Source organism: Python bivittatus, unplaced genomic scaffold (genome assembly GCF_059951505.1).
Source record: "Python bivittatus isolate LINGU-HERP-01145 unplaced genomic scaffold, Pbiv_v1 ctg000960_np1212, whole genome shotgun sequence".
NCBI lineage: Eukaryota > Metazoa > Chordata > Lepidosauria > Squamata > Pythonidae > Python > Python bivittatus.
Window position 1 is genome coordinate 4,866,897 of NW_028277124.1, and position 72,089 is coordinate 4,938,985.

Genomic DNA, 72,089 nt, shown 5'->3' on the forward strand with positions numbered 1-72,089 from the left:
AAGATATTCCCTATTTAGAAGAATTTCTACTACCAGAAGATGAACTTAGATCAGCACTCTGGTCATTACCAAGACTACAAGAACTGATGGAAAAATTACAGAAATATGGCAAGTGACAAAAGAAAAATCTGAAAAGGTTCTAACAAAGCTATGTCCTTAAATTTATTTTAATAAATTTAATAAATTTATAATAATATATAAATAATATAATAATAATTATATAAATTAAATAATTTATTTATTAATTACATAAATAAATAAATAAATAAAAATATAAATAAATATGTCCTTAAATATAGGAAATCACACATTGGCCAACAGATTGGAAAAGATCAGTCTATATGGTCCTTGCCCACCACAAGGTCCAAGTGATATGAGGTTTCCCAAGGTCTATCTCACATCATTTGGACCTCCCAGTGGGCAAGGACCATGGTATGTATGATTTCTAAAAGGGTGCAAGATAGGAAAAAACAAAGTACAAGTGGTCAGAAGGACATGATCACAATTCACTTCACATGATTGTTAATAACTAACTCATGTGCAAAAAATAAGTACAAATGCTCAGAAAGATAAAGTCTAATTGGTGTGAAAAAAATTCAGGTGCCAATAGAGGTAAGTACACATTTCTCTTTTGAATTAGCTGTTAGTCATTATTCATCTGAGCACAGTTTGCTATGGACTAGTCATAGAAAATTCCTCTAACTCCTTCATTGCTACAGAAATATTCCACTTGTATTGCGGCTTTTGCCTGCAACATGGGATTATTGGGAATGAAGCTGGGAAAAACAATGTGTTGTGGGCAAAGAAAAAGCAGGGGACCCCACTTCTATTATTTATGGAATTCATCTCAGATTTCCAGAAAATTGCAAGAAGTTTGGATTTGGAGACATTGTGTGTGAGCATTCTGGAAGCATGGCTTGTGTACACAGCTTCAATTCTTCCACAGATTCATTTTAAAAGCCTATCTTCAAAGCATCTTCAAATCATATACTTATTTTGCCTATACAAAATATATGCATTGCAATGTATGAATTCTGCCTGTGATTTTGTGCTTTGAGAAAGGTGGCCCCACTTTCCATTAAAATATACTGCTCTGTCCATACTGGATCATCCCAAAGCAAAACATGTAAATCAGTTCAAAATCTGTATTACCATACCTTTATTAGGTCAAACCAAAGGTCGCAAAACATTTGCAAGCTTTTGAGATCTCAGAACTCTTCATCAAACAAGGGGATTCGAAAAAGGCAGAGAACACGGAAAGGGAAGGGGGAAAACCTCTACCTCGTTGATAAGCATACCTAACACGCAGCCTTCCACGCCTGCTCAGATTTCTTCTCTGCTTCTGGTTTGGAATTATTTCCCCTACTTCTCTAGATTGCTTGTTATTGCTTCTCCCCTCCCCACACCCTGTAGCGGATCATGACGTCTGTTGCTATTGCCTTTTTCTACGCTTAGGATCCCATTCATATACTGCAAAGAGTTCGCTTTTGTTTGATGCAGTTCAGAATTCACTTTCTCTCTTAGCTGGAAACTGCACGTGACCCTCCAGAGGCATGCCAGGAGCCACATTCCAAAGCATATTTGGTGGGGCCGGAATGAAAACTAAAATTACTTTTAAATGTGATTAGAATTAAGTTAAGTTATTTTCCGGTCGTATCTCTACTACTTTCCTCCTGCTATCCCGTTTGCAAAACAGCTTGATTTGGAGGCCGGGTTTGCTAAACTGCCTAATAGAATCGCCCACGCGGAGGTAACGTCACACCATACGACAACCCGCCTCTTACATTCGGCCCTAGGTTTGGGAAAGCGAAAGGCGAAGGTCGCGTGGCAGGCTGGGAGGAGTAGTTCGCCGGTCTGGTTCGGACTGCAGGCAGGCTGTCTTTTTCTCAGGCACTGCGTGGGGCAGCTAATCGCAGCGCCGCGAAGGGTCTTTCTTATTCCTTGCGTCGCACTGCGCAGCTACGAGCCTGTCTGGCTTCTCGGGCGGGTTTCACTATCTTTGCTGCTGTTGCTGCTGCTGCCGCCGCCGCCGTCGCCCGAGGCTTGTAACGGGCAACGGATGGGCCGCTTGGGCTGCATTGGAAATCATGATGCCCGGGGAGACCCCGCCGGCGGCCAACACAGCGGCGATCGCGGTGGAGGCGGCCACGGCCTGCGCCAACTGCGGGGCCCTTCAGCAGGTTAGAGATCTTGCTCTGATTCTGCCCCTTGTAGCCCGTCGTGCTGGAGGTGTATTTAGCGGGAATAGCGGTCCTGTCTTATGACGGTCGTATTGAATGACCGGCAGCATTTTAGGGACGGAATGAAGTGCGCAGGAAGCAAATTGATCTAGCGAGTGGTTCGATCGACTTTCTTGGGCTCTCCTGAAGTTCTCAAGCATCTTTGCATCCTCCAGCACGGGGATGAGCTGTCCACTTTGTATTGAGCTTAAAAAGAAGACGATTCTGATTGTTTTCTGATGTCGAGGATACACTGATATTGGATTGCTGGTGTATTTTGTTGGATTGCTAGTGTAATTTTGGGGCGGGGGGTAGTTGTCCTTGTTGGATTGCTGGTGTAATTGTTTAAGTTGCCTGAAAACATCATTCGTCTTTAAAGCAACACGAATCCATTTGGTGAAAGCTTTATATCCTCACGGTCAAAACCATTAGCCTAATTTTGGATATGTCTATTTATTTATTTATAAATAAAATTTATATGCTGCCCATCTCTCTATGAGTGACTCTAGGCAGCTCGCAAGTACTTACTTAGAAGGAAGCCTTACTGAATTCGCTGAGTTTAACTCTTTAAGTTTGCACATATTCACTATTGTCCTAGTATATTGTAGTTTTTGCCAGTTGAGAAGAGAGAAATTAAAAAAAGAAGCTTCCAACTGTTAATGCATTATTCAGTCTTAGAGCCAGAATGCATACTTCAGCATTGTGGTATAAGATTAAGATCTGAAGCCACCCCAGAAAAAAAGTATGTGTAATGTAACCAAGGAATACTGTATTTAAACTGCTTTTTTCAGTATGACTTTTTTATGCTTACTTGAGAATAAGCCCCCTTGCATATTTCCATCCAACATATCTAAATGAGGGTATATAATAGCCAATTTTTATATTACTATCTTAAACTTTTACTCATTAACTTATTCCTACTGCTTTTAGTAAACAAAGTATCCTTATGGAGTCCTTGAGGTTCTCTGAGCTTGGTTGTTTTCTTGCAAATGTTTCATTACCCAGCTCAGAGAACCCCTAGGACTCCACAGTTCAATCCTGAGCTACATATATTCTCTTATATTGGTAATGTATCCTTAAAATACTAGAACTCTTTTTTTCAAATCACATTGGTGTCCAGATGATGAGGTTGGATTCTGTCATGAAGATGTTTCATGAATTCTGTTGATGAATGAATTCTGTTCCAGAAACTAAAGAAAAGTAAGCTGCTTCATATTCCTAAAGTGTTTTTACCAATAGAGGTGAATATGTGTAGCTCAAGGTTGAACTGTGAAGTTCTTGGGGTTCACTGAGCTTGGTTTTTCCACCTTAAAAGCTTTCATAATATCCAGACTATCATCTCTTAATTATATATTCTTCTTTTTGTACATGTATTTACTTTGATGTCTGTTTCTGACCAATAAATTGTGTTTAGAAGTTTAGAGGTTTAGAAGTAAACCTCTGAGGAATAATTCCTTTATACTTTTTCATTGTACTTTTCATTCTTCTTACCTTCTGTCTTTGATTTTCTTTAACTTTTCCATGTCATCATAATGTTCTTTCTGAACATTATTATTATTATTAGCTTGCTTGTAGTGCAATTTATTTATTAGTTTTCTTCATCCTTAACCCTTCAAGTGAATCTCTATGACTCAGCAGAAGGGTTACCAGATGTCTGAAAGGCCAAGGAGGACATGGATTGGAAAGAAGGACAAATGGGGGGAAGGAGGATACACTAACTCTTTAACTTTCTTGGCATCTGCAAAAAAAAATTACAGTGGAAACTGCAAAAAATGTACTTAGGCTTACATGTATATGAAATTATTTTTTCTAGTATCAGACTGTTTTTTTTAATTGCAGTATTTTCCAACAAATCTTTATTTTCAAGAACATAATGCTAGTGATAATATAGGACTGATGATGATATGCTTTTCAAATTTCACCATAGAAACCTATGACAGGTCATGTGATCCACAAACTACAGTGATCATAGATTTGAAGGGGCTGGATTGAAGCCAGTTGATGGAATTGGGGAATAAATAACACAAATCTAGGCTGCCAAGTCTGTTGACAGATGAAAGAAAGAAAGAAAGAAGCAGACAGTTTACAAGGCCACAATACACAAAGGTTTGAATGACTACTGTTGTGAAAACAATCCTCCCTCCAAAAAAAAAAAAAAGACACTCCAAAAGCTGGACAGTATTTGATTTTAAGGCTATTCCTGCCAGACAGAGGACATGAGGACAAGGAGGACATGTCCACCTTTTGCCAGATGTCTGGTAACCCTGTTCTTACCCAAATATTTTCAGTATTCTGTCTTTCATACTGGCTGTGTTTGCACAACACAATCACAAGCAAACCAACCATATTTCAGCCCAGCATGTTATGTAAATCTAATCTGTGTGATTTGTTTACAGTTCAGTGTGTCATACAAACCTAAAATTTGATTACTTGTATAAACCATGGTTTCTTTAAGTACAGATAACCATGTTGTAGAAACACAACCATTGTGCTTGCATTATTTGATCTGAATTTTTGAATAGTGGAGCTATGATCACATTTCTTGTAGGGAAACTTGGAAAATTATTAATTTAGGTAGTACCAGGAATGTAATACAGACTACCTAGAGTGTGAATAGGTAATTTATGGACTTGAGACCAGAGATATTTCTTTATTAATAAATTAATCTAGAAAATTTTTCAATATAGATACTTGTTTCTGTTTCTTATTGCTGAGGGAATCTTTAACACTGGAGAAAGAAATCTCACCCAAACTTACTTACCCCTCCCTCCCTCCCTCTTCCTTCCTTCCTTCCTTCCTTCCTTCCTTCCTTCCTTCCTTCCTTCCTTCCTTCCTTCCTTCCTTCCTTCCTTCCTTTCTTTCTTTCTTTCTTTCTTTCTTTCTTTCTTTCTTTCTGTTTTGGTGGACAATCCCAGGAATCTCTTATTCTTACATAAGGATTTAATCAGTATATTGTGGTCCATAGGCTGATTTAAATCTGTGTGGTCTTTGACCTTTACTAAAGTGCTTGTTATTTACTCATGCTATATTTACAGAGCAGGAGTGCATATTCAGCTTTTCATAATGGTCAAGGCATCATTAGTCTGCTTTCCAAGATATAAAATGTTTATTTTTGTCAAAGAGAACAAGATGTTTCAGCAATAATCTAACAAAATTCCACTTACTCTAACATTCCTTGAAAGTAGTCTGTAGAAACTGTAGCCATGCATCTGCTATGTCTCTACTTCGATAATTTTTCACATGGTTATTGCATGCCAATCTGATGCTTGATGAATAGAAAGAAAATACAGAAATTAATACCATTGAAAGTAGTTTTGTGTGAAGTAATATTGGATGACACAAGTATTCTGTTTGTGATGCCTCATTCACCCAAGCGCATTCTGTCTTATTATTCAAAAATATTTGGGTCAGTTTGCCAGATAAGCTGAACCAATTGTGTTTACAGTAGCATTGCACATAATTCTTTAAGAAGTGACAAATCCACTAAATATTAAATAGCTTATTCTGCTCACATAAGCCTAGGCTAAACAAGTCATAAAAGGGAGCAGGGCACTTGCTAACAATTTCAGTAAAGCTTTCTGTTTAGGGGCAGTTCTTCCTTGTTACAACCAAGTTTAAACTGGCTGTTTAGCAGCCAGTGAAATCCAAGTGTTGAACTTGATTTGTACTAGAATCCGCATCTATGATTCTTGGAATCTGAGAAATAGACATCCGGAGTAGGCAGCTCTCTGAGCTTTCTCCGTTGATTCTGGTGTTTGGATTTACGTCAAAACGTTGTGTTAGGTGGACCTAAACCACATGAGCTCCTGTTGACAAGTTGAATTCTGATTCGCCACCCCAGTAAGCTTTAATAGGCTTTCTGAGTATATGTCAGTGTACTGCTTGCACCTTCTCATTGGTGGGGTATAGGAAACAATATGATGGCTTCCAAAGTAATCCTTAGATTAGAGATCTTAGCTTGTATAGAAGCATGCTTGTGGTAAAAGTGGTATTTGGTTATGTTTGTGGAATATGGGCCCGAATGTACCAAATCTGACTGGTATTGCCCTTATCATTAGTAGGGTATACTATTTTGACTGGTAATCTAATCTACAGTTTCTCTGTATTAGAAAAAAGCATTAAGTAAAAGTTGTTCAGAGCAATGATGGACAATAAATTTTGATATCTGTGGGCCTTTCTGATAATCACCATGGCAACATGAAAGACTGCAACTTGGAATATCATGAGTTAAGAACAGGAATTAATGAGAAAGTGAACAAAAGTAAAATAGATAAGCTGTATATCTGTGATATTTAGAGAAGGATGCAGTAGAGCTGAATAAAGGTAGTCTAATCTTATAGAGTTGAATACATCTAAGGAAGTGAAGCTGTAAGTTTAATTATGAAAGGACTAAATGTCAGAAGATATGAATTGTTGTGGGTTCATATGAAAGGAGAAATCCATAAGATGGCAGTGGTTTCATGTTATGCTGCAGTGAATGGTGATAATGGAAGAGATGAGTCTGGGGGGAAATTATGCAACATTGTAAATGAATGTGATCCTGGGAAAAGTTATTTTGCTGTGTGACACAAATAGATGGGTGGGAACAAAGCAAAATGTACCCAAAAGAAAAAGTGATTGGGCCATTTGGAGAAAAAAGAATGAATGAGAATGTGACTGGCAAGTATTTGCTTAGAAAAAGGCCTGTTTGTTTTGAATATGTGGTATAAGCATAAATCTATTTATAGATTGATATGTGTTTATTTATTTATTATTATTTATTCTTTCTTTCCAGGATTTACATCCTGCCCCAATCACTAGATTCTGGACGCTTCACAATCGTAAAAAAAATAAATAAAACAAATAACCCCATACAATTAAAAAAATCAATTTCAGGTATCTAATTAAAATAGAACTAAATCCAAGAATAAAATTCCCCAAACCATAAGGTTAAGGAAACCCACTTGTTCCCTAAATGTCTGGCAAAACAAAATAATTTTTATCTTCCTCCTGAAAATAGACAGCGTAGGAGCCATCTTGGCTTTTGATAGTAGGTTTAACATAATGACAGGGCAGTGACACAAAAGGCCTGTCTCATAACTCTTATTCTTTTTACCAGTTGCGGGGAGGGGAACTAATGCTTACCCCTTAGATTATATACAGAGAATGGGAGATTGAACCCTACCAGCACTAACAGCAAATCAAATGTAGGTTTGAAATCCTACATCAAACCTGAAATTCTTTTTTTTTTTATTGTGGCTTTTATGCTACTCCAATCAAAAATAATTTTGAGCCATTTCAGTGAGATCTAGAAACTCAGGAACTGATCATCCTGGACAGTAGGGTCGACAATACATCAGCAGAATCCTCAACTTGTCTGCACAACCCAGTTTCAAATAAAGTTATTGACATCCAGTCATGTTAAGAACAGAGCACCTGATAATCATCAGGATCTCCCATGGTACTGTAAGCCCCACTATCCCACCTTTTAGTTGAAGTTGCTAAGGTACCAAAACTGAGACAGATGTCAACTATGGCACATCTTTATCCTTGCCCAACCGGTTCTCAATTACAGTAGATGAAGGAAGAATCAATGAATCAAGAAGAAGCCCAAGAAAGTTGTGGTGCTATAGGATGATAGCTTCAGAAAAAGAGAGCTCACATTTGCTTATAATTATTCACAACTTCATTCACAATTCTCCATTTTTCGGTTTGGTTTATGTTACTTTTCTAATATAATCTTATACAGGTAGTCCTCCCTTAATGACCATTCATTTAGCAACTGTTCAAAGTTAGAATGATGCTGAACAAAGGGACTTACAACCGGTCCTCACACTTACAACCATTGCAGCACCCCTGCAGCCACATGTTTGTGATCCAGGCACTTGGCAACCAGCTCGCACTTATGACAGTTGCAGCATACTGGGGTCACATGATTGCCATTTGCAACCTTCCCAGCCAGCTTCTGGCAAGCAAAATCATTGGGGAACTGTGTGATTTGCTTAACGACCACATGATTCGCTTAATGACCATTGCAAAAAAGGTCATAAAATCAGGCACAACTTGCTTAACAACCGCCCTGCTTAACAATGAATTTTTCTGTCCCTATTGTGATCATTAAGCAAGGACTATCTGTACATCTTATCTATAATGGCGTTATCTTCCTAGCTTCTTTTAAAAAAATTACCACAGCAGATTAAAATTTATTAAAATATCTCCTGTTTAAGGAGTGCTTCTATCCAATCTCTATTTTGATGAAAAGATATTTTTATGGCTGTGCAAGCTTTGACAATGATTTGGAGAAGCGGTTCAGAACTTGTGCAAGTGCTGTACTTCTTTGCTGTTGTTTAAAGCAGCCCATCTGAAAAAAGATTGTACGGGTCCAAAGCACTTCCTCTAAATCATTTTCAAAGTGTGCACAGCTCTAATAAATATTCTTAATAATTTATCACCTTTTTTTTTTGCAGAATTTGAATGAATATGTCGCTGCCTTAATTGCATTAAAACAAAAAATAATGGATGCTGAGTAAGTACCTTTTCATCTATTTTTACAAGCATTTATTTATTTTTGTAGTCCTAAACCATTCCCTGGATATAATTAGGGACTAGATGGTAGGCTAGGAATCTGTGACCTGATGCAGGTAAAATAGGCATAATGAGCAGAAGCAGTCTAACATGGAATACAATCCATTCAGGTTGTGATAAAACATTTTGGGACATAACATTGATACATTTTGGGAGTTCTGCTGTGTCCAGCACTACTCTGGAAGATGGTGTGGCAAGGATGTCAAGAACTGCCCTTGCCTGCTACGCTTTGCTAGTATGACGACAATGTTTTTCACATGGAATATATGTGACTATCCTTGAAAAATGTGTAGAAACATTTTCACAGGAATACACTTTAGAAATCATTTTATACCAACCACTAATTAATTTGCACTAACATCATTCTCTTCCAAGCACAACTGATGGTGCTGGTTTTCACCTCCCAAGGCCTAAAACATAGATAGGCAACTTTTTGTTGGCCATGGGCTACAACTCACTTCTATAGTTATAACATTACAAAATGTCTTTGGTGACAAGATGACATTGTTAGAAAGGATGGAGCAATTATTTTGGGCACATTTGGCCAGATGGGTGGGTTTAAAGGTTGGAATGGGAGCAAGACCTCCCTCCAATCCCCATCCTTACTTGGAGGAGAACCCAAGAAATTGCACTGTCAAATGCCAGCCATTTTCCTGCCAAATGTTTGTAGTATAATCTCAGACATTGGGGAACTGCATATGAGCCATGGATTGCCCATGGATGGGACTGGGGGTGTAGAGGACCACTTCTTTGCCTCCCAGTGTAGTCTAGCATCATGGGATCTTTATGGAGAGGGCAAGGGACAATAAAATGACAAAACATGCATCGTGACGCAAATGTTGCAATGTATGTATTTGTATCCAACATTGGGATGCAAGTATGTAAGAGTGGCATGTGCATCATGACATCACTGCATGTATGTTGTCGTTTTAATTTTATTGGAACGTGCTATGGACACCGGAATCTAGCATTTCAATTTTGAACTGAAAAATATCAGTAGTTCTTGCTGATTAATGTGTTGGAAATGACAAGGGATGGCTAAAGATCCAATGTGTTAAGCATGGGGAATCTTTGCCAGTGGTCTTCTTCCCTGTGCCCAAGCCCATCTAAGGCTATTAATGCTCAGGCCTGGAAAAGGGGAGGTGGTGGAATCTTTGTTGAAGTTATGTGCAAGACTTTTGCCAATCATATTGGGAGGAGTGGGAGATTAGTATTGGGAAATAAAAGGTGAGCATTTCCCTTTTCAGTGCTCTCTTCCTTAATTAAAATTGCCACTTTTATGGCAATTCAGCCATGCCAATAATGTCTGTTTAAAGATTTCATTCATCCATCCATCCATCCATCCATCCATCCATCCATCATATTTATATAGCTGCCCATCTCACAAAACATGACTCTTGGCAGCGTGCAATAAAAAATAAAAAACAGTAATATAAAAACAATTAAAAATATTAATATTATGATTAAAAGGCAAGGAGAGCGCAACAGATATTAATTAACATCAATGGAGCCACCTGAATGATAATGATGGATGGATGGATGGATGGATGGATGGATGGATGGATGGATGGATGGATGGATGGGGAGGGAGGGGAGGGGAGGGAGGGAGGGGAGGGGAGGGAGGGAGGAAAGGAAGGGAGGGAGGGAGGGAGGGAGGAAGGAAGGAAGGAAGGAAGGAAGGAAGGAAGGAAGGAAGGAAGGAAGGAAGGAAGGAAGGAAGGAAGGAAGGAAGGAAGGAAGGAAGGAAGGAAGGGGGCGTATGAGCAGAGTACATGTCCACATAAGCACATTGGGAGCAGTTCCTCCACAGTTGTGTGGTTCTGCCCTCTACTGTTTACAGCCCTTGATGTACTTATCTGGAGGCAGTTTAGTCCTTGGGGTGAAATAGGTCTACATCTTTTGGGGATACATTTATGAAAACAAAAATGTCTGCTGTAAGAAATGAAATCTCAGATATTGTGTAGAACAGTGTTTCTCAACCTTGGCAACTTGAAGATGTGTGGACTTCAACTCCCAGAATTCCCTGGCCAGCATGGCTGGCTGGGGAATTGTGGGAGTTGAAGTCTACACGTCTTCAAGTTGCCAAGGTTGAGACACACTAATATAGAAGATCTGATACTTGCTCAGAAGAAAAAAAGAATGCCTATCCTTCTCTTCTTCTAAATATAAGAGACCATTTTCTGGGTACACCAGAAACAACAATATTTAAGCTATGCAGTTTTTAGGCTTTGGTCTCTTGAGTTCTTTTTTTTTTTTTTTTTCCTCTTTGCCAGCCAGCAGTTTGTCTTGTTTGTTTGTCAAATGTGGACTTTCATCTAATTCTTCTCCTGTTCTTTTCTTACAGCCACCTACTGGCAGAGTACCAAAAAAAGTGCAGTGATATCCTTTTCTGCATTTTAAAAAAACTGCAATGCCTGACTTTATTGTGGGAAATTTGAATTCTAGCATTTTAAACAGTGGCATCAGAAACTTATAATAAGTGATGAGCAGTGTTGTGATGGGATGCTGATCTGTATATACTATATATTTTATTCATTCTGATTTCTGAAATCTTGCTGGTGTAATCTGTCTGGGCTTTGATTACCCAGAGTTGCATCAGGCAGCAGCAGTTAAATAGGGAGTAGCAGCCACAACAACTTTGGTAGAAAACATATACCTTGTTTCCATGACAATGAGAATGTGTGGTGTGTGTGTGTGGGGGGGTCTTATACAAAAGATCCATTAAGCGAGAGCCACCCTATATATGTTGTTACTGTAGTGTTCTGACCCTTCAACCGTCAAGCTAGATTCCAAAGGGACTTCATGTGATTTTTTTTTTAACACATTGAATGCAGATGCGTTTATACAAAATTTAAAATGCATGTCTGCTGGTAAAGAAGCAGGGATTAAGGGAAAAGTCAGAATGTGATGATACAGTCCTCATAAACACCACCACCATATTTTAGTTTGTGAATCAGGGTACCTAGAAATGATACAGTACAGAGAAAAAGACAAAAAATCAAAACAAGGCAAATAAAAATCCACCAAGAGAATTGATAAAAATAATAACTTATTGAGCAAATTGAGGCACATGTACAGTAATTGTAACCACTTATCATGCTTAGGAACTATCTGTATAGAAATATATTTCCCCATTACTATGAAGCAAAGGCATGTTGAACCTCACTTAAAGAAGTTCAGAAACTGAGGAAAGCCTTAAGGAGACCCATCCTTGAATTCTTGTAGGACACATGAAATTATAAGGGAGCCCATTTTTCTATTTGGGTGCAAGTGACATTTTATGTGCAATATTTTAAGAGAGAGTGCAGTGGCTATGAGCTTGAATTAAGAAGAGTTATGGCAAGTATGAGATCTTTTGCGTCTTGCATCTTGGTATTTAAGAATTCCCCCTCCCCCAGTTGCTAATGGTTCACCTTATAAGATTATTTTTAACATCACCAAGTGAAGGTTTCTGAAACCTTTGCATTCTTGAAATCCAAAGTACAGTAGTATTATGGTTGAATTCCACTGTAGGATGAAAGATTCGTATGTAGTGTGTCAATCATGAAAGTGTTTAGGTATAAAAGCATTTTCTGTTGCATATAAGTGCCTTTTCTGTTGCAGCAACTGACATTTGGAATACCCTGCCACCTGACATTAGACCAACCCTGTTGGTCTTTTGGAAAGCTGTTCAGACCTGGCTATTTTCCCTGGCATGGGAGTTGAGAAATTAGTTGAGCCCCAGTGGGTTTGTTGCTGGTTTTCTCCATTGCTGTAGTATATTTGTCCTTGCCTTTGGTTGTTATTTCTATTTCATTGGTTATGTGTTTTTAGAATTTTGTTAGCCACCCAGAGTTGTGTTTTTTGTCCAAGAAATAAAATGAAATAGGGACTCTCTTCAAGATACACAGTGATAGGAAATTCTTTCTTGCTTAACTGTGTTGTCGAAGGAAATCTAGCTCTTTATATGTTTCATTTCAAACAGATTCCAATGTCCTTTATAAAAAAAAAAAATCCATTTTATCCATGACTGTTAACTTATAAATTGTCTCATCAGGAAAGAAAAAAAAGAACAACAGTTCTGGTGATGTACTGCTGCAGATATTTCTAAGTAGGCAAAAAGAGAGGAACATAATTATGAGAATTGCCTCTGGAAATAGCACAATCTCAAGCTGGTTCCCAAGTGTAAAAATGTAGTTTAACTTATAATTTAGACAACTGTCCTAAATTTATGGATTTCACATTTTCATCTAGAGGCCAGAAAATGCATAACATCATGAGAGTGAGAGACAAGCTGAAATTATTTACATGCTATGCAGTATCCTAAGGTTTTCTTTTTAATAATTTTTATTAAGGATTTTAACAATAATAAAAGAATAAAATTGAAATCAGGAAGAGAGAAAAGAATAGAAAAAAGGAAATAAAAAGTGCAAAGAAAAAAAGAAAGGGGAAAAAAGGAAAAAAAGCAATAAGTAAAGAAGTGACTTCTGATCTTCATCACAACAGATACAAACTTAATATTTCTTCAGCCCCTAAAAGATTACATACATGGAACACTTCTTCCCATAATCCATCAATTATCCATTTGCAAATCCATGAATCGTTAATGTTTCTATCCAGATGTCAGCAAAAAGTCCGTAAAGGATTCCCAGAATTTTATAAAGAAATTTTAACCCTGATCAAATAAATTGACTTTGTATTCTTTCCTTTTGCTTTTAACAGTCTTAGTCCTTAATTCATTCAGATGCTGTCATAGGATTTGATCTCCCTTCAGTTTTTCTTTCTCCCATCTCAAACGTTTCTTCAAGTTTTAACAACCCTCATTTGTAAATCCAGGCAGCATCCCAAGTTTCTCATTATATTCTATCTCTCCTTAATATGGATTCACACTTCTTTCAAGAAACCTGTTCTCTTTTGAGAGGGCTTATTTTTCCCCCTTTTTCCTGCTCTAGTATATGTAACAAAGAACAAAAACAATTCTGCATGTCCAGTTTTCTTTAACAAGTCAGCACAGCTTCAGTTTGCTGAAAGGTAAGAATTTATTCCATTTCAATTTTCCACTGTTCTGAGTTGTACGATTTTCTGGGTATTAATAGTTGCTTATAGCGTGACTCTTCCCCAAGGCAGCATAGCGTGATGTTAAAGTGGCTTCTGTGGAATTAACCTTTGAATACAGTATAGGATGTTCTGTTATAAGAGTGGCTTTATTGCTTCTTTGGGCATTTGACAGAAGGAATGCACAAAACAGAGTTTCAATTGAGCTTAAGTTTTGTTTTTTCTAATTGTTTAAAGCCATGCTTTCTTTCTGTAAAGTCTCCTGTGTCCATTTCAGAGAGAACAGCACACTTCATCACCAAGTGAAACAAATGTTCCAGAAAATATCACCTCTGAAAAAGTGTCAAGAAGAGCTGGGATCTGTAAAAGCAGAGCTGGAAGAGAAAAAGGTAGCTTCCTCTTTTTGAAATACAGATCCATATTGTTTAGAGAGACCTGCATTTTTGGTTTTTTTTAATATTATAATAGACCATGATTTGCACCCGGAAGCCTGTACATAAACTTTTGGTTCAAAAAAAATTACTACTTGGGAATTTGCATCCCTTAACTCCTCCATAGTATGTTGTGCCCTTAAAGGAGAACTAGGGCTTGAAAAGTTAGCCTACGTTCATTTGTTGGCTAGCAGTTGTAAATCATAACTTACAAGAAAAGAAAATGAGGCAGTGTGGGTTGCTGGAGATTTAATACTTCACTATGCTGCTTCACCATAAGTCTATCTCTTATCTCAACTGGCCTTCTCTTCTGACTTGCACCATCTCATGCCTAGAACACTGTTGGACCTTCTAGTGAGGAATATACAGGCATCAGTGTGCTGAGCAGCAGCATCCTTGGCACTCATCAGGCTCCATTCCATTTCTGATACATTTTAATAAAGTTTTTAGATTGAAGCAAAGTACCAACTTCGAGAACAGTCTTTATTTTCTAATTAAGTTTTTTTCTTGGAAAATAAATAAGAAGCCAGTTCTCTGTTTGGACATATATCCAGAGAAAAGTCAGATAGAAGCTGAAATGGGAGAAAGCATCCGGGGCACTCAGAGGGTTTGAAGGGAGTAACTTTACTAGTTTACCTGCTGATAAATGGGTAAACTGTGAGTAGCCATACCCACCCACCTGGATAGTCACCCATTTTGCAAGAATTCCCACAACATTCCCAGTGTTTGTATCAGCCTGAAAAACTGTGGGACTCCTGAAATAGCGGAAGGCATAGTTCACAGACAGATGCTTTTTAAACAGACCCCTAGTGACTCAGATGCAGTGAAAATCTCTATATTCATTGGCCGCAGTCAGATCTCAGGGAGCTTTTGTCCCCCTGCCCAGTAACTTGAATTTCTATTAATTTGAAAAGCTGATAACAGATCTGCACAGTGAATATCCTATGAGGACTGTTACCAGTGAACATTAGGTGAGTGGACAGGGTGTCTTTAGTGTGGAGTTTTCTTACTGTAGTAATTCCACAGTCCTTCTCTTGCCCCGCCCCTAAATGTAGCACTAAGATTTCAGTGCTTTTGGGAGGCACATTGACAAACGAATGTGGTCATGTATGCACCAAATAAAAGAAAAAATAAACATGTTAGTGCCTTATGACTGATTATTATACAGTAATGAGAGGTTTGGCAAAGCCATGGTATAAATTATTAAGCATAAATGCATTATCCAAGACCTTCCAACATTAACACAGAGATTACCATCTGTGTGTTTGTACATATATAGATCAATGTATATATTAACATAATTTTTTTTTTAATTAGAGTTCACTTAAGATATACCAAGAGACTCATCTGGAATATGTTCGAGTGAAAGAAGAAATGGATAAAAGTGACAGTGTGTGAGTCCTTATAATGGAACTAATTAGTGGATGTATTTAGCTTTTTTAATTAAAAAATTCAGATAATCATCCAAACTGTTCCTATAATGTTAGAGGTAAAAAAAAAAAAAGTGATGGGCCTTTGTGGGGGTTGTTATTGACTTGCAAGGGCAGATTAGATAAGAGGGAACGACATCCTTCCACATCAGTGAAACCAGAACACATTCCAACTTTTTACAGGAAAGCAAACACAATCCCTATAAAGAGATGCATAGCACTTAGGAAACTATTCCATGCAAAATGAAGCCTCTCTGATGGACACATTCCCTTTTTCCATGCGTTGCCTCCTCTTATGTGATGGTAAATAGTATAACCAGATACCTTTGCTCGGTGAGAGAAGTAGACTTAATTCTGTACCTTCCACTTGTGCAGACAGCTCAAACTAGTTGCCAACCAGGTTAGTAAGTTTTCTCCCCAGTTTTGCTTCCTGCTTCTCTTGATGTTTTATTATGTGTTATGAGCAGTCTTTATTAGGAATATGCAAAGCATTTGAAAGAGGCCCTCAATAAAGCATGCTAACATGAGTAAAGCATTCATCTTTGAAGCGTGTCTGTGGGCATGCACAGACAACACTTCCAGTGGGATCACCAGAGAAGCAAAGTGGCTATGCGTATGCAACATATGCAGATAGCTCAGGATAGCCTTTGAAGGAGCTGTGGAGGTCTTTCAAATGACATGGCTGCTTTAATGCTTCAAGAACAGGTGCTTCACTCCTACTTCCACATTTTGTAAAGCTCCCCTTTCTAATGTTTCCACAACCCTAATTGTTATTAGCCATAAAGAAGATTGTGGGCAGCTAACACCTCATACAACTGACCAAATTCTGAAACAGAAATAAGCCAAAGATGCAACTTTGAACTAAACCTAATAGATTATTCAAATTAAACAAAAGCAAAAAGTATACTGGGGGAGTACTTTGCTAATTTTTCATGTGCGTATATGAAAGTTTTGTTTATTTTATATTTTCAGGAAGAAGAAATTAGAAACTAAAGTGAAAAAGCTTGAAGGTAATTCAGTCTTTTTTCTTCTTGTTGTGGGGTGATGTTTCATAACTCATAACACAAATGTATAATTATTTTTTTTTTCTGGGAAAAGACATTGACCTTGCTTGTCATCCCATCTTCTTCATTCTTGTAAATTAGGTAAATATATTTAATAAAATGTCATGCAGTATAATTAGGGTTAAAGCAGCTTTTAACTAATATTTAACAATTGGCTTAAATATCAAAATTAATAAAGGAAAAAAGATGGAAGGCTCTTGTATTCATGGAGAAGAAAATGGAGCATTCTCTCATTGCTTTGTCTTTCTGGCAAAAATTGAAGCACTGCCATAGATGGCTACGGGGACAAATACATAACAGTTGTCTCCAACTTAATTCTTCCTTCTTTTCTTTAAATTGACAAAGTAGGTATGAAAAGCAGGTGGGATTTACTTTACCCCATATGTAAGGAATTAAATTTAAATGGTTTAGGAAGTCATAAAATAGATCTTCCTTTTTGTGGAGTCCTTGGTGCTCTCTGAGCTTGGTTGTTTGCTTGCAGATGTTTCATTACTCAACTAGGCAACATCATCAGTGCTAGTGAGCGTGGGGTTTGCTCCCAGTTTATATACAGAAGCTTGCCCTGCCAGTGTCCTGTCTTGCCCTGCCAACAATATCCTAATAAAGAAACTACCAAGGAGAAAACCACACCCCCACAAACACTGGCTGTGGTAGCTCGTTGGATTTAGGAGGAGGAGATCAGGCGATGTGCCCTTTGAAAGATAGGTGGCAGTTGCAGTAACTACCAAGGCAGTGACCAAACAGATAGGGTGAAGCCAAGGTGTAAAGTGGGTTTCTGGGAGATGAAGTTTGAAACCTCCAGCTCTGTGGCTCAGCCATGCCACTGTGGTCAGTAATTTCAAACAGGATTATCTCTGGAGATCCAGTACAGAATCCCAGAATGAAAGCTCTTAAATGCCTTTTTCTCTGATACATATTTGGAAAGCGCTATTAGCTTTAAATAAAAACAGATTGTAATATTTGCAGACCTTTAATATTTTTAGTAATTAATTTGGAATATAATTCAGCAAAAGTTAAGTAAGTAACCCCAAATTCTAGACCCATTTACTTGGAATTAAGCCCCATTCACTGAGTTTCTCGAGCAGATATGTATAGAATTGTATTAAAAGTTAAGGAAGAGGCTAACTCTCAAATTCCATTTATGCCTTTGAGAAACTCTGTGCAGGGTGCTTAAGATTGGACATGCAACTTATAATTACTTTAATGCAGGTAGTCCTTGCTTACCGACTGCTCATTCAATGACCACTTGAAGTTATGACAGTGCTGAAAAGGGAGATTTACAACCGGTCCTTGAACTTGCGGCTGTCGCAGGGTCCCCATGGTCATGTGATCACAATTCAGGCACTTGGCAACCAGCACACATTTATGACAGTTACAGTGTCCTGTGGTCATGTAATTGCCATTTGTGACCTTCACAGCTGGCTTTCAACAAGCAAAGTCAATGGGGAAGCCAGCAGGAAGTCGCAGGTCGCATCATGTGACGTCACACTTAAATGACTGCAGTGATTCACTTAATGACCACAGCCAGAACTGACATCGTAAGTTGGGCATGGTCATGTGATGTTTGCTTTATGACCATGCTGCTTAGCGACAGATTCGTCAGTCCCAATTGCAGTCAGTAAGTGGCTACCTGTAATTGCATATTCGAGTTATATTTTAGATTATGAATTTGATTGACTAATCTGAATAATTACTGCAGAAATCTCAATCTGTATATCGCATTCTGAAAATATATAGTGTAATCATTATCATCAATGTTTACATATTATGGTCTGTCAGGAAACCTTGAGGAAATAGTGAGATGTTTAAGAAACATATTTCTGGATATGCATTTAGCATATTTATCATATACTTTATTATATAGAAGCAGTTTGTTTCAAATACTCTTACTGACTAAGAATCATTCTGCTTTGTGAAGTCACCAAAACACTTAAAGCACATGGATTTTTTTCTTTACACATTTGGAGAAAAGCTGTGGAGCTGGTGTATGCTGTACGTGTCTCACTGTGATTCTGACAAAGCAAAGCTGTACACATCCAGTGTGATGAAATCCTAATGAAATACATACTGGTACAGAGCTCAGTGCTGCAAACCTTGAATAAACTCTTAGAAGGCTAAACCAAACAGAAAGGTACTAACATCCAAGTGCACTGATAGATTTTTGTCATAATTTTGAAAGCTATCTGTGTTGTTTAATGCATTTTTATTACTTTTTTCCCTTAAATGAAGAAGCTGCAGCAAAGCACACTCAGGAATTTAAGCAACTGAAAGCAGAGAAGAAAGTTCTTGAGAAGGAATTGAAGAAAGCAAAGGTAACTTTTTAAAACAATAATATATGTGTACAGTTTCTTTTTTTAAAAAAAGACTAAAATAGAGGTTCGTAGTATTGTTAAGCTCTAAGTGGTCATCCAACATGATAGGAGCATTTAATGTGTTCCAAGATAAGGAATGAATGTTGTCGTGAGTCATTTGAGACATAAGAAGGTTTTGTGCCCTCTTGGGCACAATTCCCACAACTGAAGGACACCTTCTCTTCCTCCCCACCTTTGTATCAGACATGTGTGTTATTTTGATAAGTTTACTAATGCAGGATGGGGACAGAAACTGTCTAAACTCTTGGATTTATAGCTTCTTATTTTTGTGGTCAATGTGGCAGCAGAAATGCCATCTGCCGAAAATAATGGTACTCCAAGTACCACATTATCATTGTGATGATAATGGTAATATTTGAAAAATATCCAAGGTGGATGATATCTTTGTGTACATGAAGGGGAGAGGTTTCCCCCAACCACAGAACATTTGCCTTAAATTTTGATGGGGAGTAACAAACAAGAGAGGGTGGTGGTGGCAAAGAACAACTGTTTAACCATTTAACAAATGTAAGAATAAATTGTCCTAAACCACGTGTTTCTAATTTGATATTATGCCTGTAAAATAACATTCTTTAATATGACGTTTTCCAGATACATTGTGTTTACAACTCCCAGAATTCCTTCCCAGCATGGCTTATAACCATTCTGGTGGAAATTCTGAAAAGTAGATTTCAAAGACATCTGGAAGATTGACAAGGACCACGTTGAAGTATTTTAGTGGTTACAGGATAACAAATCAAAGATCTTTTTAGTGTCACTGCTCCAGATTATGTTCATTCATTAATTTAAACTGCTTTTCTCCCCTTTTTGGTTAATAGGAAAAGATCGATGGCTTCCCCAACACAAAGCAAAAGAAAGGTGACTCTTCATGATTTGTTTCTCTTTTGGTGGAGGAGGAAATATTTTATTTTGATTCACAGCTTAATTTTTAATCTGACATACCTGATTCTCTTTCCTCTCAGTGTTGAAAAATGCAGAAACTCAGAGTGAAAGTGAAAATTTGGTAGCCAACTTGGACAAAGGTTGGTATGTATAAGTCTTGTATAAATTGCTGTTGATTATTCTTCTGTTTTTTGGTAATTGATACAGTTGGCACGTTCAGTAGAAAGTTCTGGTGCTTTGGTATGTATGGATTGTCAGGTTTCAGTCTGGGGTATAGCTAGGTCTCCAGACACTTAACCCTTTACTTAGGCCACAATCTCTTTACCACAGACAAGATGGAATCATATACACATAGATTGTTTATTCACTGCAGTTCCCAGAAGACAAATCTTTCTGATCTACTGTGTAAATGCTAGGCCTTTTCGTCCCACATTTCCAGGTCAGTGAATACTTGGCCGTTCTCCTGATGGCCTTGGAAGTCACCTGATCTATGATGACATAGTGGTTCTTTTTAGCTGGAGAACCATTGGCCAGGTTCATTCCGTGCAGGAGGGCCACAAAATCGAAGTGGAGATTTTCCAAAGGCTGCAAAGGATTTCTTGACTTAACATTTATCCTGTGTTCCACAATAGTATACAAATTATTGAAATGTTAAGAGTTAGAAGCAGGAAAAAGAGGCTGTCCCACTGTTCCCCTGAAAGCAGCAGCCCAAGTGTAGAGATTGTGAAGATAATGAAGAGTGGAAAGCATTGGAACAGAAGGAAAAATCTACATTGCCACGTTTTTGAAGACAAAGAGTGTGATAGTAGAAAACCGGGAGATACAGTAAATGACAAGTGTTGCAAAGGAGCAAATTCCTGGGGTTGGTTATGCAGCTAGTGGAGGAATTTGGGAAGAAAAAATGTAAAGAAATGGCAGATAGGGATTATTTGGTATTTTAGGACTTAAATCACTGGTCCTATCAACTCCTCCCACAAAATCAATTATTTGCAATTATTAACCAGTGAAAATGTGATGATTACACATCTCCTCCATGCTCCGTTTGCTCCGTTTGAATTTAACACAATAGACTAAGGCTGTGAGAGACAGCAAGCTATAGAAATGGTTAAGAATATTACTATTTAACGTTAAGTCCTTACCATTTATAAGTGCAAATCAGTACCCTTGAAAGCAAACGCTTTCAAGTGTCTATTAATCATACTGGACACATGGTGATGTCCGAGAGGGAAAGCAAAGGAAAAAGTTTACTTTCAAATACTTTCCTGCTTTGTCAACTTAAAGTGATCTTTTTTCCTTATCCCAGGTGATGTGGCTTAAATCTGTGTATTTTCTTTCATATGCAAGTAGCATAGAATAAAGGAATTGGAATGTTAAGAAAGAAATCAGATGAAAACTCTACTTTATTACATTTCTGGGTTCATTGTTTAGTTAATGAAGAGACAAGCAGAAATTAGAAGGAAATGATGCAATTTAAATTGACGTGCTTGACTTCTTGCTATTGTTTATGATACCAATAGGCTGAATTCTCCAAGGAGGTGCAAAACTCAGGAGAGCTATAGAGAAGGAAAAAGAGCCTTATGACTTAACACTTATATGAAATCAAAATATATACAGGGATACATATTTTGAATTGAATTCTGATTCTATTATGTGTTAAAATATTGATAAAATATCTATTTTGGATTTCTCTGGGTTGCCTTAAGTCTTATGATATGCGTTCTTCAAGCATAGATCTATATTCCTTGGTGCTACTGGAAATCTTTTCTTTCTTACACCCCATTTTCATTGCTGATTCAACTGAGTAAAAGGAAAATATATTTTATTTGTGATAATGACTTTTATACTGTCCATCAATCATACATGCAAGACAATTCAGTAGAAAGAACTCAGCGGGGTCCAAGATATCTGTGATTTTCCATTCTTTTTGTAAATGTGTTGTCCTTTAGGCCTTGGGCTTTGACTTTTTGATGTACAAACACCTCTTTTTCAAACATCCCTAAAAATCAGGTTTCCAGAATTGTGTTTATTCTACACATATGCTCCCTGTTTGGTATACATATGCCTTAATAGTTTGGAGTTATGCTTCGTGCCCTTGTATAGGGACATGCACAGTTATCCACCTGAATTTATTTTCTTTTCATCAGTGTCTTGGACTGCATATATGCCATGTTCCAGCATATCAGATCATATGTAAACATTATAATGATGTGGATATCTTCTTTTACAGAAAAAATTAAGTTGCTGTTGGAAGAACTCTGGCAATGTATAGAAAGCTCAACAGGAAAAAAGCAAATCAACAAATGTGAGCACATGTTAGGTGAGACCAAGTACCATAGCTCTAAAGGAAATTTAAATAATTAAAAAAAAGCTTCTGGTATTTTTGATAAGACTAAGTAACAGTCGCTTATGTTTTTTTCCCCCTCTGCAACTGCCGGTTTTCATGATCCTTCAGAAACACATAGAAAGACAAGTAAGTAATTTTAGAATGACATTGCAATAGGCATTTAATATTTCTACAGTGGAAAGTGTAATTATAAAACATACAAACAAATTAGCAAAGTATTGGAGGGGTTTTCCTCCAGGAAATTGGGAATCTAATTGTTACATTCTCTTTTTGTCTTCCTTTTCTAATGTTCTGATGGAGATGATTGAGAAACTGAGCATACAAATCCAGTTTTCTCCCTGTAGCTTGGGTCAGTAACACAGCATTACAGCTCACCATCCTCTGCTCCCTGGCTAGTCTGTGGAGCCTCCCATAGCCACTATTTGGTAGGGGTGGGGTGGGGTCCCTCCTCAACTATGAAATCTGCAGAATGATTTACTGGGAGAAGTTTTTTCTCCTGGCCAACTGAGCTACTTTCTCCAGTCACTTGAATAAGAGGCTAAAATGCAACATTCTCCCTACTAACGTTTGTTTATCTGTCTCCTTTCCCTATGTCCGCCCAACCTCTGCGTGTCTTCCCTTCTTTCTCTCCCACCCACCTCCCTGTATGTCTGTGTTCTTTCTGTGTATTTGCTGTCAGCCTTTCAGTGTGTGCCTGTCCCGTGTGTCTGTGCCTGATTGCATTTTAGTCTGTCTCTCTGTCTTTCTCTGTCTGAAAGAGAAAAGCAGACACAAACAATTAGGAAACATTCTCCCCCAAAGTGAGGTCAACTCCATCCCTCCTTATTTTCCAGAAGTCCCTCAAGACCTGGCTTTGTCATCAGGCCTGGGGGTTTCAGGGGACCGGTAAGATCTTGAGGTGGCTCCGTTGCTGATCGAATGTTGTGTGTGTGCGTGTGTGTGTTTTAACTTTTTTAATATGACTATGTTGAACATGTTTATTGTTTTTATGCTTTTTTGTTGTTCGCTGGCCAGAGTCACTTCTTATGAGATGGGCGGCCATATAAATTTGACAAATAAATAAATAAATATGGCCACCCTCGTTATGCCAAGACACTCTTTAAAAATGCCATACATACCCACAAACCCCCCAAAGGTTAGCTATCACTGCTTAAGAAAGATTAGTACTTACACTCTCTCCCTTGTCACTTCTAGAAGAAACAATCGTATTAAGGGATTCCATCCTACTTGGTTGGAGCTCTCTTGATCTATGGAGATAAAACTCTGGAGTAGAGATAATAACCATGTGATCCCCAGGTTTGGTCTTTGCAGAAATGGGATTTTATTTTGTTTACAGTACAAAATGCACACTTGCTCAAAGGAGGTATGTTTTAAGGAGGGGTGTGTATGCTGCAATAGCTTTAAAGTGCAGGTAGCACCTTCTTTGTCTGTGTGCACATACTGATACGAAACGGGCTCCCCAGGGTGGGAGGAATGGGCAGTCCTTTCCTTTTTCTGCCCAAGAGTAAATAGTGAAAAGTGAAAGGGTTCATTTGGAGACATCACAGGGACGTTTCCTCCTATAAGTGACACTAACCTTAATGTCTTCTCCTATGCATGACTCCCTCTTGGATTCTGATGGAATCAGCTTCTCTTTTGATAACAGATTTTCATAATTATAATTCCACTTACATGCAGTGGTTCCCCATATATAAACAGCTGTGCTGAGCATAACACTACAACAAGTTATAGAAAGAGCTGCACAATATGTTCTGACTTCAAACAGCATTTTTTGAGTGTTTCAAGCATGAAGCAAAATACTTGCATTTTGACAGTTTCGTTCTGAGCATGAAACAAAACTGGGCTATTCTAAAGGGTTCTGAATTCTGAGTATTTCAGCTGTTCCCTGCATCACAGTGGGACTGTTGCTTACAACTGGGCTTGTGATTGGTCTGCTTTTTGGCAAGCTTTTTTCAGCCAAGACAGCAACAGTAATCAGCCGTGTTCCTATTGTTAGTGCATTAGGCAGGGTAGGGTGACGTGGGAGTGGAGTGTTGAGGGGAAAAGAAACCATTAAGCAGCCAGAAGTTGATGATCACAGTCACAGGCCTGCCAGTTGGTTTGGGTTTCGGGTTTGGGTTTTTAAACTTTGCTGGGGTAAAACTGGGACTCAAGTAAGCAGATGGGGTGGATTCTGTATGTTTTGTGTTGTGCTTTATTTTGCAAGCAGGCAATTAAAAGGCATGTGTTGCAGGCACTACTTTTCTTCTATGTTGCTAATGCTGAGGAGACTATATTTGTGCAGATGCTGTTAGTGCAACCTTGGTTTGGTTAGTGTGTTAACTTGGTTGCGCATGTACACTCTGTGCATGCCTCCCTGTTTTTTTGCCCCCTCCATATTTATAATTCGTTTTATGTCTATTGTAGTTTTTACTATAAGTTGATGTGTGGGTTCTTCCTGAACAGAAAGACAATGAATGAATGAATGAATGAATGAATGAATGAATGAATGAATGAATGAATGAATGAATGAAAATAAAAATGAAAATGTGTTTTGACTAACACAAACAGCTGGCACAAATCATTTTGAAAAGTATATTTTTGTTATTCTAAACTTTCAGGAAATGGAAATAAAATAAATTATAAATCATTTTTTTGTCTTACAGAAAAAGTGCAGAATCCTGAAAAAGTGAAGAAATCTGAAGGAGCATGGATTTCTAGTTGTTCATCAGAGCCCTCTACAATGCAAACTTCTCCAACATCATTGAAAATAAAGTTGGACAAAAAAACTGCTGGAAATAGTCGTCTGATAGAAAACACATTTATGGAAACTACTAAAGCTAACAACAACAGTGGTGCTTCTGATGAAGGCAGATGTCTAGACGTTTTCGCTGAGGCAGATTTTGCAACAAATAACATGGATCTTCTCAACAAGGAGCAGGAAGAGTTTGGTGAAAGTCTGCGAGATGTTCTGAAATGGATTAGACCTCTTCCTCCTCTACTGTCTCCCATACAGTTTTCACCTGCTGCTACTCCAGTAAGTTCCAAAAAACGATTAAAATTACATATTTTACTTATCTCATGAGTTAGATTAACTTCATAAAGTATGTCAAGACAGCTCTGGCTGGAGGTAATTGGTGGCTAAAAGTAACATGAAAAAGCCATTGTTATCCATGATGAGCTCCTAGCCAACAGTTATTTCTGGTAAAGAAGCTTTATAGGTTTCAAGAAAGAACTTCTTTCTTGACAAGAAAGAAAAAAAGAAACTCTTTCAAAGACAAGAGTTTCAAAAATTGAATAGATGCCTTTTCTCTAGAGATAGTAATAAAATTGTTATGACAGAATTAGTGTGTATGGAACAAAAACTATTTCAGCTCTATCACTGCAGTTATCCAAGCAAAATTTGTTGATGTGGGACCAGATTGTTCCAGAGAACTCCAGAATGTTCCTTTTCTCTATGGGCTCTGCTGGACTTCTTCCAGACTATGTAATTCTGGAAGCAGTTCATATTTTCCAAAATAAAATCTTGTTTACTAGAAACAATTTAAAGTATTTTGGACACAATATTGCAGATGAAATATAGTAAGCCTGTTTCAGAGCCAGATCAGCCCAGAACAGTTCTAACCATTTCTGATATTTTTTAAGCAATATAGTTTTCAAGCTGGTTTATATAACATCTATACATTATTTATTACTGTGTTGTTTACATTTATCTCTTTAAGGATACTTTATTTGGAGACATCACAGACTCCAGTGATGATGAAATGGAGCAGAATGCACAAACACTTGAAAATATTATAGAAGAATGTGATGAAGACAAACCAGCATCTAAAACACTGCATTTGACAGAATTTTGCTCACAGATTTTAAATAATAGCAGTATAAACACTGATCCTCAGGAGCCACGTGAAAGATCAAACAAATTAGAAAATGAAGAGTCAGTGCTATTATCTGACTTTATGTTCACAACATCAGAATACCTTAATGAGAGCAATACTAAATCAAAGGATGAAGAAAAGCACTTAAAAGAAAATTCTGACTTTGTACAAATACACACAGTATCTGAAGTAGTATCTCCTAGTACAGAGATACTCAGTGAAAAAATGATTAACATGATAGAAACAAAAGATCAAATCTTCACTGAGCATGTACTGGAAGAGACTAATGACTTCATTCAAAAGGAGGAAAATAAAAAGTTACTTGAAACAAAAGAAGATGATTGGAGTCAAGCACCCAAATGCAGTGAGCAACACCAAACCAAAGAACCCATTTTAACTGCTGAAGACACACTAGTGGCTTCTAAAAATTTGAAGGATCTGTCTAGTTATAAAGAAGGAAGAGTGATAGAAAGTATTTCTGAGGACCTCCAGATAGAACCTTACTCAGGAAAAGCAAGACTTCTTTGTGAAAACCACATTGAACATATAACAGTAAATGAACAAAATACAGCAACTGAAGGAAATAGTGAACCATTAATAGAGGAAACAAAGAATGTCAGTAACTGTAAATTCCTTCCTGAAACAAATCATCTTTGTGAGGAAGTCCGGCAACGAGGTGCCAGTATAACACTTACAGAATGTATTGAAAAGAATGTTAATTCTTTGGAAGCATCCAATAAACATCATTCTGTAGAAGAGATATGCAACAAACAAAATGGAAATGAGATAAATGGAAAGAATGAACTATCTGATGTTTTGAGATTAAATTCAGATATTGCAACATTAACTGCTGGTTTGAAACAATCGTCATATCATGGTAGTGAAATAATCGAAGCCATGAATGATAGGCCCACAAAAAATGTGGCTGATGGAACTACTGAGGAAATGAAGTTAGAAAACATACAAAAGGAAGAATACCTACAATTAGAACAGTTACTTGATGAAAAAAAATCTATTAAATCACCACAAGAGGAGTCAGCTTGCAAAAGAAATGCCAACAAGTTACCAACCCAAACATCTATTGCTGAAGACTCTTTGTTGAAGTCTGAGAGTCTTATTGAAGCAAGTCATGTGTCCCTTGAATTGAAGAATGTCACTGAAAATTCTCCACAACTGGGGCAGGTTGAAAATGCAGACATTAAACCTAAGAACATGTCCAAAGTAGAAATAACTGGGAATAGTTTAAATAGTTATATGGAAGACTTACATCCAGTAAGAAAAAGGCTTATGGAGATAAATTGTGAATCAAGGAAACTCACTGAAGTGGGTACTGTACAATCTCTTACAGCAGGATTAAGTGAAAAAACATGTATTAAAACTATATATAACATAGATTCACCTAGTTTGATGCATGGACCTTCACAAATTGAAAAAAATAGCACAATGATCATAAATGAGCTATCTGATACAAAAAAGTATGCCATGGAAGAGAAAGGGATGCATTATGATTTCTCTGCATCAAATGAAGTAGCTTCAGTGCAAAACATGAACAAAGATACAGTTCATCCTAAACAAAATATGTCACAGGGAGAAAATGGAGAAATTGAATCAGGTTTGTCTGTTATTGTGACAGGTGGTTCTGAGGCAAATATGGAATCCATGGATGTCACTACTTCCAATTTTGAAGTCAATTTTGATTTTTTCAGCAGAAATAGCCAAAACTTTGAAGCTGCAAACCCACCATCTTCTATTCCAAAATGCATTGCTTCTTCCTCTCCTGACAAAGAAAAGGTTGATCAACATGATTCTGAAGAAAATTGGAAGAATAAAAAGTCAAAAAATGTGGAATCTGAGGGAGATAAACTGTTAAATCTGAGAGAGATAAACTGGGATTGTCACAATTGTTGTAATAAGAAAGATGAAATGGACTTTGAACAAGACAAAAATGTTGGCACCTTCAGCAAGCCCCAGGCATCAGTTACTACTAGAAGATGCAGTACAGAAAACTCTGAAATCCTATCTTCTGAGGCATTTTGTCCAAACAATATTAACAGCATAGATACTTGTGTAGAAAACAAATTGCTGTTGAGTCATGAGGAGCTTCTTATTCCCGGGGATAAGAATTTAGGCATGATGTCAAGAAATGATACTGTAGAATATATTGATGAAAAAACAGCTGAGAAAGCAGATACTATATTGAGCACTGAAATAAGGTCTAGAGGAATAGATGAAATAAGTATGCTAGAAAATGCTGTTGCAGTTATGGATTCATCTGTCTCAGATTCATCTGAAGAATTTTATCCACTAAGAAAGGTGAATTGCACAAAAACACATCCAGGATGTGAAGTGTCCAGAGATACATCTTGTTCTATCAAAAACAGTGAAGCTAGTCTTCTACCCAGTACAACCTTTTCAGAAGGTGCTAGACATGAGATGTCCCCTGTGGTCACAGGAGAGGAATGCTCAAAAGATAGAAAAGCTGAAGTAGGTGACAGTGGCTCCTATGTGAGTAAAGTGATTGAAAAGACATGGGAACATTCATATGCAGCAGCATGGTCCTGCACTGATAAAAATACAACCTTAAAAATAGAAGCCTCCTCAGCAATAGAAAAGTTAGAGGAGATGCAAACAGAAAAAAAAGTTTCAACAATTACTTTATTGCCAAGTCAGGACTTATATAACAAGAACACTGGGAAGTCATCTGTAAGTGATCCAGATGTTAATGATGATTCAGTTGCACTGCATACAAATTACCCTAGTGATAGGCAAGTCCACTCTGATTTACTAGTAGAAAATTTGAATGTGGAACAAAAAAAGAGCATTTCCACTTCAGAATCTAGCTCAGGTCTGGAGCAAAGTTGTATCACAGTTTGTCACATTGATGATAGTACTGATACATCCCATAACAAAAGACATGATGTAAATAATGATGAACAAAGTATTGCATCTAAAACCATCTGGACATCCATATCACCTATCTCTGAGTCTTCCAATTCTAATGATAATCAACAAAAAGTGCTACCAGAACAATTGGAACCACTAGTTGCTTTTGCAAAGAATAGAGCAGAGCAGACATTCAACTCTGTTACAATTAAAGCACAGGCAGAGGTTAATGATGGTGATGACAGCCCTCTCCAGAGCATATCTGTCTGTAAGAGGAAAAGGAAAAATCAGCCTGTGCAACTAGCTGAAACCATTCTAGCCAATGCAGATACTTCTACACCAGCTAAATATTATCCAAAAACTTTAACAAAAATTATGCAAGAAATGGGTCAGCCATTACCTCCCTTGCTTCCACCTTTGATAGCTACCCCTCCAAGAACTGTTCAGCCCATTTCCCCTGTAGCATCAATTTCAAGCCAATCTTCCTTACCATCTCCACTTGATGAATTGATTTCTCCTTTACATAAAACCCCAGTTCCTCCTCTAGCATCAACACTGTCAGAGACCCCAAAATGCAAGTCTTCATCATCATCATCATCATCATCTACATTTACCACTTTATCACCCACTGAAATGTCAGTCGGTCAGAGAATTTTGTCTTCTCCTCTTCAGTTTTGTTCCACCACTCCCAAACATGCCCTTCCTGTTCCAGGTAGACTTCCTTCATCTACAGCTTGTAATTCCATTCCATCTGTACCTCAGGAAAACTCAGTGAAAATTTTGGACAGTATGTATCCAGAGTTATCTGCTCGGGCAAGAACTCTCAATATCCTGAAAGGTAACATTCAATTTAGTAGGTCATGTTCTCTAGATGGGAAGGGTATCCATCAAATCAGTGGCTTTAAAGCAATTGCTTCCACATCAACTGCTTTTGTGAAAACAGGGATCAGATTTAAATCTGATCCAGAGAAGCTGCTCTCCAGTGTGAATGAGACTGGGAAGAGGAAGTTGCCATCTGTGACAATGCCAAAAAGTGTCAAAAGACCACGTCTAGATAGCAAGTCATCTACCCCGAACCTCTGCAAGGAAGAGCTGTCAGATGGTGACATACGGGGCACTCCTGATGGTGACTGTCTGGACAGTGGGGATGCTACTAAGTCAACAGGTGACTGTAATTCAGAATTGCTTTTGGAAATGGAGAAAACAGAGGATCCTGATAGGTGGGCTGTGACTGTAGCATTGGAAAAAATTTCTGAAGCTTGTTTTGACCTGTTGCCTGTTATTCGTAGCCGTGTCCTTGTTGGTAATACATCAAAGGTTCCAATAATGAGAGATGAAGAGAAAGAAGTTGTTTATGAACTTGGTGTTGAAAAGAAGGTCAGCTTTATATTTAAATATATATATTAATAAACATGTTTTGATTTATGAAAGGAAATAGTAAAAAAAAAACCTACATGTTTCTGTAATAATACTTAGAGCCTTAGTAATGCTAGTAGAGTCATTTAAGAGCTCATTTGATGGATATATAATTGATTTCTGACTAATTGTCTAAAGATAATTATTGCTTCAGTTAATGATATGGAGAAGATTTTTTTTTAATCCATCATAGCTACTATGCATAGGCATTTAGGGGTTTTGCTTAAACCAGCATTTCTCATTCTTTCACTACTGCCTCAGGGAATCTGTGGGTTGAGTTCATAATCACAACATTTGCATTGGGTTGTCACACACTTTCTTAACTACTATAAAATGGAGTAGCAATACTTCCTTGGATAATGGAGGCAGTGAGGTTATAGATGCCCCCATAAACCCAATGGGGATTAGAGGGTGCTGTGCAGGAGAGCTTTCAGTCCATGCAAATTTCAGCTATAGGAAGTGCTATTTGCTTAAAAATTCCTATCCCTCATTTGAACTTTTTGCCTCCTTTTGGCTATATCGCATATATCAAAGGTTGGCCTCCCCTATTGTTGGAGATCTATTGTGTAATCTACAGTTCAAAAACCTTGGTGTTGGTTACTCTTTTAAAGATCTTAAATTTTTTAACTTTTAACTTTTGTTGGTATTACGATCTTTAAGAAGGTATTTTGCAGAATCAAATCCATAGGCCATGTAATCTGGTTTGGTCTACTCTGAAAAATAGTGGCTTTTCAAACCTCCAGGCAGAATAACTTCTAAGTGGAGATGTTTGGGAATGACTCTTGGATCTTCTGCATGCAATGTTTATACACTACTACTGTGCTATGGCCCTCTCCAGAACCATCTCCCTCTTTCCATTTGTTCCTGATATATCCCACCCATGTCCAGCACAGATTGCATCACATTTGAACCAAATCATCCAGAGAGCGCTAATTTTTTTATAATCAAAGATTTGATATAAAACAAGAATTAGCACCAAAGGATCATAGTGGGAATGGGAATGATACAGTAATATCCCCTAAGTAGGCATGGCAAGAACGTCAGGGGAATCATTTTGAAGGGTGGGGGTATTTGGAAGTGAGTTGATCTTGAGCCTGAATGAAGGTTTGCCCAGCAGATTTTTTTTCTTTCCCTTTGGGAAATCACAGTACCACCTCTCAGTGGTTTGCCATAGTTTCTGAGGGCTGCAGGTAGCGATATTATGGGACAAATGCTAGCATGAATTGTCAGTAGAACTAGGACATCAGTTGACAACTTTTGTTGAATTACTACCTAACTCAGCCTATCAGACCTCCCTGTATAAAAACATTTCTTAGTCAATCAACCACTCAAAATATTTTTAAAAGTTTTACAATGCTGCTATTAGTGTGATATAACTGTGTTTTAAAATGTAGCAACTTCCAGAGTGTTATTAACCAATTCCTAAAAGGTTATAATTGATGACCTAAAACTGACTCAAGGAAAGGATGCAGTTCTCGAGATCCATAATGAAAATTACAGTATAGTAGCAGATACTTTATGGGTTCAGTGCCATTTGACTTTCATGGATGATGTCTTTCCACAAATGGATGATTTTAAAGCTGCCTCCAGCAATATAGAGGGTATAACATTGAACCCTGTCAATTAAAATACTTTTCCATACTTTGGTGCCACCGGAAAATGGAAATAGGAAGCACCAATTGCTATATTTGAAAACCATAAATCATGATACAGTAGTTGCTAGAAGCAAAAGAAGAGGGCTAGTGAGTTCTGCTTATTTAAGTCCTTTATGTGACCATAGCTCTTGCACAGTTGACATTGGATCTAAGTAAAAATGCAGGAGAAAAGTCCAAACTATGGATTCTTCTGTATTGCATTTAGTGAGAGATGCAAACCAGGGCTGTGCAGTGCTTTGGATTCAAAGGGGAAAAGATGCTGTGGAGCACAGAGGGACATTTATGTAACATCTGTCGACAACTTTTTAAAGCAGTCGCATCTTTTCTCAGCCCTAGGCTATTCTTTCTTGTTCAATTCTTGTATATGATAAATTGCTAGTTCTGAAGATCGCTGTTCAGTTTGGTATTGATTTCTCATTATAACAATACTTTCTGAAATAAACTCAAAAGCAAATATTGTTTTGCATTTATAGTTCTTGGCTGAGCCAGCTTTACAGGCTATTTTAAATAAGCTGAAAAAACAGAAGATGTCCTTGGGCCACAATTATATTCAGTCCCTCTGCAGGGTCTATGTTGGAATATGCCGTCAGCTTGGAGACTTAGAAAAAGCACGCCTGTTTTGCTACACTCTGCTTAAAGAAGGTATAGTATAACTTGGGTTTTATATGTTGTTACAAGCTAACATGAATCTGGAAGATTCAGAAGCATACAGATTAACTAGATATTGTGGTTAGTTAGTTAGAGAAATAGGACTAAAAACTTCCTGTGAATAACACACTAACAGACAGTGTGCTGCTTCAGATCATTTGATTGGCATTCATTTAAAAAATTCTCAATCCTGAACCATATTTTTTCAGTCAGGAACAATCTAATCCTGCTCGAATTGCGGACTTTTAGGTCAGAATGATTTCCTCACTTTCTTCTGCTTAGCCTGGGATGAGAAGCTAATTGTGAGCCCATTCAGAGGTCCAAACTGGGGGCCTGCTTTTATTTAAAAGCTGGGTGGGCAGCTCTTGAGGAGTTTCATTTTTAAAAAAATGTTCAGACTCTGACAGCCATAGGGATAGCTGCTGGTGGCAAGATGAGATCTCTTCGAAGGAAGGGTTGGAATTTTGTCCTCTATTAAAATATTTCATGATTGTAAGGGTAAGGATTGGAGTAGTTGCAAAGCTCAACTCACTCATCTTGCCCCTTATTTTAATAAAACTGGATCATCAGAAATTTTTAGCAGCTTGGAGTGCTCTAGGGACCACAACCGTTGCACTGAGGGCTGCAGATCACCCAGTTACCCAGTTCTCTTTTAAACCCTGGGTCTTATATTATCACTGAAGGAAGGGATGGCTGGCTGCCAACAGTCTGAATAGGAGCATTTCTCTTTGGGATTAAGGATACACTGCATTCATTTGTATTATTATTATTATATTTTTATCCCACCTTTTTATATATAACTCAAGGTGGCAAACATACCTAATACTCCTTCCTATTTTTTTTTCCCCACAGCAACAATCCTGTGAGGTGGGTTGGGCTGAGAAAGAATGAGTGGCCCAAAGTCAATCAGCTGGCTTTCGTGCCTAAGGCAGGACTAGAACTCACAGTCTCCTGGTCTTAAGGGTCCCCCCTCTACAACTGGGAAATCATAATTCTTTTTCTTTTGCTTTAATTTCTTTCTCCCTGACAGATTTCCCAAGATCTGACCAATTGATATTGTTTATTACAAACATATGGAGTGAAGTATTCTCCTCTGAAAGTGTGATCAACAAAGCAATCCAGTTAGTAGCTAGACAGCGTGCAAAAGGAGAGGTGTTGAAGTGCCTGAAAACCTACCTCAGTTGGGAAGAGGTACAAATATTTGATGTTTTCTTTCTGTATAATGCAAGGACAGACTGCGGACAGACTCCATTTTCATTACTTAGTGATTATATAAGATCAGAACCACATTTGGTTTACCTTTTAAGGTATAAAGGGCAGTGTTGCATACTTTTTTGATTATCTGTTGCTCAAATCCTGGTTCCTAAAAAGGAACATGAATGGACTTATTCCCCTAAGTTAGAAATGCAGGTTTGTTATTTGACAAAGCAATTATAGATTTCTTTTCTTTTTAGTATCCCTACAGTACATAATTCACTTTGTTACAGTTTTGTTGTTGTTGTTGTTGTTTGGATTGTTTGTTTGTTGGGGGGGCGTTGCATACTTTTCAAAGAAACACAAATGTTTTTTATCCCCTGAGGTCAGAATTCCCCAAAAGTACTTCCATATATTTTTATGTTGTGGAAATGTAGTTTAAGCCAAATTTGTGCTTTTATTATCTTCTTTTCCCTTAGAGTGCACCAGTAGATATTAGCATGATGATCTCCAGCCTGCTTTGTGCAATACAGTTGTGTCCACAAATGGAATTTCAGCTGAGTGAAAAATATGGAGAAGACTTGAAAGAGAATACGTGGCAATATGTGTATGCTATTGACCTCTTATGTTCATATCAAAAGTGGTGCTGGACCCACGATCATATCATAAGGTACCATATTTACTTTTATATTTCTACATACCACTTTAGAGCAGTGTTTTTCAAACTTGGCAACTTTACGTTGGATGGACTTCAACTCCCAGAATTCCCCACCCACTTATCTCCATGGCCACCTTCCCATCTGCGGCAGGCAGCTGCTAGTTAGATGCCCAGCTTTTCACTGTCGTGAAGATGTATAAAGGCTTTGGCAGAATCTTCCCATTATTGTGCACCTCAGCAATTCATTCCAGAGCACACGTGACAAGCTCTTCAACTCCTCTTTCCCAATGCTAACTGCGAACGAGTATCTACTGTCATCCCCCCAAAAAGCTTGAACATCAGCCAGTGTAACTGGTTGCATGTTAAGGAAAGGAATGGAATAAAGAGGCTTTCCAACATCTTGGCTCTATACAGGAGAGAATGGATGGCTAACAGCAGTGAGGGTAAAGTGAGATGGGCAACTTTAACAGCAATCCATTATTGTTTTGTGCTAGCTTTAGTTAAAATTATCTCAAGTAAAAGGTTTTTGTCTTTCAAAAGAAATGTGGCAAGCCATACTAGCTTCGAACAAGAATGTGCATGTAATTGTCCATTTTCTTCCATAGTAAAGAACTGTGGCCAATCATGGATAATTGGATAAAGAACAGGAATGGCAATGGAAACATTTCTTCCTCTTCTAATATAATCATAGCAACAGTGCTCAGACTTATTGGTGAGTATGTAAAGTTTTCTCTGGACACCTTCCTTGGCTCTTGGACACCTCTTGGACACCTTCCCATTTTATTTACATCTTCTTAGGTGAACTGATTCAATAATCAGCTTGAGGTGATGCTGGCTTCTGTATCCTTAATGCAATCTCTTAGCATTAAGGAGTAGAGTAGTTGTCCCCCCCCAAAGGCCATCAGAGCATAAAGAAAAGGGAACTGCATATACAATCTCTATGGCAGTCTGTGGTCTTTTTTTTTCTCCCCTATTTCTAATAATGACAGAATGGTCGTCAGATTCCAAAGAGTAAATATGGTTGCACACTAGAAATGTTAAGGTTTCTGTTTCCTTCCCATTTTCCTCAGTAGGCTCAAGGCCTCATCAGCACTTTATGAGCCATAGCCTGTCTAAACTGCCAAGGAAAAGACTTGGAAACAGGCTTTTTTAACATGGGCAGAATGCCATTTCAGCATCATCTCATCTTTAGTACTATGTGGGACAATTCAGTTACATAAGCCCCCAGCTGCAGCTTACAGCAGTACAAGCATGAGGTCGAGCAGATAATTGAGAAATAAACTTCAGTTGCTTCTTTCTTTTGATACTTCATAGGTCGTCTAGGACAAATAGGGCTGAGAGAAGGATTTTTTCCAGCTGTGAAAAATATTAGTTCTGTTATTGGACTCTTTCTCCAGCATGCAAAAGAAAAAGGTAACAATCCTATGCATTGTAGTTTGCGAAGTGTCTGGCAGCCAGGCCAGTAAAGTGGATTCCACACAGTTCTTCTTTAAGTAAGGAGAATCAGAAAATGAGTTGGGCTGGGATATAATAGTAGGGCTATACAAAAACCATCCAGCCTGCATTGGGGCTAGATTTTCGTCTGAACTCTCTTTGATGTAAGCAGGGAGGGTGGTAGGTGGCTTGTCTCAGTTTATTCCCAGTTCAGCAGTGTTGTTCAGAAAATTGTAGCTCCATTTCCTGTAACATGAATGTATATAAAATGTTTGTTATAGGAAGGAGCTACATAGGATTTGGTGAGGGGTTGGGGCACTGATTAAAATGGTAAAAGAAAGGAAAAAGGCCAATAAAGAAAATCAAAGAGAAATGAATACAGGAGGAGGGGTGAAGGGGGAAATGAAAAAAAAAGTTATCTTTAAACCAAATAAAAAATTGAACCATGTTGTAGATAGAAGGGATGGGAGAGAAATGGAAAGGTAGATAAACAAATTAACTGACAGAGGATAAAGTAAGAATTCAAATGAGGATGCTGAAACAAATAAACAACAGCAACAAACAGTTTGATTATTCCCAGGAGACTGCCATGAGAGTCTTACTCATTCCCATAAGCCTGCCCCAACCAGCCAAGACAGCCCAGGCAGTGTATTTATTGATGCTGTGTTTCCCTCTGGCACTAAACAGGGACCCCCCAAAAAGCAAGACTCCAAAATAATGAAATTGAAAAGCACAGGGGAAGTTTAAAGTCAATAACTGAATCATATTAGCCCAGGACACAAACTGACACCAAATATATCTGCTGAAATTAGTATGTATTTAATTAGAAAGCATACAGCAACAAGGAAAACACAGTTGGATGTTGGGCTTAGAGAAGAAGGCTTAGAGCAAAGGGACAGTAGGCAAGGTTATCCAAAATGGAGACTGAGCTTCAGCTGTGAAGAGTTGGGCAAAGAATCAAGCACATTCAAAATAAAATATGTGTTCTGATTACTTACTTTACATAGAAGTCTGCATGTGATTTTCCTTCTTAAAATCTGGGAAAATTAATATTTTCTAACCTGGAGTGGGCTTAAGGATTCCCCAGCCAGCTCTGTCCCCAGGAAGTTTCAAAGAACAAAGCCTCCAGCAAGTTCCTTCCTGTTTATTTAACCTCAAGGAGGGGAGCTGTGCTTGTCTAGGATATTTTGCAAGTAGGCTTTCTTACTAGATACAAGATACTAGGTTACAGTTATTTGTATGTATTCTGATCCAGTTGGGATCCATACTAGCTTGTCTGGTGACAATGTCCCTTACAGCCCACTCCTTCCTAAATGAAACCTCGTGTGAAAAATTTCATACCAGGTTTGATTTCACACCAGGTATTTTGTGTGTATGTGTATACACACACCCATGCTATACAAATATCCACAGAATACAGTATACAAAGTTCTGTTTTTGAAACAAGGTGCAATTCCCTATTCTTTCCAGCACACTAAATTCCCAGGATGCATATTACAGACACAGCTGTCTGCAGAAAAGTTTGACTTAAAGATCTTGCACATTAAGAAATGGCCATTCTACACTGAATAAGTAAAAGGTTATCCTGAATCACCTCATTCCACATCAGGCTTGAATGTCCCCACAAGTCAGAGCATAGTCCTCCTTTGGAGTCCAGGTAGCAGGACCAATGTCACTTTAATAGTTGCATGTTGCTTCAGTGATTTAAAATTCCCTTTAGTCAAGGATACTGTTGATTGTTATCTTTCCATCTTTTCCAGATGTGGCCTGGGGTGTCCAGTTAGCAGCAGCATATGCACTCTTTGACTTGGGACCTAGCAATCCATCAAGTATCCTGGAGGCCATCCATGCCTGGAAAGCAGTAATCACCATCAGCCTTCCCTCTGCTGTTCTAAATGGCATAGCAGAAGTCACCAGTCTACTAACATGTACAGGGACAACAGAAGATTGTTCATTAACATAAGGTTTCCAATAGAAAATGGAGACTGCTCCTCTGAAAGAAATGTCTTCAAAGCAAAAGAGGCATACACCTCTCCCCTTTGAGGGACAGCAGAAAGCATGAACTCTTGCATAGATGTCTTCATAACATCTTGTTCCATATAGCCTGAAATAGGTTGTGTTGCAGATGAGTATGTCCTTATATACTGCAAGAGAAAAGGCTAACTGTCTTATATACTAGCTCTTTAAATCAGAAAAAAAAATAGAAGTGTTCTCTTATATATGGTCTTCCAGAATGGGAGTCATAGGTTCTTTTTTATGCCAAATGTTCTCCAAATTGCTTTCATTGGAAATTAGTTGAAATCTTTTTTTTTTTTTTTAAGCAAACTGGGTTTGTCCATTTATTAACTGATTATGTTTAAACATACTAACTTCAGACAACTGAAATAAGTTTTAAGGAAGGATTTTTGCTAATGGTGTATACATTCATCCCTCTTCTACCTTTAAATAGATTCCATAAATCTTCAGTATTTCAAAATACTGCATATTTCCTTAACAGAAAATGACATTGGGACAAAAGAGAGATATTTGTGCCATGGGAAGTAAGGTACCTCTCAACTTTAGCTATCTTAAAAATAGATTTGCTTCTACTGTAAAATTGTTAATCTGAACCAAATCATGACTTTAAAATACTAGGAGTAGCCTTCCTGCTTTTAATTGTTTAAGGGAAGCATAATGTGTTTTCTGTAATATTTAACACTCACATTATATAGAAGATTGAAATGCCTTCTCTATGAGAATTTGTATATATGGTATATTCAAATAATGTGTTTCACATTTCACGTTGTTCCAGTTTGGGAATTTTATTATCTGTATATAGAAATTGGAATGAAAAGACACTTGCACTGTTTAATGACATTTCACATGTTTTCATTTATATATATATTTGTATAAATGTTCTTTTTTCTCAATAAATATGGCTTGTGTCTTTCATAGCTGCATAGTTCACAAGCCAAGTGTTGCTAACCCTAACTGCCAAAGCATCATGAAATTACTGTCCAGATTTGAATATAGGGAGAGAACATTTCCTTCTATAAATGAAAAAAGTATTGTCATTTTTTTTGTCTTAATGGTTTTAATAAGTGTTTCAGATAGCGAATTACTCGTTCTCTGCTTTTGAATGTACTTGAAGCATCTAACGCTCAACCAATTATACACCCGTCCGAAGCATTTAAAAATAAACATAAGTCATTAAGTTGAAATAAATCTGCACTGTGAACTTCTGCATTAAAATATTAATTAGCAAATGTTTTCCTAAGTAACCATTTTTTAAATATAACATACAGTGAGAAAATTGATCCTTTTTTAGTAGAGGATTTCAAAGCAGTAGCATCAGTAAATACCACTACTGAAGAGCTGAAACTTGGCATTTGTGAGAATAACATTATTACCCCTTTTCTTTATTCCTTTGTTTATTTTTTTTGAAAAAGCTGCAAGGTAGATTCATGAATCTGTGGAATAATGGGAGAGAGAGAGAATTTCATGTTAGCAACAGAAGTAAGAAGAAATAATTTAGGAAGTGACAAGGTACAATGAATTATTCAACATTTTGCCAATACTGTATCCTTGATCAAAACCCCTCCTTCTTGAAATATTGTTTGGATAGTCTGTCCAGAGGTCACCATCCATTTAGTGGGCCAGATCCGATGCTATATAAATCTAATTCAACCCATAGCGTCCAGATAGTCCATTCTGATTTATTCCTGGTTCTGGACTGTTGTTTAGCAGTTCTTAACGGGGAAGATTCTTTTAAAATCCATTTTTCTCTTAGAACTATGCAAAACCTTTCAATTTTGAAATGTTCTGAGCTTAGAACACGTGCTTCAAGTTCAACATGGGCTGTTTCTACCTCACTGAAAATGTTCTTAGGCCTTAGTGGAAGAGTGTGAACAGAGTTTGAAACAAGATTATTTTGAGCCTGCAACACTTTTGGTGTAGTTTGAACAAGTCCAGTATGATTGGAACAGCTCCTTTCAGTTCAAAACATCACACATTTGAAATATTTTTTTCATACTTTTAAATTCTTTCTGTTCTTTATCAGAAAAAAAATGGTGGCAGTCTTTGGCGATGCCAAGTGGGCAGAAACATCTCCATTACATGTTCATCAGGGCTCTTGGCTTCAAGTTTCCTGAGAGAGGTTGTACATAAAGAGATGGATGACAGTGATCTCAGCATAATATCTTGTAGCCATTTCATTTCATTCCTCTTTGTACTATAGCAATCCCTAGCTCAGAATACTTCCAAAACATTTCAAAAGCTTCCAGTAAACTTCTGAGGATGCAATCAGAGATTTGCTTCTGCCTTCCCTTCAACCTTTGGCTGGTCAGAGAGAATTTTTTATTTCCTTACTCACTGATTTGCCACTCATCCAAAGGCAGAAATTCAAGTGTTGTACTGGAGATCGCAATGCAAAAAATCATCAATGTGTTGATCCCTGAATTCAGTTCTCTGATTCTGTTTTCTCCGCTTTCTCATCAGGGCATTTTATATACCCAAAGGTGAAAGGTGTTTGTTTTGATTCCACTATGGCTGCTAAGGTGTTATCCAAATCAGCAATTTGTGGGCTTTCTGAAATGAAACAGAAGCTGTCTCAAATTGAGACAGAGTTTGGCTGTGATCTGGGTCAGAGCACAGTTTGTTCTTAGTGAGGTCTAGTCTTTAGAAAATCTTACGTGAGTAAACAAAGGAAATGGCCTGAGACACTTGTCCATTAAAGTGTAGAGTATACTAAGTATATAATCAGCTTTCTTGATGGAGCTTCTGGCAACCATATATGAACCTTCCATTATTAGAGAGCAAAAAAAATGTTTTTTACTTTGAAACAATATATAAAATAAAATCTCAGATTGTTTGATTCTTAAAATTTATCCTGTAGTGCTACACTAAACAGCAGTATAAGGCACGAATATTATAGTTAATGTTTACTTCCTGTTTTATTTATAGTTCTTCTAGGCTACATGATTTGCCATGTTTTTGCTGGAAACCTGTAGCTATTACTCTAAAAAGCTTCCCTTAGGGCCTGGGAGCCTGCTTGAGTTGTTAATTGCATATTTGCTCAATTCAAGAGCCAAAAATGTGGTGGAGAATATGATCAGAGGAGTTTCTGGTATCTTCATTAACTCAGGTAAGCAAACTTCCCCCTGGGTTGTGAAGAGCACTAGCATGACCTTTGGCAAAGCTGTGTGAATTCAGGGCATTATGGATTTTGCAACACTAAAGTGAAAAAAAATAGTTTGAGAAAAAGATTCTGTTAACTTTTTCAGCCAAGAAAAATAATTGCTTACTATGACTTAGTTATTCTGGCAAGCCTTGGGGGTTAGGGTGCTGCAACATTTCCTCTGGCTATTTGATGTAATTTTTTTTTAATCTAACTCATGTTCCTGGTTTTTATATATGTTGATACAGTTTTGATTTTATTTTGTATTCTTACATTTTTAAGCTGATTTACAAATGTCAGGTATGTATGCCACTCAGAGTCATCAGCAACTGGAATGTTAAGGAAGGAAAGAAGGAAGGACCAACCAGTGGATCAATAGGCTTTCCCTAAGAAGTGAAAGAACAAGAAGGGAAGTGCTAGGACATAGTGACACTGTCTTACTGGACGCAATAAGGATTGATGGTCAGTGGCACAGAGTTTGCCATAAAAGGTACAAAATTTTATAGCAGTATCACAGAAAGGAAAAGCAGGTTGATTTTACTAGTGATCATGGTCACTTGGAAACTCACAGTGGGTGTACTCCCCCTCCTTGATTTCTATCAGCTCCAGAACCATACCATATTTGGGCTTAGTCTGAATGGAATAACCATCTCTGATACAGCATTTCAGTTTCCAAATTCACTGAGTTTGAAAAAAAAATAGAAACAAGCAGCTGAATCCTGAATCGCAGAAGTCAAGAGCATAATATAGAGGTGCACACTATAAAGAAAACCTGAGCAAAAGCAACAAACATGTAAAGACACAAGGGACCTAGGAAGTGCCAGCAAGAGGGAAGTTTGCTGCATTTGAGATTTTGAAAAACCTCTGTACAATGCCTATAATTCCCAACATGGCCACCAGCAGGCAAACTGCTGAGTTTAAAATATACAATATTTACAAGCCTGTTTCCCAGCTAGGAGACAGAGTTGCTGTCTAGGAAGAAGGATGTAGGAATTCAGCACTATGCTGCGATGAGTACTACAACCCAATGATGATGAATCTATGATTAAATTTTGATTTAGATCTTTCCCTGACCTGTGCATGCAAAGTCATTGTGTAAAATGAAATCAAGCTGTAGTACAAGCATTGGGTTTTTTATTGATCTAATAGGGTTTGATTAAATAGGTAGGTTGATAGTATTTCTCTCACCTATGTTATAGAATACAGAGATAAATCAGCTATCATCAGAATCACTTCATTTGCTAGCAATAGGTGTCCCTACTTCCCAGTAGGCCATAGAGCCTCAAACTTTTTAAACGGGGCCAGTTCACGGTCCCTCAGAATGTTGGGGGGTCGGACTATAGTTTGAAAAAAACATGAGAGGAGGAGAGCCGCCGGACCCAGCATACCTGTCATGTAGAATAGCCCAGCTCTGCGATCTCCCTCCTCGTGCATCACCTCCAGCTCCCGACACAGCCCTGACACTCCCGCTTCTGACAGAAAGCAGCGCCAGCCAATCAGGCAGGCGGGCCGGATAAATGACCCTGGTGAGCCATATCCGGCCCGCAGGCCGTACTTTGAAAACCCCTGCCATAGAGCATAGAAATGTGGGCTCAGCCTCAGGTAAAAGGATAGAGCTGGAAAGGATTACAAGGAACAGGCAATGAACTACATTAAGCTGGACAAATCCTGTAATCAGTAGAATATCTTCCCATATTAGGCCCACAGTCGAGAGCTGAGCTTTGACTGGGCTCAAAGATAGTAACAGAGTTCAGGTGCAGAGTATGTAAGTAGACTAGAGTACTACAGGCTACAAAATACAATAACAACAAAATCATGGTTAACAATGCTTTTACAAATCAGTAAGAATTAGAGAAAATACATAACAGCATTGGTTCAATCAAAGGCCTTGAATACAAAAGCTGTAATCAAGAGATTGTCAAGCAGAACTATTTAAAACAAAGGTGACAGGAAGAGGAATTTCTATATCATCACCAGTTGATATACCTTATGCTGAGGAAGTGGATCTGTTGCCTATAAAAGCCTTAGATTGACTGATCCAATTGCTCAGCTAAGGTGTGATGTCAATGAAATGTCAAAGTAATTGTTGAACTTCTGGTTAATAAAGGTCCCTTATATTTCATCAGTATACTTTCCTATATATATATATAAACTTCCATGTTTTTACCTCTAACCTCAGATCCCAAAATGTATACTTTGTACCAGCAGAGGGCACTTGCGAACTGTTTTCAGGACTTTTGAGAGAAGAAAGGATCTTCTTTCAAGAAGAAGCAGCCCAACTAGAGGATAAAAGACAAGCTCCTCTAGTTTGTTAAGGGTGTGGTATGAGAGAGAATTGAGGAATTCAGGTAAGTGGCTTCGTGAAAAATACTTCAGAAAAGAGGGTTGAAGTAGTCATCAGCCTGAAGAAAATATGCTTTAAGGGAGAAGTGAGCCAAACTGTAAAAAAAAAAAAAAAAGCAATGAAATTTCGGTGACTAAAATTAGAGGCATGAATATCACAGGCAGGAAATAAAACCCCAAAAATGTGATAAGGGACAGTGTTGTTTGGACCTGTGTTCAAGATACTATCTTTTGATTACTTGGTTCTGACACTGCTGTCTGAAGGAGGAAGAGGCTAGAATAGATTTGTTGAAAAAGTAATTCTCTTCCAAGGTCATTCAATGAATTTCATGGATGAGAGAGGATTTAACCCTAAGTTGTCCATTCTCAAGTCCATCATTCTAACCAATTTATTACAAATGAACCATATTTTACTACCTTTCAGTCTGATTAGAATGTTCCAGTATTATGACTTTACAATACAATACTTCAGTATTGCTGAAGAATTACTCTAACATAAAGAGCTTGAAGGGGACGCGGTGGCACAGCGGCTCAATGACACTGAAAGTTGCCAGCCAGAAATGTCGACACTTCAGCAGTTCGAGCCCAGCTCCCCGCAACAGGGCGAGCTCCTGCTTCCTCTCCAGCTCCTGCCAACCCAGCAGCTCAAAGACTTACGTGAGTAGATAAATGGGTACTCTCACCCCGGTGGGAGGAAAAATGCTGGCAGCGCCTTGCAAAGGAGCCGGGAGCAGTTGCCGGTAATGCGGAAGCCACGCACACCCGAAAAAGGCATGAAGCAATGGAAACCCCGCCTCCTGCACTCACCAGCTGGGCTCTGCTCTAGGAAGGAGGCAATGGCAAACCACTTCCGAAACACCTTGCCTTGAAAACTGCAGGGACTCGTCCAGGCAGTCGCTGCAGAATCGGTAACGATTGAGTAATTAAGCAGATTAAAAAAAAAAAGAGCTTGAAACTAAAATAAAATTATGGTTTGGCAAAAATGCCAATACCTTCCCACACTGGACACTGAAAACCACCTCACCCCCATTCAGATCTTTTTATTTTATTTATTATTTATGTACAGGTTCATATGGTGCACCATTTGTGCCTGTTCCTGGAGTGGGAGGCCCTTCAGATAGTCACTCCTACCTTGGTCACCCCTCAATTGGACTACTATAACGCACACTACATGGGACTGCCCTTAATGAACACTTGAGAGCTATAACTAGTTCAGAATGCACTGTGTGGTCAGTGATGGCTGTGTCATGGAACACACATATGTCCCTGCTGTTTCACAAGCTGTACTGGGGTCACGAAGCGTCAGACATGACTTAACGACTGAACAACAACAACTGGCTGCCAGTGGGCTTCCAGGTGCAATTCAAATTGCTGGTTATCACCTATAAAGCCCTTCATCTGGCTAAGTGAGGGACCATTATGCTGGCTGGGGAATTCTGGAAATTGAAGTCCACACTTCTTAAAGTTGCCAAATTTGAAAAACACCACTCTAAATGGACACAGCCAGCCTTCCTGCACTTGGAAGGAGTTACAATTCTCTTACAGATCTGTGTTTCCTGTTCCTTGCTGGAGACAAGTAGCCCCTTCATTAACCATTTTCTCCAGTCATTTCCCCATTTGTCTGCTTGCTTCCCTATTAGTTGGTGGGTTGAACTTTAAATTTTAATCAGTGCAGTTGCCCATTATTGAAGAACAGTGGAGAAAATATTTAATTAACAGGATTACGTTCCAATGCCAAAAAACATAACAGAAAGAAATGGGAAAAGGTTATATTTCAAAAAGGCTGCTAAGGAAAAAGGAACTGAGCAGGCATGAGAAGCCTTGCACCATTGTGGGGCACCAGCAACAACTTCATGGAGAAGCTGGCAATGAAATTGCAAGTGCATTAAGAAAAGTCTCTGTCAAATTCATGTTTAGCAAATATTGCAGGACAGCTGGGAAACACTGAAAAGCAATACTTGAAATGTGATGCTTGAAATGCAGTGAAATGCCAGTGGCATCATGAGGCTTCTCTAAGAACAGAATAAATTCATTATGCCAATTGTAGAGAAAATGGCTTGCATGGAAGCAACACTGGCTAAAAGCTGTGCCCCACAGGCAAGATGTGTAGGCAATCCCTGCCCTGTGCCAATTAAAAATGTATTATGTGAAAAGAAACATACCTTGCAATTAGTTTCCAAGGTCTCCAATAGTTTTCCATCACAAAAGCAGCGACCCTCAAAAGCAGCTCCTGAAAATGGTGAGTCTGAAACAATATTTATCAGTCCTCTAGTTCTTTGTTCACACTTTCAATACCATCAAAAATGCACCAAAGAATAAAGTAGAGGAGACCCGTTCTGACTCCCCATTTCTCTTTCAACTGCAAATCAGTCTCTCTTTGCTGAATACCAGAACAGATGGTGAAGATTTTGTTTAAATTGCTCATTATAATAATGTATAGTGCCAAGTTATCATTGGAATTTGCCCCTTTGGAAGATACCAGAAAGAAATCTAATCAATCAAGCCTTGAGCTAAAATTTGTGGCATGTTTATAGGTTACATTTATGTGGCATTTAACCACTTCTTTTTATAGTGAAAAACATGAGCAAAGCCAGATTTGGGTTTATTGGACTTCATAGGACTTAAATCCTATCACAGTGCCAGGAGGCTCTCATGATACTGAGGCCACAGGTACTGATACAATAAGATACAATCAAGGGGGTACAGGGCAACAATTTAATAATGCTACAGCACAGAAATACCATGAAGACCTTGAAAACTATCAAGTCCAGCCTCTAGCTAAGTGCAGGCAACTCAGAGCCACAGCTATTCCAACAGAAGGTTAATTGCCTCCACTTGAAGCTTTGGAGTAAAGAAAATTCTACCCCAAGGAAATGTATTCAGACCACTCTTATTATTAAGGCATCTGCAATTTGTCCCATAAGTCAAGCCTATTAGATTTAGTCCTACCCTTGTGGACAGTAAAAAACACTTAAGGACTGCTGTCATGGCCTCCCAGTCTTCCCTTCCCTTCCTTCAAATTCATACTAGTTCCATCAATTCTTGCTCCTAGGACTTGTTTGCCATATGATTGTTCCAATTTTTCATTATGCCTGATCAAAAATTTATCAAAAGTAAATAAACAGACACTGTGTTGACTTTTACCAAAATATTGCAAATCAGTTGGACAATACTTTTACCAACACCAAAATAAAGCTAAACATACCTTTGACTGGAGCTCATCTGCTGGTGATTGCATGGCTACATCCATAAAACTTTTGGGGCAGCAGTATAGAATTAGTTTGCTATCATTTTTTTTTCAGGAAAGTTGTTTCGACTTCCCAGTCTACTCTACAACCAAGGAATTCCCTGGTAGTCTCTAGTCCACATAATAACCAAGATCAACCTTACTTAGCTTTCAAACCCAGACAAAGTCAGCCTGGTGCTGTCAGCCATTACAGGTGCTGCCACCTGCTGAGGCAGGATCATCAAAATCCTTACACAATAGTTGGTTAGTTTGTAATATTTTGATTGAGCCTAGCAAAACAATTGCTCAACCATGAATTTTATTAGGGACTTCTAGAACTATGGTACTTGCATCATAAAATCACTGGCGTATTTTTTTTTTCTTGGCAATACATAATAGGGCTGCTTCCCTACTCTCCTAAGAATTCACCACCAGTATTGTGGCTTACGATATTCCAAACAGATTTCAGAGGAAGATCAAAACTATAGCATACAACCAGTTTGGCTTTAAAGACTTCTCTAAGGTCTAAACTCTTGCATAGGTCAATCTCAGGATATATCAACAGGAGTTTCCCATTGTCATATCTTTCTCAGATGGCTTGCACAATCTGGCTCATTCTGTAGTGGGCTCAGGAGTAACAATGACCTTGAAAGTAATGCTGAAAGAAACATGAGCTCCTGGTAGAATCACGCTTACTGGTAAGATTGAAAGGAGAGGAAAGAGAGAGTAATCCCTAACATCAATGAGGGCAGATGAAGCTTCCCTCTGCAGGCATGAGGGAAGCCAACCCATGTAGGGATGACTATGTCAGAACTCCTGATTATTCTTCTGAGGAATCTTTACAATGAACAAGAATCTACTGTAAGCTATTTGTATGCAACAAATTTGGAGAAACGATCAGAATACAAAAGAGGCTGAGTCAAGAATATCACCAGCATATTTCTGAAATTTACTGTATACACAGTATGTTATAAGAATGGCAGGTGAATGGTTGAAATATTAACATACTAGGATATGCAAAAATTTTGTTGGCTGAAAGTGAAAAAAGGTTTACAGGAACTCATTAGGAAGATAAAAATAGAAAATAAAAATCTGGATTAATATAAACATAAAGAAAAGGAAATGTCAGCCAACTGCTTAATCAACTTACATTTCACAGAAAGGAAGTGAAGTGTTAGATAGCTTTGTTTTCTTGGGCACAGGAATAGATAACTGTGTTCTGGAAAAGTAAAAAGATAAATCCTAAGGAGGAAGGCAGTCAGAGGCAAGATCATGAAGGAATAGGACACTTCAAAGACAACAAAGATCAGAATAGTTAGAGCAATGGTCCTTTCAGTGGAAATGTATGGCTATGAAAGCTGGACACTGAAAAAAGGGTAAGAGAAAGAAGATAGATGCTTTTGAATTATATATTTGCAGACAGTTACTAACAGTAGCATGAACTTGAAAAAAGAACCAATCAATCAATCCTGGAGAAAGTAAAGTCTGACTACTCCCTTTGGAAATGGGATACAAGTAGAGGACGGACTCAGAAAAAGGCAAGGTTGAAGGAAACAGAAGAAGGAATGACAATGGAAAGGTGGATGAATGTGATCAAAGAAATTACTTGAATGTCCTTTAAAAGCTGTACATTATTATTAGATACTACAGGGATAGTGAGCATTCACAATCACCAGAAGCTGAAGGCAATTCAAACATGATCTTCAACATATTATTTGCATCCTCTATACTGTTGGCCAGGATTGTTTTACTTTAATGCATACTGGATAGATGATTCCATGAAGGACAAGGACAGTGATGGTGCATAGAAATAAATTATATCAAGGAATGGAGCTTTCCTCTTTTTGCTTGGACATCAGCAAGTAGAAGAGCATGAAGGAGAGGATCTGGATCCTTGCTTTAACCAAATCATCCAAATCTGCTTATTTCTCAATTTCTCATTCATGCAAAGGGCCCCAGGAGATTACTTGTATCCATGAGCATTTTGAACCACAGATTAGAAAATGTGCAGTTGCTCTTTAACTACGTGTTCCAGCCTGTGCACATTGGCTGGGAGTAATGGGAATCACACCAAATTGAGGAAGGAACCATGCTGGTGGGGGAATTCTGGGAGTTGAAGTCCACACATCTTAAAACTGCCAAGGTTGAGAAACACTTTTCTAAAGCATATTTAAAGCAATTAATGAAATTGATAGTTGAAGCAGTGGGAATGTTCCGCTAATTTAAAAAATGTACTACGTAGAGCAGTCTTTTGAGTTGTTCTTCAGTTTCGGCAGCTAAGCAACCTGAGTCCTACTGTGTGTGATATATCAGCAATGATAATGATCTGCTGTTTGGTTTTGCTGATCTTTACACACCAGAGACCTTTGATGAGAAATTTTCTTTCCCTATTTGTGTCTGTGCTAGTCTCTCTCTCTGCCAAGGACAAACTAACGCCATTAATAGAAAAAATGTGCTCACAGCCACCCTTCCTCTTAATTTTTCCACCACGTAAATTGTTCTAGGAGGCCGATTTTTCATAATTTTGTTTCTTCTTTCCATTAGGGTGGGCATATGTCCAACTTTTTCAGAGGGCAGTCCTCTAGTTCAAGGACAGACAGAAAACAGCCTTCTATCTGAAGGCGTTCTTGGCTAGAAAGCCTTTCTGATTCAAGTCCAGTTTAAAATTCAATCTAAAGACTGCAGTTTAGGAAGGGAAAGGTGAAGGCAAGGCTGACACCAAACAGACATACTGGAAGGAGAAGGAGAAGAGGTGGCGGCAGCGGCGGTGGCAGCAGTGGCAACAACAGCATTTTTATGATGCTCCATTCCCATCAACACTGAGCAAAGAAGGCCTTTGTATGTGCCAGAACAATCACAAAATTGCACTGTTGAATGTATTAAATGCAGAGTGAAAGATAGGAAGTTCCACAAGCATCACAAATGAGGAGCCCCCAGATTGAGAAACACAATATCCCTGTCGACAACACAAAAAGCAGAGGTTGTATCACATCAGTGCAATGCTGCTTTCGTCATTTGCACCCTTGAACCTCTTGTGGAAACTTCTGAGGATGAAGGATATCCTCAGGAAGGCCATGCAGGGACATAATTATAATTGTGTATATGAGATGAAATTCCATACTTTCAGGAAAATATTAGAGGCCATCCAACTTTATAGGCCATCCAACAATTTGTATTGTTTCTTTGAACTAGAAAGAATGCTAACAGCATTATCTCCAAAGAGTCAGCCACTTGTAAATTTTTGTAACAACTTTTAAAGCAAAACCAGCCTAACTTCTGCTCCTGGACAATTCTTTTGACTTCCCATGGCTCTGTCCATCATTCATCAACATCAATGAAAACATTATGTCTTATTTGTAGTTACAGACGATTTGAACCATTGATGCAGAGCCTCCAAATATTTATAGCATCAGTCATTAATAATAATTCATTATTAGTTGGTAAGAATACGTTCTTTCTTTTTTCCTCATATATTTCAAAGTACATAAAATTATTACTGAGTAACCTTTCGGTGCAATCACTTATATTAGAAATAATGACTATTACAATACATGCATTGATTTATACACTAGATAGACATACCAAGTCATGAAATCCTCCTATTAAATAAAGAGTTGCTTAGCTAATTTTCATGATAAAACTTTTATAAGAATTTAAAAAGAAATAAAAGCAACTCTTAGGTATGTATTACTGTTGGTTTTAACTTTGATTTAATTCATTTGATATGAATTTTGCACACTTCTGCAATAACATATTTTAGTCGTTATTTTAACTAGTCTACTTTACTGAAACGGGAACTTTAATTTGCATTACAGTTTGATAGATTCTACAGAGGACACCTTGGAAGATTTTCTGTCCTGAAAGATCTCTTTTAAATGCTCCAAGCAATCCGCCAAGGAAATAAATGCATCAACAGTCTGGCAGCTGACTTTTCATTTTCCTTTAAACCACAGTAGTCTAAAATAACTAGCCTAGTCCAGACTGAGAGCAGGAAAATCAAGCAGTATTGTTTTTTTCTGGACTACGTAGCCCTGTCAAAGTTTGCACATTGAGGGAAGAAGCTTAAAATAATGTCTCTTATTTGAATGTACTTCCTTGAAAAAGACTCCCTATGATTTTATATATATAAAACCAGCTAGTCAATTCTTGATATTCAATTTTACCTCCGCAAGGAGAATTTTTTATTGCTGTTTGATGGTGGATTGTTCAAGCACATAATCCCAGTCTGCAGCATGAAGTCATGCAATCCAGAAAACCATGTTGAATCTTTAAGCTCAACCTTTCCTCTGGTCCTTTTATTTCCAAGGTACACCCAATGCAAAAATAACAGTATTGTGTTAACGACAAAGATGTTGTCAAGAGAATCTCATATCCATGGCAACAGCATTTTCCAATCTGCTGTCTATTCTCTTCCTCAACCTTCAACCTTTCTTTTACAGAGTTTAACTTTTTTATATAATACAGGAATGACATTCAATAACTTGAAGTTATAGCTCTAACATTTTTTGAAAAGCAAATAGCACAACTAATTTGGATTCTCCATGTTCATTGCAGCTACCCATCAAAGATGGAATCTGGTATCATATCTTGATCTGCTACGAATGCACCATTCTTTAAAAAGTAATTAATCTCTTCCCAAGTATCATAGCAATTTCTGCTACAGCATATATTATTCAAATTCATGGCAATTTCTTTAGATCAGTTCACAGAGATAAATGAGATGATAGATTTATAAACCATGTTTTGGTTGGTTTGATTTTAGCTTAGAGCCAGTCTGGTGTGGTTGTTAAGGCATCAGCTAGAAACCGGGAGAATGTGAGTTCTAGTCACGCCTTAGGCATGAAGTCATGGCTAGGCTGGATTACCTTGAGCCAGTCACTCTCTCTCAACCCTAGGAAGAAGGCATTGGCAAGCCACTTCTGAAAAACCTTGCTAAGAAAACTGCAGGGACTTGTCCAGGCTGACTCAAAGGCACCAAAAAAAAAAAAACCTGTCCACAAACCATGCCATCCTGGTTTATAACTTGTGGTTAGCTGAAGCAAGCAGTAGATGGGAATAAAAATAAAAGGGATGGGAATACCTGTTTCTCCCTCTGATACTTTTTTCCAGGCTCCCGTTTCCTGCTCTGTCAAGCACCAACCTGCAAGGAATAAAAAGAGCTCTTTACAGAACTTTGAATGATTGTTTGCATGAGGACTTTGATATTTGTCCAAGGCTGCTCACACCTAGTTCTAATGCCCCCTCTAATGCTTTGTTGTTGTTGTTCAGTCATTAAGTCGTGTCCGACTCTTCGTGACCCCATGAACCATATCATGCCAGGCCTTCCTGTCCTTCACTCCTTCAGAGTTTGCTCAGTTTCATGCTCATTGCTTCAGTGACTTCACTAACCATCTCATCCTCTGCTGTCCCCTTCTCCTTTTCCCTTCAATCTTTCCCAGCATCAGGGTCTCTTCCAAAGAGTCCTCTCTTCGCATTCTAATGCTACCTTTGGTTTAATGTTATGTGTTAATTATGCTACTATGTATAATATGTATAATAATGTTATGTATTAATAATATCAAATTATTATATAATATTAAATTAATATTAAATAATGTCAATATTAAATATTATTAATATTGCATTAATAATGAAAAGAATATTATGTATTAGAATATTATGTATTAATAAAGTAATGTTATGTACTATGTATAATATGTATAATAATGTTATGTATTAATTATGCTACTATGATTTGTCAACAACCCATAGTTAAAACAGATGCCTTTTGTATGAGTTAAGTGGATCCATATACAGTAGTTCAGACTATAACAAGTCTGTGTGATGCCTGTAACACAATACATGAACTTGGGGTTGAGTCACATATACAGTAAATATGGCATTATTTGATTACCATAAAAACTCTGTGTGTTTTTTTCCCCTCACATCCCTTTAAATGCAATAGAAGTAATTCTCAAGTTCAAGCCTAAATCAGGCATGACACACTATGGAACAAATCTTTGATCTATATTTGGGGTCAAAGCAACCTTGGGAACCATCTCAGCTGCTGTTCTCTCAAGAAGGAGAGTTGTGTTTTCTAGCAGATATAAAAGTAACCTTAGTGGACCACCATCCAGAGGGGAAAATATAAATCAGGCTTTACCCTCCTGCTGTTCCACTGTTCCAACTTCATACAGGCGATCTATGAATGCAGAGAATTGCTTATGACATTCAGCTGCATTCCAACCACCGGTTGAAGCAGGATGGAGAAATGTGTATAAAAGAACCAAATCCCTTAACTGTTTAAATTGGCTCTACTGAATGGCCAGTTGTGCTCTGTGATTATCACTTTTCTTGCAGATTCTTTGGAGGAAGAGGGCTGATCAGAAGTCCAAAATGGCTGGATGATGCATCGCCAGTGAGACATAAGAAATCCTAGAAATTCTCTCCAATAAGATACAAGAGTTGGGAATGGTAATACCTCCTGTCTGAGTGGAGAAAGTAAAAAGAGAGAAAAGAGAGAGTTTTAAAAAAATGTATACTTACAGCCTTGCCTCCATTCCTCCTTTGTGTGGGCTCCTCTTTAGATGTGCAATGGTCTGAAGGTCTCTATGGGCTGCTGGCTGAGTGTACTTAGAAGTCTCTAACCTGTCAAGAACCTTGTCAGTCCATATGGCAGGTACTACCATGAGGTTGTTGGAAGCCCTCTCTTCTTTGCCAAAAGTGTCCAGTTGCCTCCACTTTATGCTCTACTTATACAGCTGGAAATAAAACAAACAGTGCGAAACCTCTGCTGCTCTCTCACCCAAGGGCAAGTCACGCTGCCCCTGCCATTTCTCACCGTTTGAGGAAATGAGGAACACAATGTTCATGAAAATTCTGTTTTTGTCATTGTTCCCATGATGGCTCATCCAGACAGGCTGGTCATTCACAGGCATCCAGTACAAACTGTGATGACGAGAAGTGATAACGCATGCATAATGAAGTTGTGATACAAATCCTGATTTTTCATATTTGTGTTGGAATGTCACACACAAACATGTAAGTCATGTAGTTTGTATCATGATTTCACAATCAAGGCACGTTTGCTCTGATTTTTCCCTCCTCCAAAAGTCTTTATGTCTTTCATAAAGTGAGTGTATCATTTAGTCTTAAATAGACATCCCATTGCAAAATATTGAGGATGTGAGGATGAAAGGAGATACCAGTATTCAGTCTCTGGTGTGATAGATGATAGATAGATAGATAGATAGATAGATAGATAGATAGATAGATAGATAGACAGACAGACAGACAGACAGACAGACAGACAGACCGACCGACCGACCGACCGACCGACCCGCATATGTATGAACTAAGAACTGGAACTAGTCAAAGATTTGGGAATAGGAGTGGCTAAAAAATGGGTAAAAGCTGATACAGGCAGACTGAGTTAATGAGTATTAAATTGAAATTAATATTAAAAATTTGGCTACATTTTCCTATGTGGAACCTGTCATTTGAATTTTATTTCTTTATTATACTTAAAGGATTTATGCCCAACTGTGATGTGACAATGTTGGACTAAGACTAGGGTAAATCTAGTCATGGTAAATCATGGAATGACTTTGGACCAGTATTTTGTAGGGATAAAATGTAAGCACCTTGATCTCCTGGAGAAAAGGTGGGATGATGAAGAAGAAGAAAGACCTCCTGCTCTCCTTATGATCAATTAAAGAGTTTGTGTCATTAGGCTCCCAATCTAAATAAAAAGACACAGATGAAAAAGAATAATTAATTGTAATGTTATATGGATCATATAATGTCCAACTGTAATGCAATGTAACATTGAATGCCTGTAATGCAGCCAATAGTGGTCAAACTTCTTATCATAACCAGTTCAAAGAGAAAAAGAGACCCAAATTGTTAGTTTTCCAGCTGAGCCAATGGCATGACTATGCTTCCTATTCTTCTTATAAGCCTGATAGAAAATGTGAATTTACATTGTGCTTGTGAAATCTGAATGCAGACTTTGAAATGAAATGCTTTAAACTTCATTTTGAGTGATTTCATAATAAATATATCTGTATTTTATCCATAAAATGTATATGCTCAGTTTTATAACTAATCTCAAAAATATCTCCTCTTCTGAAACAGGTCAAGATTGCTTCCTTCTTTCCTGTTGATTAATAACTTTGATTGCTCCCCATGATTCCAGTGATCTGCTTGAAGTAGGAAAAGGTAGTGACTACCAGTATTTGCCTTAGCTGACATTTTTAACAACATAGAAGAGGAGAGAGGAAAAGAAGTTTTGCGTTACAGGTAGTGGATATACACACACACACACACACACACATATATATACACACACATACACACGTGTACACACACATACACATACATACACACATACACATACACATACATACATACACACACAGTGTATATAAATGAATGAATGAATGAATGAATGAATGAATGAATGAATGAATGAATGAATGAATGAATGAATGAGAGGTAGGAGAAAAACTGGAAGCAAACCATGCACCCAAATTAGATGGGCCGGATTAAAACCAAAATGATCATCCCAGTTTGCTGACAGTGTGGAAAATGGGGTTGGATATTTTTATTTAGCCTAGTACTACTGTACATTAATTGTTAATTGTCCTTAAATACTCAGGTTTTTTGTTTTTGTTTTGGGTGCCTTTAAGTCAGTTTTTACTCCTGGCACTGCCTGGAAAGTCCCTGCAGTTTTCTTGGCAAGATTTCAGAAGTGGTTTCCCCTTGCCTCCTTCCTAGGGCTAAGAGAGAGTGACTGGTCCAAGGTCACCCAGCTGGCTTCTTGCCTAAGGCAGGCCTAGAACTCACGGTCTCCCGGTTTCTAGCCTGATTCCTTAACTACTACACCAAACTGGCCCCCTACTACATACTATTTCCATATACTGAAACAAAATAACATACATTATAAAATGCCTCATATTCAATAAATTTGCTGTTAATATTAAAACATGCAGGGAATATATAGAAAGCATCTAATCTGAGTATTCTCAGGACAGCAAATTTATTTCAGTTCTATATTATTAGAACCAAGAATGCCATTCATTCAAATATTCCATTTTGTCAGAGTTGGAAAATGGGAATTACCTATAAAACCCACTGATGTGTCAAACAACAGTAATGAGACAAGATGTGAATTGTTGCCAAGCAGCAGTAACATTTCCATCTGTTCAAGCTACTGTGAATCAATATTCCCGTGGGACGGAGGAGGGAATGAGGTCCATTAAATTGTTGGGTTTTTTTAGTGGTTGAAAGGAAAATTCATGTTGTTCTTCCCCCATCCAAATAAAACACACCATGTTCTATAAGACTATATTTCCAGAAGAGTGACTGTTTATATTCAATGTCATCCAGGCTTGCACAGTTTATAAGCTATATCAATTCACCAAGCATGTGAGGTAGATAAGGTTGGACCTTGAAACCCACCATTCAATAAATGACAGGTGACAGGACATGAACAAATGGCCAGTCACCCTCCCCAGGGCTGCCCAAAAGTGGAGATGTCAGTCTTTTCTTATCTACCCCAGCATTCATTTGAGCCCTCTCCACCCTCTCCACTGGAGGTCAAATTATTGTCAGTCAGAGGCTACCCTTAACTGCTTGGAAGGCCATGTTGAATAAAGCAGTGTTGCATACTGGATGACAGTGCTTTTTTATTATTACTTGGGCTTTTTTTTTTTTTTTTTGTATTTGTGGTTTTTGTTTGTTTGTTTGTTTGTTTTCTGGAGGGGGGAACTTTTGAAAGGGGAAAGGCTGCTAAGCTTTTTGTAGGACTTGCATTACAACTGTAATCAGTCCCTACCTCCTACCAGTTTGCAGCAGTCAGAGGAGGCCCTGGGGCCCACCTCCAGCCAGCCAGAGTTTTTGCTCACTGCAACATCCTCGTGTTTTTCTTATTTTCAAAAATGCTTCATAGTGAGGTGTCCTCCAGCTAGCCATGTTCATGACAAGAAAGTGAAACTCTTCCCAAGGAAATGTGTTGAGCATCATCAAGGCAGTAAACTCAGATGGCATTTCTTTCCCACAGTCATGTTGGTGGCTTGAATGAAAGTTCAAAATATGAAACTGCTTTAAAGCCTGAAAAGGTAATGACATGCAGAGAGGAGAAAGACAGTTCCAGACTTCATACTGACAACAGAAGCAATGTCATATTCCCACCATTGCACACAAACTGACAGGGGTGTCTGTAGAGTGTGGTCAAAAAAGTCAGGATGGTAGCCATGATGGTGTAATCAAAGATTCACTGTTTCTTATGTGCATCACAGTTTCTATTGTACCTTCATGGTCACCATATTGACTTTTTTGACCACACCCTACAGAGGAACCCTGGAAACATGACCATGAGGTTCATGATCTACAATGACCCTGTGGCCTCACTGTATACTCTTTGCCTGTTTGAGAAATCTCAAACAATGAATAAAATTATTGCACTTCTGTCCTCAGCTTTGGGAGTTGGACGAGAGCAATGGAAAGATTGCTCCCTCCGCTGCCTATACATCGATGTACAGAAGATACGTCGTATCAATGCAATAGAGGGATGTTGACATTCCAGTAATCGATGGGGAAATTCCATCACCAAAGAGGATCATCTGGTGAGAACTTGAAACAAGGCTTTTTGGTGGCAGCACCCTGGTTTGATTGATGGATTCATTGATTGATTGACTTAAGTCAGTGTAAGTGCTGCCCGACTCCAGACCAACTCTGAATGGCTCACAATATAATTAACCATAAAATCACAACACAGAACAAACCAAGTTGGGATCCGAGTTTGCGATTGCCTCCCAAAGGACTGAGGTCACCCCTCTCTCTGATAAAATTTGGGCAGGCAGTGAAATCTTTCTCATGCTCCCTGATTTTTCTCAGTGTCAAAATATGAGAATAAGATTTGAGGGAGGCTAGTTGCAGGGATTGCTCAAATTTCTCCAAAACCTGTGAATGTATGGTTGTGAAAAAAAAGGGTTGCTAAAGATGGCCAAATGGCTTTGCCCAGGTTTAGCTCACCACCTAAATTTGGGGATCTTGCTAATTTAGGACTATCATGTCTGGGTTGCAGAATCTGATTATCACTAAATGGCAACAAAGATATAAATAATGCCATCTGGTGATCCTCCAAATGTTTTACAGCCCAGATTCAGTAGCCCTATTGAATAAAAACCAAAATAATCTGAGTGGTGGGAGCTGGGTAGAATAACACACATTACTAAAAGGGTTGTGACTTTGCAGGCATATAATTAACACACTTCAAAACATAACTTCTATGAATTATCTTGATAACAAGCTGTTCATGTATTTCTCTCTGGGGTTCATATGATGCAGCTTATTAAACCTACACCGAGAAATATATCCCATTGGTTTTTAAGTATTAGATGATGTACAGTAATTAAGTAGTCTGTCTTAACGTGCTGGTAATTTGGAAAAGGACAATTTGATGGCCCAAAGCCTCCCAATTGTTTACTTTGCTTGATTTCAATGGACCTTCGGCAGAGTAAATGTTTTGCAGGCTTGTGGATATGACATAAAAATATTAAACTGCAAGAGATTGTGGAGGAATAAAAGTAATCTAAACAGCTGGAAAGCAACTAGTGAAGCATTAAATTAAAGGAGATGTGAGTTTTTTGTAATTTCTGAAATATATTTCTGCCTAAGAAATGCTTTTCAGAAATCCCTGCTGCCTATATATTTGCAGACTGTGGCCCAAAGGGAATTTCACACTGAAACATTGGCAGTAAGCAAGCAGATTATTAAGATGCAGGAGCTCTTTCACAGGCTGCAGTGTTGAGGATTGCCAGAAAAAGTGGGCAGTTAGAACTGGACGGGCCAAAGTAGAACTGAACAGCACTCTAAGGCCCTGTTGGAGCTTCAGGGGAGAGATTAAAATTATTTAGGAATCGCAAATTATTAGTTAGGAGTGGTAAACTATAGCTTACGTGCTTCCCCCAGATACTATAAAAATGGTATCAACCTTGTCCTCTCTGCTCAAATGGAAATAGACTGCTAAAAGCTGCTCCAGTAGCTTAGGCGGCTAGTGCAGAAGTCAAAATATGTTGCTACATTAGGGATATAATTGAAAATCATTGTTATGTCCCTTCTTAGTTGTTCCAAGGGAAGTGTGTGTGTGTGTTTGTGTGTGTGTGTCTGAGAGAGAGAGAGAGATTGGCAGCCAGCCATGGTGCACCATCCCCAATGCCTGGTCGGCAACATGCACATAATTTTCACATTCTCAGCCAATACAAACTCTCCCACATACCTTGGGGAATCTATTTCAAAATTCTTTGAGTGAGCTGCAGAAAGCTCACTTCCCAACAGGATTCTGAATATTCTCTGGGAAATACACCTTGAGAAAAATGCATCGCTTGACAGCATTTTGCACATTCTCCAGGTAATGTGCCTCCTCCAACAGACTTGGGAATGTATGGATCTCAATAGATTTTTCCAGAGAATGTTTGTATATTCAGTTACTCTAACCCAGTGTTGTCCAAACTTGGCCACTTTAAGATGAGTGGACTTCAACTCCCAGAATTCCCCAGCCAACCATGCTGGCTGGGCAATTCTGGGAGTTGAAGTCCACCCATCTTAAAGTGGCCAAGTTTGGACAACACTGCTCTAACCAGAACCCTGCAATTGTTTGTATTTTATTTCACAAGTGAGAAATCTGCAGCCTGAATGTTCTATGTGGCCTATTGTCTATGGGCACATTCACATATCCCACTAACTGCAACATGAAAAACCACTTTGTGTGAGATGGGCGGCTATATAAATACGATAAATAAATAAATGAAGCTGTGCCTCCGGCTATCTGTTTCTGAAGGACTTAACCTCATGACTTTGCCTTTGTCTCATCCCCAGTCTACTGGGGAGGAAGTTTAAATTTTTGAATTTGGTTTTTGAACTGCTGCATGCATTTCACGAGGTGCCTCCTGATGGTCAGTGTTACTTAAAATACGACATATGATATATGTCAGTTAGACTATTGCAATGCGCTCTACATGGGGCTACCCTTGAAAAGTATCTGAAGCTACAGCTGGTTCAAAATGCAGCCACACAAAATTTTGGGTGCCCTAAGGATGGCATATGTAACACCTTTGCTGTGGGAGCTGCATTGGGTCCCAGTTAGCTTCTGGGTCCAATTCAAGGTGTTGGTTATTACCTTTAAAGCACTACACAGCATGGGCCCAGGTTACCGGAGGGACAATCTTATGCCCATCACATCAACCCATCCCACCTGGTCAGGCAGAGAGGGCATGTTGCGGACCCCATCAGCAAGAGAATGTCAGCTGGTGGGGCCCAGGAGGAGAGCTTTCTCTGCCGTTGCCCCTGCCCTTTGGAATATTCTCCCCCCAGAGGTGCGGCAGGCTCCTACCCTCCCGGCTTTCCGGAAAGGTTTAAAGACCTGGCTCTGCCAGCTTGCATGGGATGATAAAAGCTCTAAACAACCTTGGGGGTGGCTAGTGCCCTGATGATGCTGCTTGAGCTATTCACCAATTCCCATCATTCTTGGAGTTTATTATTTATTTAAGACTGTTTTTATATTGCATTTTTAACTGATTTTTTTTTCTGTAAACCGTCCAGAGTCACTTTTTAACACGATGGGCGGTGACAAATTTGATAGATAGATAGATAGATAGATAGATAGATAGATAGATAGATAGATAGATAGATAGATAGATAGATGGATGATAGGTAGGTAGGTAGGTAGGTAGGTAGGTAGATAGATAGATAGATAGATAGATAGATAGATAGATAGATAGATAGATAGATAGAGTGTAAAAATAGAGAAATGTTCCCCCCACCCAAAAGTGGGGGGATAGAAGTCATGTAAATCCCATACATGGAGGTGAGACATCTATTGTCCATATCTCTCTGGTCTGAACGCTGAAAGTGGGCTGTACATACCATTCTGACAGAGCTTCTACATATCACTTCCTGCAACTACTAAGCACCAGGATCTGAATAGTTCTGAAAGCTAATGCACCATATATAGTCGTCTAAGGTGTGAAGACCCGAGTTCAATTACCATACAGTAACATCTGGATACCCATTCTGAGTCTAATAAGGATGAATCCAGTCATGTGGTCCCTTCTGGTTGTCAGTAAAAGAAGTAATCATTCCATAAGCCATTTTTAAAGGATCCATTTTTAAACAGATGCAACAAAATTTAGGTTTTTTCCCCATCTAAATAAACATTTTCTGAAGTTATTATTTTTGAGAATTGCCTTTAAGCCATGTATACGTGGTTTTTATTTATGCTTCATGAAAAAGGAAAAGAAAAACATGAAACAAGAAAATTTGAGGGGGGGGATGTTAAGGAATGTATGCAAGACAACCTACATCAAAATTAAAATAAAGCTTTTATGACTGCTCAAGAGGAACTTAATTCCTCTTGTGCACTTGAAACAAATTATTCGCTAAATCGCATACAGCAAAAATATTGATAACAACCCTGACACACAAATTACAGACGAAGTCACCTTTGATTATCCACCTGCCCAACCTGGTTTTCTCAAAGCCACCAAGGTTTTGATAATATTAGATTGCTAACTGTCATTCTGATATACATTTAGGGAAAAAATCCTTTCCTTTTTATTAATTGGATAATTGGATCAACATGTGGTACTCTACTAGAGTTATTACAAAATGGTATTATCTCTTCATCTATCAAGGCATCCAGGGGAACTTGTCAAGGATGTCCTCTAACAACTCTTCTATTTAACTTGATAAAAAGGCCTGCCTTTTTAGACAGTCAAAAGATATTTTGGGCATAACAGTGGCTGGAGTTGAACATAAATTGTTATTGTATGCCTATCAATTATATATTATATCTTACTTATAAATATGCATTTTTGCCAAAATGTACTAAACATATTACCAAAACACATTAAAATTAATATTGTGCAACAGTTTGGTAATTTATGTATCCAGTTATTCAGTTAACTGGAGGAACTCTCATATGCTTCCTATAATGTTTCCATGGAAATTTACAAAACTTTGTAAATTCTGTTTGAAGTTGTACATGTCTACAATAATTTTCTAAAGGAACTTTCTTCATCTGTGGATATACACACACGCATAATAAGATTTGACATTAATACATGGTTAAAAATCTCACTGAGTTTACAAGGAAAGATAAATTTTGCAAAATGGATATTATTTGAAAACTGATATATTTAGGAGGTGTTAAATAGACCAGTAAGAAATTAAGAAATTTTCTATAAAAAGAAAAAAAAACTCTGATTTTTTTTCCCCCTAAATCATGGTTATCATAAGATGGTAGGAGTTTTAACTTTCCTGATTTTCAGCTCTATCATTTGGGATATATTTTAATTTCAGTCGCTCTACAGAACTCAAATACCTGGACAAACTAATAGAATCCAACCAGAAAGTTATTAGGTGATCCCTTTGATATCATGGCTTTACTTTTAGAAACAATTCTATTTCCTGTATTAAAGGCTGAAAGGCATATTTGAAAGACAAATCCAGATCTAACATGTGACTCTTATGTCTGTTGAGCCCTCAGTAAGTTGAGTCAGGTCCATAATTATCATGGTGGCCATGACTACCCAACCGCTCTGTACCTGTCACCAATAAAAGGCAGGTTAAAGTCCTAGCGCCTTGAGTGTAGGGAAGTCCACCGCCATCCCCAGATAGGTTGAGCAGCCTAGCAAGGATGCTGCTGTGCAGCAAGGAGAGCAATATAACAGCACCAAACCAAACTGTTCCCCTCAGGCCTAACCACATGACCAAAGTGTTATATCCAGTTACCTACAGAGTTGTGTCTCTTGATGCCAACAGAGTCTCCCAGATGGCAATAGTTATTCCCACCCTCCTTCTCTGGGACTATAGCTGTCACCAAACCTGAAACTTGATTGGGCATATGTCCAAGAGGGGAAAACCCTCCTCTTCCCCCACCTAAGTTTTGATAATGCAGGTCTGCCTTCTCATCCATAATAAATCATGGATGAAGATGTTTTTTGTTAGTGATAGATCATTTAGGGTTTTGTGCCTTCAAGTCAGTTTTTGACTCCTGATGACTACCTGGACAAGTCCCTGCAGTTTTCTTGGCAAGATTTCAGAAGTGGTTTGCCATTGCCTGCTTCCTAGAACTGAGAGAGAATGACTGGCCCAAGGTCACCCAGCTAGCTTTGTGACTAAGGTGGGTCTAGAACTCACAGTTTCTAGCCTGATGCCTTAACCACTACACCAAACTGGCTCTCTGATCATTTAGTGGCAGCAGCCAAAGTCCTGGGGCTCCACGAATTTGGTACCCTGACCCTTGATATGAGGACCGAGAGCCAGAAATGGTTCGAAATACCCATTTCCCCTTCCCCGATGGTTGGTCTGCTCTCATTGTCCCACTATATCACCTCAGAACTATAATCCCATTCCCCCAAGTTGCCCCTACCCTTATCCTAGCCCATTCTTATCCTAGCCCAACCCCTGACAAGAAAGCTGTTTGTCATCTCACTGTAGCCCCAATCAACCCAGTCAATTTTGAACTATTAGAGCTTTCAGTTGCCCCACTCTACCCCAGGTTCCCTACCTATGCCCCTGCCCTACTCTCACTAGAGTTATAAACAAAGCAGAGGCCCCTGCCACCCAGATCAGGTTTGAAAGACAAATCCAGGTTCCAACCAAGGGTGTAGCCTCTTTATGTTATTATTGGACCATGGTTAAAGGTATGAGAATATTCAGTTCAGGTTTACATACTTATGTTCAAGATAGGATTCAAGGTGACAATGAAAATGAATGAGATACAAATTACAATGATGGTGAAAAAATCTAATGGGCAGAATTTGAAGGTTTTCAAGTAGAGACTTCCATCTACTACATGCAGTTAATGGCCAAAGTATATAGTTTTGAGGTTATGATGAGCCTTCAGCCAAAACAAATAACTACCCTGTATAATAAAACCCAGACATAAAACATATAATTACTTGTGTTTGTCCAACCTTTTCTGAGTCCTTTCTTTCAGTTTATGTAACTACGGACAAACATAACCTATTTCTTGCTTAAGAGGCTGTTCCAGGAACAAGGGAAATAAAAGATCATTTTCTTACGAGAAAATGTTCGTGTTAGCAACAAAACCTTTTCATTATGTAGTCATAACAACTGCCATATCTTAGTGGCATTCATGCTACATATTTTAGAAGCAGAGAGAATGAAGGGAAGAAAATGTTGCAACTAGACAATAGAATTAAAATCATTTGCTCTATAATACATATGAACAGAAATATATCTATTGTTCCCTTCAATTATCCCCCAGCTTCATCTATTTCTCTACAACTTCAGAACTCAGCTAGAATCCCATCCTTCAAGCCTCTTCAGGTTTACAATTGGAGTGGCAATCTAAGGACTGCAGAGCTAAATATAAAATCTTAATCTTCCACATATCTCATCATGAGGGCTAGAAACGTGCTTCAAAAAAGGATGCATGTCAACAGTCATTATCAGCATGATCTGAACAAAACCTTTAGCTGAGATTTACAGTGCAGAGAATTATTGGCTCCAGTCTTCTGATTCATCACTGCTCAAGTATTCAAGAGTTCTAGCTTAATTTTTATGGTAGTTCCCAAGTTGCATTGTTTGCTGAGTTTATTAAAGTTTGTTCCTTCATTCCAAGCATATGCAAGATATATATTCCAAGACAGCACACTTGGTACTATGAAGAATGCCTGCTACAATCGCCAGTTCTCAAGATTCAGCTGGCTGGTTCATGGTTTAAGCCCCTACACAGTAAAAAGAGCAAAACTCAGATGCTCTTTTTAAAATAATTCATATAGGTTGCGAGAAATGCTGCGTTGGCAAAGTGACGTCTAATCATGTATGGTTAGAGCTGTTGATCCTTAACACGCTACACTGAAGCTGCCGCATAAGACAGCAACCCCATCATGCATCACACATGAGCACCTGACTTTGTAATGGAAAGCCTTCCAAACCTGGATCATCTAGTCTAGTCTTGAAGACTGTTCTCATCACTAGCATCTGGGAGTGTGTGCCCAAGCTGACACAAGCTGTGTGCCCAATATGGACCATTCAAGAATAAATAGGACCTGTTCCTTTGGCCAGTTGCAAGATTGACTTCCGAAAATGGAACCAGATCCTGTCACTAGCCTGATTGTTATAGCAACGATTAACCTTAGGACTCAATTAAAGACAAGTAGCTATCAGGATAAACTAGATGTCCTTAACCTTTTTGCACCAACGCGCATCTCACATATCTTAAGAGCATACAGTATTTGGGCTTTTTCACAAAAGGGTTGCCCTGGGGAGATTTGCCCATTCACAAAATCATGATCAGGTTAATTCCCGTCATCTCCTCTGGTCCTCTAGGATACCCCCTGTTACCTCCAGCTTGTACCGACTTAGTTCAGGGTGGGCAGGCACACTAGGAAAAATAATTGGCTGGGTGGTAGTCACCCATCAATGATATTTTCTAAAAATGTCTATTTTTCATACAGAGGCAATCTGCTGTTTAAGGATGATGTCAGTTGCTGATGCTTTGCTTCTCATGAATGACAGAGGATCAGAGTGCATAATGCTGAGGTTCAACTCCAGCCTCAACCATGAAAGTTTGGGTAAGCCACTCTCCCTTAGCCCAACTTTCTCTAAATGGTCGCTGTTGCGGAAAAAGTTGGAGGAGGTTGTGATAGGTGGGCTGCCTTGAAGAAAGTCAGGATATAATCTAATAAAGAAACAGTATTATTTAATTTGTAAAAAGAGTCTGATGTTCAAAGCAGATTGGATGCCAGTGGAAGTATCTGCAGGGACTTTGAGGCCCATGAGACAAGAGCAATAGCTATTCTTCTCTACGTAGGTAACTGCCTTTGTATGAAACATCCAGACTGATTAATTTAAAGTGGTATAGACACAGATTTACAATTTCAGTGAGAACTAAGTCTCTGACTTGAAAATTTTATATCATGCAGGATCTTCTTCCAAATCCACATCTACAGATCTTTTGCAGCTTGGTTTGCTGGGGGTTTTAGAGCATTATGGCACCATATTTGTTTCATAATACCAATACAGCAATTCCAGCTGAACATGGAGTAGAAGACTGGCTGCGTTAATATAGATAAAGCATGTTCATCTATTTCATCTCATCTGATTTAATATCTGTCTAGGTCTGCTTGGCATGCTCAACAGCTTAGTAGAGCCAAACAGCTCTGTTGTGTAACTTCTGAGCAGAGTATGACATGAGTTCACATTAATTGACCAAATAAAAAAAAATCAGTTGCTGACTTCATCCATTCTTGCAAGCATGTTCTTTCCACGTGCAAATGGCCTCTTCAGAAAGCTTTTTGAGTATGCTAAATATACTATTAGTACAGTAATATAGCTGAGCCTCTCAGAGCCTACATGCCTTTTTCTTGATAAAACTCTCAAATTTATACCACCTGAGAATTAAATACATTGTGCTTATTTTGTGGTACTGGGGCATTTGATACTGCACATATGTGGGTGTACATCTGACTTAACACAGTAGAAATCACAATGCGAATAATAAGTTTTCTCTCATTTATCCCATTATTTGATTAAACACAAAAGGAACTTCTACTTAGTACATCATTGCTTAGTGTTCTTTATTTATACATTTTCTATCAACCAATCTCAAAGCAGGGTCCAAGTTATTAAAAATAGCAGCACTTGGGAAGAAAATCTCATGTGAATGAGTGCATACTACACTATGCTCATTTTCCCTATGCAACTGGGAAAAAGCATGTACCCATACATTTGGCATGAAATCCATGGTAGGGAACACAGTCATCTCAAGGTCCTCCTGGGTAGAGTTGACATTGGTGTTTTGATGCTGTCTGCAATGGAGAATTGTGTTCAACTTTGATTCTAGAAATATATGGGCAGTGATGATGCAAATGCCTGTCCTGGCCTTAAGAAATCACTTGCTCCTCTAGGATGCCCTTTGGAACAATCATTTGACAGGATGAAATGATAACATCCTCCTGCACATGGAATACTGTGCAAGACCTTAATGATGTTCTGTTCAGAATGCTGCTTGTCATATCCAAAAATAGACTACAAATACAGTACCCCTGAAAGGTTTTCCTGCTGCATGAATGAAAAAGCGCCAGGCTAGAATGGACAAGGCCAAAAGGAAAGCAATGAGAGGGATTTCCATCATCACACATTGCTCTTGAAGAGTATCTCAGAAGGCAGACTGCGTGGATGGTCATGTCAGGAGCCCAGCATTGCTTTCAATGCCTACAACAAGTTCAATATTTATTCAGATAGATGAACAGTCTCTGTGGAAAACAACCCTTAGGCTTAAATGTCTCATCAGGCACTAATGATGCATGTAGAAAGGGAGAACCTAGTATCATTAAAGAGTTTCTGCAGACTTTGTTGACAATCAGTAACCTTTAGAAAAGAATATGTTGGTACTTGAGACTGATGCTGTAATATAGTCTACACCCATGCTGCCATAGTGCCTAAAGAAATTCTCAGTATGAATGTACTGAATACTACAATCATACAGTCAAAAACTAGACACCTAATAGTTTGGTATGCTATAGCAGAGGCAGGTGAGGAACCTCAACAGTAGAAACAAGTCTTTAAATCAAAATGATTCTTAAAATAAAGCTTTACATGGACATAGTAGGGTTTTGTGTGTCTGTATGTGCGTGTATGTGTGTGTGTGTGCACCTTTGAGTCAGTATTGACTCCCAGAGACAACCTGGACTAGTTCCTGCAGTTCTCTTGGCAATAGTAGAATAGGACTGCTTAAATATGTATCCAGTCCTTTATTGACTATGGTTAAATGTGTGTGATTATGGTATCTAACATTTGGAAGAGCCTTGTTTTCTTTCAAATCAGATTTCCCAAACTTTTACTCTAGCCAAGATCTGATAACATATCCACTGCCTCACCCTTTTTCTGCTACTTCATGTTTCTCAGATAGTTCGAGGACTGCCTACTGAACCTCTACTTTTGATCAGAACTCCATGACAAATACATCCCACTAAACAGGTCTGGACTGTATTATTTTCCTGACAGAGAGTCTCAAGGAGCACAAATGGAGCCTCACCCAGCCTTTTCTACATGGATTCATATATTCACACAACAAGCAAGGAACTTCCCTCAAAATATGGATTTGCTTCGCAAGTGAATTCACCCATGCTTATGGGACACATCGTTCTAATTTTTGTGCGTGTATCACAAAACCAAATACAACTGTGAAATTCTGTATCAGTCAGACTCAGGCAAGATGAAACAGGTTATGAAAATTTTGAAAAATTGTTTCTCCATCCCCTCTTGCCAGCTAATTCCTTTTCATTACACAAATATAGAGAATGATTGCTTTCTCTTGAATGAAAGTCATTCACAGCAGGATAACTGACATCCCAGCATTTGCTTTATATTTGCAAATGTCTTTCAGCAAAGCTGCTGCCCAAAATTTCCTGAGTAAACTTAGCAATCGTGAGATAAGAGGATAAATCCCTTTCTTTCTCTGTACCTGTCCTCTCCCATTAAAAATATGGATCATGTCCCTTCTTAGTTATCTTATTTTAAAAGGCCCAGATCTTTTTTGATGCATGGAGTTTTACAGGAGCAGGGCCTAAGGAAGAAAATGACATTTAGCCCAATCTTCTCTGCAAACTTATTGTCCTCTATGCACTTTAGATGCAAACTTTCCACAGATTTCTGCAATGCAAATTCCAGTTCTGTCCCACATTTTTCTCAGCAAGCAGCACCTCTAATAAAATGCCAAACTTCAGGATATGCACAGTGTGTTATCAAGTATTAGCGAATCACTTTATCACAGTATTTAGAAGGCAGAAATAGCAAGTAAAATGTCCTTTAATTACATTGCTGAGCTATGAATGGATTTAGTTATTTGTTTGTTTGCTTAATTATTATTTTTTTAATCATAGCCTTGTTTTGTTGTTTTTCAAAATCATTTGGATCTTTTCCTTGATGGTGAATATATACTGTAGAAATGTAGAGATAGATTTTTACTATATTTGAAACTGAAATCTCGTGAATTTTCAGTCTGGCCTAAAAACAGGTATTTCTGTGCAGTCTTTCTAGCCTTAGCTCTCCAATTTCTGTTGGCACTATGATTTCAAGTGTTCCCTGACCATTGACCATCCTGGCTGGGACTGATGGAAGAAAGACTACCTTACAGGATTGCATATTTCTTTGCAGCCAGGAGGACTGTAGTCAGTGGGAAGCCAGGTTTAATTAAGACTGAAGGGTGCTAATTCAGGGAAACCAATTTTCAGACAAATGCCATCTACCTCAGTGCCAGCCCACTTCCAGATGTTCAATATGCATATTTATTAATAGACACTACTAAAAGCCTCTAAGACTTCAAGGTATACTTTTAAAAGCTGCTTTTTAAACTGCCTGCTCCTTAAGGGAAGTTGAGTGTATGAAACACCGTTATCCCCCTTTTAACATAAAAGCTGTCTCCTACTAATCCTGCATATGATTTGTCTGGGGACATTTTCTTTCTGTCATATTATCTGACTCAGCTTACATCATTCCTGTTTGCACAGAGAGCAATTCATCTGAAGAGTGCTGTGCTTCAGCCATTACAGGGCAGGAGATATCTTAGCATCAAGCAAGAAGAGCTGAGAGAAAATGGCTTTTGTGGAGTTTCAAACCTGCAAAGCTGTTAGGAGTTGAATCAGCTAATGGGCGCTCTTTGATGTTGAGAAAGAGATATTTGAGTGGGGGAGTTGGCTTCTTAGGATAATGACCAAATCATAAAGATAATCTTGGGAATATTGTGAAACCATTGTCAGAAACACCATACCTTCTAAAGGAAACCACATTTTTATTTATTCATCTATCTATAGCAGCTGAATACCAGTGTTGTATTCACTGGCATGTACTTCAGCTGCCAGAGGTTTGCTAGCAACCTTTCCTATCCTAAGAAACACCGAGTCTTGACCTCCTAGAGCTATGTCATTTAATATAAACTCCCCAACAAAGAATTTTTACTGTAAAATGGAGGACTCATGCAATCCTTCAAAATGTTTTTTTTTCATTGAAGTTCTTGATTTAAATGTCATTAGTCATTATCCTCAGAAGTTTCAAAACATATTCTTTTTTCAGATGTTTATTTCATATACAGATGGATTTCTGCATATGTAGCTTTTTGACAGAAAAGACAGGCTCCATTCAGTGCTGCTGGGCCTTTTAAAGATTCTGAGGGGCCTGGGAGCAATATATTCATTTCAGGTGCCTTTCACATACTTTATTGATTTATTCCATTTATATCCAGTCTTTATTCAGGAGCTCAAGGCAGCAAACATACTGTTTTTTATCTCCTTTTTTCCTACAATTCTATGAGATAGGTTGGGCAATGAGCTTCTGTGACTTGGGGGGGACTAGGGCCCCACATTTCCAACACCTTAACCACTCCATTGGCTTTCTTCTCATTCACAACATTCTACATCAATGCTATTTTCTCTCCATTATTTTTTATCTCTTGAAGTCAAAGGCCTAGTAAACAGAAGTGTTTACTGGTGTCAAAAGATTGAAATTATTCTTGGGATTATATTTTAACTGATTATTTTATTGCCTTAATCAGAAGGATTGATATCTTTCTTTTAAAGTAATAAAACTAATCAGTTAAAATATAATGCCAAGAATAATTTCAATTATTCAAACACTATGCCATACTTTGGTTGAGGTACCTTCCAGATGTGGGGCTGAGGGCCAATATCCCCCATTGTTCTCCTACATAATGGCCTGAATACTGCCATTTGTGCTACATATGAATCCATATTGGGAGATTTCTGAAACTACTCTTTGAAATACTCCTATGATATAGGCCAAACCAAGATTGTGTTTCTACTGTTGCTGAATCAAAAGTTTTGTGTTCTATTCATGCTAGAAGAAGTACGAAGGTTATCTATAGACATTGCTCTATTGCCCTGTTGTGCTAGAGGTTCCTGTAGCTCTTCTGGTAAATTGGAAAATCCTTTAAAACAGCAGGAGAAATGTTATGACTATGGTCCATCTCAAATATAGAGGTCTGCAATGAGGAAGGGAGAGTTGCCAAGTTTCACCTCCATCTCTAGGTGAAACAGGGAGCTTCTATTGGATCCTAGTGACTTCTCTTCATAGAAGAACTAATCTGAATTCAATTCAATTTGTTTTTGAAATGGCACCTATGCCATCAGATGTAAACATTACTTAGTTAATTATGCATAGGACTGCAGAAAGACTGAGTCTAATATACCGGGCCATATTTTGCTACTCTTTCATATGTATGCAGATACATATGCAAACACGTAACTATCATGAACCCCTGCACTTCAGAATTTATCACCATCCTTCTAATTGATCAATATACAATTAATCTTCTTTCAATATTTAATTCTTACCCCAGCAACCTACAGTTTCTCTTTCCCAGACAACTATTACCTGAATTGCTCCAAAATCTGAAGTACTATGTCCCAAGTGATCAAGGAACCTGCAATAGCTGTTAATGTGATAGCTAGAAGAAAAAAATTATCAGTGTAATTGAAAATTCCCTAATGTTCTGCTCCCTGCCAAAGGGGACACACCTTAAATGGAGCAGAGACACATGCCAGATGGTGCTGAAATAAAATTTAATTATACAGGACAATCAATGACAAAACACATCAACTGAACCCCAGAAAATTGCTTTTCACTTCATTTTCATTTTGTCACCTGAACAATAATGAAAGCCACTATTTGGGAGACAAGTTTTAGAATAATAAGATTTAAGCAGAATAGCAAAGTCTGCCCCTTTGGTATATCTCAGAAAAAGCATTTCCTGCCGGGAGAGCAAAATACTTCAACTTTTTTCTTAGGATTTTGATGCTTCATTCAATGCAGAATTAAAAGTTATTTATAAAAATAACTTTTAACTCTGCATTGAATGAAGCATTAAAATTGTTATAATTGTTGTAATAATTTCTAAGGTCACCTTAAGCACAACAGGAAAAGATTGTTATGCTTCTAGAGAGCAAAAAACCCATGTACAATTCACTACAGACTGCTCCAAGGTTGGACGTGTTGAGTAATTCAGCGTCCTTAGGTGAGAGCAAAAGTCAAGAGAAATAGTGTCTGTCATCTTGAGTCTTTAAGCAAGGGGTTGGAAATACTTGACAACCGCTGTCAAATTTCCTCCTGGTTCTTGGAGTTCCAGTGCTTCCTTTCTGCCCCCCATATCCCCCCAGGGCTCTCCTTTTCTCTCTACCAGTGTTGAGGAGGGCAGGGATGGGAATGTTCCCTCAGGTGCTTTGCAACATAGTTAAATGCAACAGCAAGAA

General features: G+C 38.2%; 1 protein-coding gene across 1 annotated transcript; it reads left to right on the forward strand.

The window, feature by feature from the left end:
* The first annotated feature begins 1,955 nt into the window (after positions 1-1,955).
* ICE1 (interactor of little elongation complex ELL subunit 1) lies at positions 1,956-39,331 on the forward strand. The gene is given in 21 exon segments (XM_025163472.2): positions 1,956-2,180; positions 8,666-8,724; positions 11,128-11,162; positions 13,775-13,793; positions 14,095-14,206; positions 15,566-15,642; positions 16,651-16,688; positions 18,972-19,054; positions 19,933-19,972; positions 20,077-20,136; positions 22,224-22,313; positions 22,449-22,466; positions 24,986-25,356; positions 26,042-30,457; positions 32,625-32,793; positions 33,830-33,990; positions 34,473-34,663; positions 35,257-35,363; positions 35,966-36,064; positions 37,846-38,018; positions 38,020-39,331. Coding segments are annotated over 21 exon segments (6,435 nt in total). The 5' UTR covers positions 1,956-2,087; the 3' UTR covers positions 38,044-39,331.
* The last annotated feature ends 32,758 nt before the right edge of the window (positions 39,332-72,089 follow it).